Here is a 72,089-nt window from a genome sequence, read left to right on the forward strand (position 1 = left end):
AGTTATAGTGGCTACAAATTATGGGATATATACTTGAATTTGTATTTATTAATTTTTTATACTAGTAATGGCGATGATCAGCGACTTATAGCAGGACTGCGATAATATGGCAGCAATCAGACATTAACTGACACTTTTGAAACTCTATGGGAACCAGTGACACTAATACAGTGATCAGAAATATGCACTGTCACTGTACTGACACTGGCTCAGAAGGGGTTAAACAACTAGGGTGATCAAAGGGTTAAATGTGTGCCTAGCCAGTGTTTTTGTGTACTGTAGGTGGTGCTTTTACTAAGGATGGCTGGATGGAGCTCTGCCTTGCTCCATCCAGCCTCTGTTCTCGATGATTGTTGGATGCAGGCGGACATCCATTGGCCGGCACCCGCTGATTGGCTTCTGCTGTGAAAAATCACAGCAGAAGCATTGTTCACTCCCACGCCCCCTTCCAGGAAGTGCAGAACCATGTATATATACAGTATCTCACAAAAGTGAGTACACCCCTCACAGTTTTTTTTAATATTTTATATGTTATCATGTGACAACACTGAAGAAATGACACTTTGCTACAATGTAAAGTAGTGAGTGTACAGCTTGTATAACAGTGTAAATTTGCTGTCCCCTCAAAATAAGTCAACACACAGCCATTAATGTCTAAACCACTGGCAACAAAAGGGAGTACACCCCTAAGTGAAAATGTCCGAATTGGGCCAAAGTGTTAATATTTTGTGTGGCCACCATTATTTTCCAGCACTGCCTTAATCCTCTTGGGCATGGAGGTCACCAGAGCTTCACAGGTTGCCACTGGAGTCCTCTTCCACTCCTCCATGATGACATCACGGAGCTGGTGGATGTTAGAGACCTTGCGCTCCTCCACCTTCTGTTTGAGGATGCCCCACAGATGCTCAATAGGGTTTAGGTCTGGAGACATGCTTGGCCAGTCCATTACCTTTACCCTCAGCTTGTGTGTTTGGGGTCGTTATCATGTTGGAATATTGCCCTGCGGTCCAGTCTCTGAAGGGAGGGGATCATGCTCTGCTTCAGTGTGTCACAGTACATGCTGACATTCATGGTTCCCTCAATGAACTGTAGCTCCCCAATGCTGACAGCACTCATGCATCCCCAGACCATGACACTCCTACCACCATGCTTGATTGTAGGCAAGACACACTTGTCTTTAAATACCTCACCTGGTTGCCGCCACACACGCTTGACACCATCTGAACCAAATAAGTTTATTTTGGTCTCATCAGACCACAGGACATGGTTCCAGTAATCTATGTCCTTAGTCTGCTTGTCTTCAGCAAACTGTTTGCGGACTTTCTTGTGCATCATCTTTAGAAGAGGCTTCCTTCAAGGACGACGGTCATGCAGACCAATTTGATGCAGCATGCGGCGTATGGTCTGAGCACTAACAGACTGACCCCCCCTATTTCCCAAAGACAATCTCTGGATATGACGCTGAGCTTGTGCACTCAACTTCTTTGGTTGACCATGGTGAGGCATGTTCTGAGTGGAACCTGTCCTATTAAACCGCTGTATGGTCTTGGCCACCGTGCTGCAGCTCGGTTTCAGGGTCTTGGCAATCTTCTTATAGCCTAGGCCATCTTTATGTAGAGCAACACTTCTTTTTTTCAGATCCTCAGAGAGTTCTTTGCCATGAGGTGCCATGTTGAACTTCTATTGACCAGTATGAGCAAGTGAGAGCGATAATGCCAAATTTAGCACACCTGCTCCCCATTCACACCTGAGACCTTGTAACACTAACAAGTCCCATGACACCGGGAAGGGAAAATGGCTAATTGGGCCCAATCTGGACATCTTCACTTAGGGGTGTACTCACTTTTAATGACAGCGGTTTAGACATTAATGGCTGTGTGTTGAGTTATTTTGAGGGGACAGCAAATTTACACTGTTATACAAGCTGTACACTCACTATCTAGTGTTTTATCCAGCCTGGGGAGCCACAGGTGGTGAATACAGCTGGCCATAGAAGTGAATGGATGAATATGCTTGTACTTGGCTATACGCCAATGCTTTTTTTTATCAGTGTTTATACATGCATGTGCGTATGACAAATTTCCTGAACATGAAAGTTCTGTGTTTGGGGAACATGTTGCACATGCACATGTAAACACCAATGTAAAAAACATCTGCGTATATATGAGCACACGCACACACTGCACACACAGCTTGTCTATAGCCAGTTGTACATGTCATCTGCAGCTCTCTCTCTGGGCAAGGAAAATACACACTAGTACATTTTCTCAGCCTCACTGTCCTTGTGCATGAGGCCTAAACCTCCTGCAACATTCACAATTCTTGAATGAAATGTATTAACTCCACTCCCTCCTCTCTACCACTTCTCTTCCTCTCCCTCCTCCTGTTCTCTTCTGTTCCTTCTCCTCCTCTTTCTCCCCTTCTCCTCTTCCTTCTCCCCCTTTTCCTCTTCCTCCTCCTCTTCATCCTCCTTTTCCTCTTCCTTTTCCCTTTCCTCTTCCTCCTCCTCTTCTCTTCCTGTTCCTCCTCCTCTTCTTCCTCCCCTCCTCTTCCGTCTCCTCTTCTTCTTGTTCCTCCTCCTCTTCTCCCCCCCCTCCTCTTCCTTCTCCTCTTCCTCTTCCCCCTTCTTCTTTTCCTCCTCTTCTTCTTTTCTGTTCCTCCTCCTCTTCTCCCTCCTCCTCTTCCTCTTCTTTCTCCTCTTCCTCCTCCCCCTCCTCTTCTCTTCCTGTTCCTCCTCCTCCTGCTCTTCCTCCTCCTCTTCTTTTCTGTTCTCTTCCTGTTCCTCGTCCACCTCTTCCTCTCCCTCCTCCTCTTCCCTTCCCCCCTCCTCTTCTCTTTCCTCCTCCTCTTCCTTCTCTTTTTCTCTTCTTGTTCCTCCTCCTCTTCTTCCTCCCCCTCCTCCTCTTCCTTCTCCTCTTCCTTTTCCTCCTTCTCTTTCTTTTCCTCTTCATTCTCCTCTTCCTCTCCCTTCTCCTCTTCCTCTCCCCTCCTCTCACCCCCTTCCCCTCCCATTTAATAGATTACATTTTTGCTCTTGGGTTTAGGTACACTTGGCATTGTTTAGCTCACAATGCAGCAAGCAGCATAGGCTCCTGTGCAGCTACAAACAGTGCTTTTACTGACACCATGGGGAAGAGTGTAAAACCACCAACACTTCAAAGATCCCCGAATACTCCACCACAGCAGTTGGGAAGGAATTTGCCAGAAATGTTCTGTTCGCAAAGGCTTATATTCTCAACCCTGCAGCTAATATAACATCCAATCCTACCACTCTGGATGCCTAAACAAGAGGAACCCAGGATGTGGCAGTGAGAAGGGATATTAACACCATCCAATATATCCATCAAATCCCCACCAGAACAGAACTCACCTCTACAGCAGCAGGGACTTTCCACGAGACCATCTCAAAGCTTAGACAAGACCTTCAGGGCTTGGCCATCAAGTTGAAGGAGATGGAGAGAGCAGGCAAGCCTTTAGTGGAATTGAAGAACGAAGGCCCTGCACTGTACACAGATGCATTGTAAGGCACTCTGCTTGAAATGCACACTGAATATCTCCGCAACTGTGGCAGGAGCTCTAATATCAAGGTCAGGGGGTGCCAGCCAGAGTCAGCCTCTTCTGACCAAATGCATGTAGCACTACAACCAAATCGTCAACAATCTTGTAGAGAGACAATATGAACTCCCCACTGACTTTATAGCTGCCCACAGACCCTACAACCTCCAAGTCTGCAGAAAAATAAACCCAGCAGACATTATTTGCTACCTACAGTTTTCCTCTTAAAGAGGAGATACTCCAACAATTATGTGTCTAGACGGCACATACATGCAGGATCAGAGGTGAATATACTGTATATACAGCAGGCCTTGCAACTGAAAAAGAACAAGTAATCCTAGAATGATGCCTTAATAAAAAAGATAAAGGACCTTGACAGGGCACACAGACACTGAGAGTGAGAAAATTATTACAGACTTGACCAAAGCACAAAAGGAGGTGATTGGTTTACCAAACAAAACATTCCCTGGGGCCCAATCACTGCCTAATAGCATATACTAAGAAACAAGCAAGAAATGAGGCTTTCTAGATAGAGCCTTGAGGGGCCAAAGGATGAAGGCAACTTTTGGGAGCCTCAAAGATACTATGTGCCGTACTAATAAGATACTATGGGCCGCAATATTCACAAACCACCCAATATTGCTTAAATCTTTTAGGAATATTATACTTCATTATATAATATAACTAAGGATGTTGCCACTCCCACCAACCACACACAACAGTAATAACAGATAAATGCCTTGCTGAATAAGGCAGATATGACATCTTTATACAAAACCATGGATAAATTGTTAGACTAACCCAACACACTTGTAGAATTTAACACTGCACTGAAACAAATAAAACCAGGCAAAAGCTGGGACCCTAATGGACTTCTTTCAGAACACCACAACCTTTTTGGGAAAATCCTGGTTTCACATCTGGGACCTGTGACGTGTCCCAGATGATTGCCGAGTGGGAGGGGGGAGAGGTGATCTCCCTTCTGGTGCCATGGTGCCCTGGAAGGAAGTGGGAGCTGGAACCCTCAAAAAAGAGGGTATCCGCTCCCCCCCCCAAAAAAAAATGACATGCCAAATGTGGCATGTCAGGGGGTCACTTACCCTTAAAGTTGAAAGTACATTTTTGGGTGGAACTCCTCTTTAATTTGGATTTAAAATGTTTCGCCACCAAGATTCTAATTGCCTTCTCCCTTGGGTAACCACCTGGATCACAGATGAGCAAGTAGGGTTTGTCCCGAGCAGGGAAACCCGAGACAATATAATGAAAGCTATCAATGTCATCTTATGGTCCAAAATGTGTATGGAGAAGGCACTTGAGAGAACAGCGCAAGATTTTATTTTCTCCGCATTGAAATCTATTAACTTGTAAAGCAGAATTCAGGAATGGGTGGAAGCAGAGTATTCCAATCCTTGTGCTGAAGAAACAGCAAAACAGCATCTTGTCTGTAATTTCACTCAGTAAGGATATCCTCTATCTTTTTACCTTTTCACTTGAACCTTTTATCTTCATATTGTCACTTCAACTTTTCTTGGACAACATTCAAGGCTTGATATTCCTGAAAAACACTTATAAAGTAGCTACATTTACAGATGCTATGCTCTTCTTCATAACAAACCTTTCTACATTTGTACCTTATCTCACACATGCTTTGGAACAATATGCCAGCCGAACAAGATATCAGCTACTTCAAGTTGGTAACTTTAAGTCTTGTGCCTCAAACAGTGAACTCCCTGAATGAAAGATCTCTCTTCACCTTGTCTAGGTGATATAATAAATTTAACGCTACCCCCGAGGGAGCCGCTGAGTTGATACCCAGGGTTCTTTTCCCAGCAATTGCCCCGCAGACAGGCACACAATATTGATCACCCTTCAGACTCATTAACCAGTCTAGGGGTATGCTTTTGATGCTTTAAGGAAAATTAAACTTTGGTGTTGGGTACTTGTAGGATACTCCAGTAACCTTTAGTAGCAATTTTAGGACATCTAACTTTCTTTTTAGAACTATAAGCCGAATAATTGCACAAGTAAATGATGGACTGGGCTTTGTAATAGCTACCAGAGGAGATTAATCTTCCTCTCAGAGATCTAAGCAAAGTCCTTACACTAGGAATTAAATAGACTGAGCTCTTCAGGACAAAATGTTCCCTTTGAACACAGCCGACTCTATAGCACTAGAGGGGTGGCAGCAGCACACAGTCTCTAGGATCTATCACACCAGTCTGTATTCACTAATGTCCTTGAATTGGTTGCCTCCTTTCAATATCTTCTGGACACTTTCTCCCAGTGATAACAGACTAATATATAAAAAGAACAAGCTAAATGGTTGCAACTGTAGACTAACTGTAGACTAACTGCCACATCCCAACTGTACTAGAAAAAATGAAAAATTGCCCCCGGGACTTTGAAAGCAGTTGTCAAACCAGATCTAGAAATAAGAGAGTATAAAAAATATATATATTTTATTATAATGTATAATAGTGATAGTAATCATCACAGAACAAAGTTAAGAACAAACAAGTAGCAATACATGTAATATACAGAGCTAAAATCTGAAGCATACAAGCATACAGGAGGCCAAACGACAGGCAATTACACAGAAGATCCCAACATGTTTCGGAATATGATCAATTCCTTCTTCAGGCTAGCATCCGCTAATCACCCTGCTACCAAACCCCCCCCCCCCCCCCCATTCACCATTTAAAAGACAATAAACAGTCACTTTGATCCATTTTGTTGCTTTTTATTGTGGGGTAAAACTTGGATGGGAGAAAAAGTAAACATGAGATGTCCATGATAGAGCACATTCTTGAAATTACATGTGGCCTTGGCCTTGTACAGTAGCTTTGTATTTCCATGCATTAGCTTCTTTACTGACTGTTGTTTTTTTACTTTGTTCAAATCCTTTACTGTTTAGTTACTGAGTTGCTAGCTTTACTTCCAAAAGAACAAAAGGAACCACTCTGAATAATTCCCATTGGTAAACCGGAATGATATTTTCCTATGAGTCAAAGAACCAGAGATACATACAGCTTCCCTCTCCAGCTTCTATGAAACGGACAGTCACCCAGTCTTTGGAAGGTATTACCAATGTGCTAACCAGGCCAGAGACAGCCTCTCTCCCCGCTGACCTGACACATGGCAATAAGCGGACTACTGATTCCAGCCAGTCCATCACTAACAATGCTGTGTTCCCCGGCCACAGCATTCTACACTGCTCTGACAAGTTTCTCTTCTTCTGTTACACTGACCTTCTCCTCCAGAACAGTTCTGTGTCCCCAGTCACAGAATGCTGCTCCACTTCATCCACTTGACTGCTACTTCCTCTGCTTGATCTTCTTTACATTCAAGTCCTGTATTCCCTGGTCACTGCTGCTTGATGTATTCCGCAGAGATGAAGATCCTTATCTTTATCTCCTTCCCCGCGGTTCCTCCATTCCTCCTCCGCTTCCCCCCGCATCCCCCACATGGGGATGCGCAGAATGACACCTCAGCACTCTATGCTGTCTTCCTGCTCCACAGAGCTCCTCCTCGGAAGCACGTGACCCCAGCTTTTATGAAAGGCCTGCCCCCTGCCAATACAAGTTAATGATTGGTCAGTGCTCTCCACATGAGCTGCCTGCCACTCAGATATCAGGTCCAACCTCCCTTCCAGAACAATCCATCTGAAAGCAGAGAAGGCATCTCTGAGCCAAAGTACAGGTGGCCACACCCCCCCACTATACTGACACTCTCATTCCCAGATCAAAACAACCAGGCCTGAAATGAAAACACAGGCCTGGCTAAATTTACCTGCACCTGGGCCCTGCAGCTAGAAAAATACTACTCTAGCACCTACCTTTAGGTAGAGGGTGCTACTGGTATAATAATAACTTGTCAATATATAGTATCTCACAGAAGTGAGTACACCCCTCACATTTTTGTAAATATTTTATTCTATCGTTTCCTTTTCACCTGCATTTTCAGTGCAAAATGCAGATTTCTAGGAACATTCTCTTTCTGTCCTCACAGTGCTCAGGATGCAGAATCGGGGAAGAGACTGAAGAGACTGAGCAACACTCAGCAGCAAGAAATGACACTTTGTTACAATGTAAAGTAGTGAGTGTACAGCTTGTATAACAGTGTAAATTTACTGTCCCCTCAAAATAACTCAGCACACAGTCATTAATGTCTAAACCTCTGGCAACAAAAGTGAGTACACCCCTAAGTGAAAATGTTCAAATTGGGCCCAAAACGTGTCAATGTTTTGTGTGGCCACCATTATTTTCCAGCACTGCCTTAACAGTCTTGGGCATGGAGTTCACCAGAGCTTCACAGGTTGCCACTGGAGTCCTCTTCCACTCCTCCATGACGACATCACAGAGCTGGTGGATGTTAGAGACTTTGCTCTCCTCCACCTTCCGTTTGAAGATGCCAGACAGATGCTCAATAGTGTTTAGGTCTGGAGACATGCTTGGCCATTTCCATAGTTGCCAACAGTCCCGATTTTCCCGGGACAATCCCGATTTTGGGACCCTCGTCCCGATCGGAGGTTGTCCCGAATCGGGATTTTGCCCAGGGAAATCGGGAATGTTTGCTTTTTCATTTTTTGTGCAGCTGGCTTCAGCAAAATGGCTGCCGGCGCCACCGCTAGATTGTTCCCCCTTGTGTTCAGTGGAGAGAGGAAGGGGGCTCGATCCGTGCAGCCAATGAATTGGCTTCTCAGCTTCATGGATCGGCCCCTCCCCTCGCCACTGAACACATGGCGGCCAGACACAGCACACAGCCACAAACACAATGACGGCTCCCGAACAGCCTGTCAAGAGAGAGAAAATGGCCGCCATGGAGGTGGATGGGCAGAGCGAGTATCTGCAGCACGGCAATAAAAAAAATGTACAAGTTCCTCCCAGGGGCCGTAGTGCTGCCAGTTAGTCCCGCTGCATTATCACATAGTGCTCCATTCTGCTCTAATGGACATGTGTTAGGGGAAGTTATGGGAGGGGAGGGTCTGCACTGGCACTGATAGGGGGGGTCTGCACTGAGGGGGGTCTGCACTGAGGGGGGTCTGCACTCAGGGGGTCTGCACTGATAGGATCTGTACTGATGGAGGGGGGTCTGCACTAAGGGGGTCTGCAGTGATGGAGGGGGGTCTGCACTGAGGGGATCTGTACTGATGGAGGGGGGTCTGCACTAAGGGGGTCTGCACTGGTGGAGGGGGGTCTGCACTGAGGGGGTCTGCACTGAGGGGATCTGCACTGAGGGGGGTCTGCACTGATGGAGGGGGGTCTGCACTGAGGGGGTCTGCACTGAGGGGGTCTGCACTGAGGGGGTCTGCACTGATGGAGGGGGGTCTGCACTGAGGGGGTCTGCACTGAGGGAGGGGGGTCTGCACTGAGGGGTCTGCACTGAGGGGGTCTGCACTGATGGAGGGGGGTCTGCACTGAGGGGGTCTATACTGATAGATGGGGGGACCGCACTGAGGGGGTCTGTATTGAGGGAGAGGGGTCTGTACTGAGTGGGTCTATACTGATGAGTGGGGTCTACACTGAGGGGGTCTAAACTGATGGAGGGGGTCTATACTTAGTGGGGGGGTCTGTACTGAGTTAGGAGGATCTATACAGCTGGAGGAGTGGTCTGTACTTAGTGGGGGGGTCTTTACTGAGGGAGGGGGGTCTGTACTGAAGGGGGACCATAGTTCGTGAAGGGGGGTGACACCAATTTTTTTTCCGCATCGGGTGACACCAGCTGTAGTGACACCACTGGCTCTTGTCTCTGCAGCAATTTAACTTTAATGTACAGGGGGGTAACTATATACAGGAGGAGGGGGGTTAGATATATACAGGAGCAGGGGGGGTTAGCTATATACAGGAGGAGTGGGGTTAACTATATACAGGAGGGGGAGGGTTAACTATACACAGGAGGGGGAGGGTTAACTATATACAGGAGGGGGTTAACTATATACAGGAGGGGGTTACCTATATACAGGAGGGGGGAGGGTTAACTATGTACAGGAGAGGGGAGGGTTAACTATATTCAGGAGGGGGGTAACTATGCACAGGGGTAATTATGTACAGGGGGGTAACTAGGGGGAGAGGGGAAACAATGTACAGGGGGAGGGGGTAACTATGTACAGGGGGGTAACTATGGCTCTGCCTGGGACACTGATTTAAGGACTGAAGCTGGGAACACTGGTGTAAAGACTGACTCTGCTGGGGGCACCTGATGCAAGGAGGGACTCTGCTGGGGCCACCTGATGCAAGGAGGGACTCTGCTGGGGGCACCTGATGCAAGGAGGAACTCTGCTGGAGGCACCTGATGCAAGAAGGGACTCTGCCGGGGGCACCTGATACGAGGACAGACTCTGCTGGGGACACCTGATATGAGGACAGACTCTGCTGGGGACACCTGATGCAAGGACGGACTCTGCAGGGGACACCTGATGCAAGGACGGACTCTGCTGGGGGCACCTGATGCAAGGATGGACTCTGCTGGGGACACCTGATGCAAGGACAGACTCTGCTGGGGACACCTGATGCAAAGACAGACTCTGCTGGGGGCACCTGATGCAAGGAAGGACTCTGCTGGTGGCAGGCGACGTGGCTAGTGACACGCTCAGGGATCCCACTGATTCGGCATTATAGTGAGTTGAATAATTTCATTTTATATTACAATGTAATAATAGAAATAATACGCTTCAATCATCTTGACACCATAACAATCATGGTGCCGGGATGATTGAAGAGCTAACACCAGGTATTTGGAGTATCTTTATCTGCTGATTGTTAAACTTTCTAGAATACACATATTTCTATTGTGTAGGACAGGGGTCTCAAACTGATGGCCCTCCAGCTCTTGCGAAACTACAAATCCCATCATGCCTCTGCCTGTAGGAGTCATGCTTGTAACTGTCAGCCTTGCAATGCCTCATGGGACTTGTAGTTTTGTAACAGCTGGAGGGCCACCAGTTTGAGACCTCTGGTGTAGGATCTGGGGCTGCTGTCCCTTCATTTCTCTCTCCCCCTTTCCCTCTCCACCCCTCATTCATCTCAGACTCTAATCACACCCCCTTCGAGCCATGCCCATTTAAGCCACGCCCACTATTTCACATAAACCACGCCAATTTTTCACTGCGGCGCGCTTCACGCGACGTAGTTTTCTTTTTTATTTATGCCACGCCTACAAACTCATGCCCCACCCCCTAATTATTATATGGCTCCGCCTACAGCCAAAAAAGTGTCCCACAAATTTTTTTTGCAATGTTGGCAACTATGCATTTCATCACCTTTACCCTCAGCTTCTTTAGCAAGGCAGTGGTCGTCTTGGAGGTGTGTTTGGGGTCGTTATCATGTTGAAATACTGCCCTGCAGCCCAGTCTCCAAAGGGAGGGGATCATGCTCTGCTTCAGTATGTCACAGTACATGTTGGCATTCATGGTTCCCTCAATGAACTGTAGCTCCCCAGTGCCGACAGCACTCATGCAGCCCCAGACCATGACACTCCCATCACCATGCTTGACTGTAGGCAAGACACACTTGTCTTTGTACTCCTCACCTGGTTGCCCCCACATAGGCTTGACACCATCTGAACCAAATAAGTTTATCTTGATCTCATCAGACCACAGGACATGGTTCCAGTAATCCATGTCCTTAGTCTGCTTGTCTTCTGCAAACTGTTTGCGGGCTTTCTTGTGCATCATCTTTAGAAGAGGCTTCCTTCTGGGATGACAGGCATGCAGACCAATTTGATGCAGTGTGCAGCGTATGGTCTGAACACTGACAGGCTGACCCCCCCCCACCCCTTCAACCTCTGCAGCAAAGCTGGCAGCACTCATACGTCTATTTCCCAAAGACAACCTCTGGATATGATGCTGAGCATGTCCACTCAATTTCTTTGGCTGACCATGGTGAGGCCTGTTCTGAGTGGAACCTGTCCTGTTAAACCACTGTATGGTCTTGGCCATCGTGCTGCAGTTCAGTTTTAGGGTCTTGGCAATCTTCTTATAGCCTAGGCCATCTTTATGTAGAGCAACAATTATTTTTTTCCGATCCTCAGAGAGTTCTTTGCCATGAGGTGCCATGTTGAACTTCCAGTGACCAGTATGAGAGAGTGAGAGTGATAACATCAAATAATAACACACCTGCTCCCCATTCACACCTGAGACCTTGTAACATTAACGAGTCACATGACACCGAGGATAGAAAATGGCTAATTGGTCCAATTTGGGCATTTTCACATAGGGGTGTACTCACTTTTGTTGCCAGCGGTTTAGACATTAATGGCTGTATGTTGAGTTATTTTGAGGGGACAGCAAATTTACACTGTTATACAAGCTGTACACTCACTACTTTACATTGTAGCAAAGTGTCATTTCTTCAGTGTTATCACATGAAAAGATAGAATAAAATATTTATAAAAAATTAAGGGGCGTACTCACTTTTGTGAGATAATGTAAATCATCATATACAAATATATCCAAAATAGTATCAAAACAAGTGAGAGGTCCAGCATGGCAGCTGGTATTAAAAACAAGTAATGTGTACTCACAAAGTATGGCTACATCACATCATGTGCACAAAATGGTCTTTTAATCCTTCCAGCGTACCCCATCACATTTGAAGCCTCAAGACAGATGGTATTTCCTACATGCAGGTCAAGTACTGTCCCCGGCACAAGAAAAGTGAGGAACAGGATGTTGGGGTGGAAGATGCTACCGCCAAGAGAGCGCTCACCAGGATCGCAAGTATGGAGACAGCCCTAATGGTGTAAATAAATATAGAAGAGATTTACAGACCATTTTGTGCACATGTTGTGATGTAGTCCCGCTGTCTGTGTCAATGGAGGCAGCAGTGGGACTCGGGAGCGAGCCCGCATGGGTGCCCCCATGGAGAGTGGCTTTCTGTGGGGGCACCCACTGAAGAGGAGGAGTCTGGAGCACCGGTGGGGCACCCCAGAAGAAGAGGATCGGGCTGCTCTGTGCAAAAGCATTGCACAGAGCGGGTAAGTATAGACATGTTTGTTATCTTAATACAAAACAAAAAAAAAAGCTTTATAACAAATTTAATCCTCCAGCCACTGAAACACAGAACAGACCAGAACAATCAAATTCAGCTGAACCTGAACTAAATGTACCTAACCTAGCACCTAACTAGTTGGGTGCTACATAAATATTTTGGAATCAGTCTTCCCTCAGGCCCAAAAAACATCCTATAAAGGGTCACATCAGATTTACAGGTATGGAAAAAGATTTTGTTCCCATGGATTGGCAGAATATAGATACTAAATAGCAATATTCTTCCCAGAGTACTTTACATATTCCGATCAATTCCTATCGCTCTGCCACTTGGCTTCCTCAAAGAACTAGACAAAGATTTGTTTGAATCTGTGCGAGAGGGTACACAGCCTAAAATACACAAAAACATTCTAGAGGATACCAAGGGGAATGGCAGCCTTGGGTTTTCAGATATTAGCAGATACTACCAGGCATGCCACCTCTTGAGGCTGGTTAATTAGGTTGTCCATAAACATTCTAAGGCATGGGTGAAAATGGAAAAGGGGTGGTCACAACCAGGGCTTTCTCTCCTTCCATGATTGATCAAAGTAGATCAAGAAAAATGCAGCATTTTCCAGCTCGTTAATCATGATCATCATCCTATAAAACAAAATTCTATGGAAATTGAATCTATAGTTTTAGGCAAAAGGGAAACCAGCCATTTGACTTCTGCCCTATATGCCTTGCTTAGCAATTCAGGCCACTCTCCACTTTAAAGAAAAGTAGGGAAAGGCTCTGAAAATGCAATTCTTTGAAAAGCAATGGCAAGACATTAGTATTCTGGCCCTCAACAATTTACAAAGCAACTACATTCAAGAGACCAACTAGAAAGTTATTCTATTGTTATTATCATCATAGAGGATTTATATAATGCCAACAGTTTTCGCATCCCCTACATTATGAAAGGGAGACAGTACAGTAACAGTAGAATTCATTACAAGAGGGTTTGGAGGGCCCTGCTCCTAAGACCTTACAATCTACTCCCATTGGTATAGAACCCCTAAAACCCAACACAAATTTGACAAATGAATCCCTGAAACTTGTTTCCTTTGCTGCACTCAGATGGGCTCTCAACTTCACATTTTCTGGTTGTTGCTGTTCACTCAACCAATGAACCAATCAACAATTATGGGTGAAATCATTGACTACAATCCAGAAGTCTTTTTATTCAATGCTCAAGCAGGATTTACACTTTGCTAAAATCACAAAATATTTATCATTAATTCAGCCAGAAGCGTGATTCCCAGGCATTGTAGATCTTCCCTTCCTCCCATTTTAAGGGAATGAGTATTAAAAGGGAACTTTATTCAAGAGATAGAAGACATGGTACATACCTAACAGGACAGGATTGATAGCTTTCATAATACTGTGTATGGTATAGTTGGATGCTAAATAGTGGATAAAGAAAAATGTAGCGCTAAAGAGTGAACATGTATGGCTGTATGCACATAATAAATGGGTGATAAGAAATCAATCATCCAAAAAATTAAAAAGGGTGGAAATGTGGAAAGTCCAATAAGTGTAAAGGTCCTGGAAAGGACCGGTGGAAGTCCACCACCAGAAAGTGGTTAGTCAGGGGTAGAGTACACTGGTACTGTCCGGCATGTAGAGCATCAGGGATGGTACATCTTCAGCGAAAAGGAGAAGTATATCTACTCTTACCGGAACAGGTGCACTCGAATGTCAACGACGAGTAAGTAAAGCGAAGGTGCCAAAATCGGCAAAACGACAAATTTCTAAGGAACCCAGGACCTCTAAACATGACTCCAAGGGATGTGCAGGTAACTGCCAGAATGGAACTCGGATGTAGGGGACACCAATGCTGGAACTCAGGCGTTGAAGGCCAGACTGGACGGCCAAAGAACTCTCGTCCGTAAGGTTATGGAAAAAAAAAATGCCTCCATATGGTGTAGGTCAAAAAAGTGGGTTTTTTATTATAAAAACCAACATACATACGCTAAGAATAAAAACTGTGATCACAGAGTAAAAAAGAAGGGCAATGTGGGAAGTTGAAAGCCAAGCCCAAAAATAGTTGGATGCATTTTAAAAATGGTCTTACCTATACATCCATTGTCTCAAACTGAAATCCCTTTGATTTTTCTTCCTTTTTCCAAGCAATTTTAATAAATAGTTTTATGAGAATTGTTTTCTGGGTTCCTTCTTGTTGGAGCATGGGATGAACATATCAAGCATTGGTCCTTGGTTGATGACATAATCTGAACGATTACAAAAAACTTATATTGACCTTCTTAGGCATATGTTCTCGGGGTCTACAACCATTGGCGAGTTCGACCCCTGGAGGGGACACTGGTGGAATGGAACACATAGAGCACAAGTCAATTTTTTTTCTAGAAGAATTGCAGCACAGGTGTATTGCACTATTTGCACTATTGCACTTTATGGACATTTGCACAAAAAAATTTGTTACATACATTTATTAATTGTTTTTGTTCAAGGTTGATATATTTATGAGTTTGCTTTATTACTAACACGGGGATTGTATCATTTAATTAAGGGGAAGTGCAGCTTTTTATTTTATATATTGATTTTATAGTGATAGTATAGGCACTATTAAAGCAGTGGCTACCCAATTTTTACCTCACATTTTTCACAGAGCGTATAATTTATTGTTGCGCGGGTAGTTTTGATACACATGTCTGACTTTCAGCACATTAGTGGGCATTCATTTCAATGGGCTGCCTTAACTCAACACACGTTAATACATGACAAAATGTATGTTAATGCACCACACAAATGTAAATGGTCCTTCAAGGGTCCTTTTACATGGGGGCCTTCTGTTCTCATCAGCAGGAGATCTGTCCGCTGATCCCCTGCTGATCGGAGTAGTGGGGGGCAGATAACAGGTCCTTGTCTGCTCAGTCTATGCAGAGCAGACATGGATAGACCCCGCTGTGTTCTATGGGTGGTGGAGTAAACAGACTCCACTGTCTGCTTATGCCCAGCTGTCTCTGATCCGGCCCACCCAAACAAAAGAGGATGCAGTCCTCCTCCATTTTTTTTTTTAGCAGGCCTGATCAGACCAGGAAGTCTGTTTATATCCGCTGGTCCATAGGAATGCATGGACCTTCCAATCAGGTCCACCTGAAAAAATGACAGGTGGACCTGATCGGACCGACTGTGTGAAATATGTGCCGTAAAGTTACTAAAACCAATCTTTTAAATTGTTTCCTTAAAATCCCTTCAACACCGGGCACTTTGACCCACTTCCTGCCCAGGCCAATTTTCAGCTTTCAGCGCTGTCACACTTTGAATGAAAATTGCACGATCATGCAATGTTATACCCAAAGAAAATTTTTATCATTTTTTTGAGACTGATAGAGCTGTTTTTTGGTGGTATTTAATCACCATTGGGGTTTTTAACTCTTGCTAAACAAATGAAAAAAGACCAAAAATTTTGAATAAAAAAAAAACTTGGATGGTTTTTCCGATGGAATTCCGCTCAAGCTTGCCTTGCATACACACGGTCACACAAAAGTTCTCTGAACTTTCGATCGTCAAGAATGCGATGACGTACAACACTACGACGAGCCGAGAAAATGAAGTTCAATGCTTCCGAGCGTGTGTCAAATTGTTTCCGAGCATGCGTGATTTTTTGCGCGTCTGAATTGCATACAGACAAACGCATTTTCGAATAGGAACTTTTTTCAGACCGAAAAATTGAGAACATGCTCACAATCTTTTGCTGGTACACACGGTCTCATTTTCTGACCAAGAGCTCTCAACGGTCTTTTGCTGGCCGAATTTCCGATCGTGTGTACGCGGCATTAGTTTCTGTTACAACATTTTGTAAGTTAGTAACTTTTCTCCCTTACTGAGGTATGCTAATGAGGCTGCATTGATGGGCACTGATGAGGTGGCACCGATGAGTACTGATGAGGTGGCACTGATATGCAGCACTGATAGGCAGCACGGATGGGCACTGATAGGCGGCACTGATGAGCAGTCTTTATGGGCACTGGTGAGCACTGATAGGCAGCACTGATGGGCACTGGTAAGCAGCACTGATGGCAGGCACTGATGGGCAGCACTGATGGACAATGACAGATGGTACTGATAGGCGGCACTGATAAGGAGGCACTGACAGACATCACTGATGGGCACTGACAGGCAGCACTGATGGGCACTGATTGGCATTAATTATGGGCACTGATTGGCACCACTGGTGGGCACAAGTGGGCATCACTGGTGGACACAGGTGGGCTTCACTTGTGGGCACAGGTGGACATCACTGGGGGGCACTGGCATGCATTGCTGATGGGGCTGCACTGATAATCACTGCACTGATTATCAGCGCAGACTCCCTGTCAGGAGAGCCACTTATTGGCTCTCCTCTACTCTTGCCCTGTCAGCAGTTAATAGAGGAATGCCGATATCTGACAGTTCCTGTGATTGGACACAACTGATCACCTGGTAAAGAACCTACATCATAGGCTCTTTACCGTGATCAGAGATGCGGTGTGTCCGGGCGACACACCGCACCACCCATCGGGGCGCTTGTTCTGAAAGACGTCATATGGCGTCCAGTCAGGGCAATGGACGGATGTTAACACCTGAACCCATCTTAATAGGCATTGGGACTTTTTTCACCCTGACCACATCCTTTGACCCGTGCTAAAATCTCAATGCCAAGACACCAATTTCTTAGGGTGAAACTACATGGTGGGAAGAATAATTTTGAAGCCAGCCCTTCACATTCAGCCACAACTCCATTTCCGTAGCTCTGGCATCTGAAAACAGCCCAGCACATGCAGATTTTTCAATTCCTAATCTGTTAAATTGCCCAAAAAATATCTGCCACCTCAAACGCGCCAACAGGTTAAACCGGCTGTGTTCTGACAATATGCAGCAAATAATACTTCATTCCTAATAGATCTGCACCCATAATTTTGGCGGCTTCTGCCACAACTGCCAGGGAATGCTCCACGCCAAGCTCCGCAAGGCCCATCTGCTCGGAGAAACCTCGCATAAAAGGTTTTGTCCCTGAATGTCGCCGTGTTGTGTTAATTGGTAGGTCAGGTAAACAGATGTTTGTTTGGCTGCATGCATGATGAATAAAAATAGAAGAGGGTTAAAGAAAGGAGCTCCATTAAAGCCGCTTAGCTGATTACATCTGCTGCTCTGCTCGGGGTCTGGGGGGGAGGGGGGATGATGGAAAGGTGGGTATGGGGGGGGGCTGCAATCGGGAGGTGTTACCAGCACAGGGAACCATCAGCTAAAGTGATCTCTATCTGAAGAAATAAATCAAGTTACTCCACGGCTCATGCAGCAAACGGAATTGATGAAGACAGACCCCCTCGACACAGGAAAGTTATTATAGCATTCGGCTGGAAATATTATAGCACTCAAAGATCCCATATGTTCCCAGGTATTTAAGATTTCACAGGCAACGTTTGCACAGCTGTGCCAAATAATTGTGAAACCTTAGAGAAAAAAAATTGGAGAAAAACCCATTGCTAGCTCCCGTCCTTTCAAAAAGCCAAAATAATGGACATAAACTGATGTTTACAAGACCAGGAAGCTAGGAAACACCTTGGGAAAGACAGCTAATCTTGAATATAAAAAAAGAGGAACATTTTTCCGCTGCAGGATTCCCTAATGCCCCCTACACATGATTGGATTTTCTGACAACAAATGTTCGATGTGAGCTTGTTGGCTGAAAGTCCGACCGGGTGTACGCTCCATCGAACATTTGTTGTCGGATTTTCCGCCAACAAATTTTGGCTAGCAGGTTCTCAAATTTTCCGTCAACAAAACTTAGTTTTCGGAATTTCCGATCGTGTGCACACAAGTCCGACGCACAAAAGTTCACGCATGCTCGGAGTCAAGCAGAAGGAGCCGCACTGGCTATTGAACTTCCTTTTTCTCGGCTCGTCGTACGTCTTCTACGTCACCGCGTTCCCACGTTTGCAATTGTTGGCCAACATTTGTGTGAGCATGTGTATGCAAGACAAGTTGGAGCCAACATCCTTCGATCAAAATTCCACAGTTCTGTTGTCGGAAAGTCCAATCGTGTGTACGAGGCATTATGCGGACTTTCGACGGACTGAACTCTGAAGGACTTTTGACGGAGTTCCAACGCACCCTACACACGATCACGGCAAAGTCCGACTGATTCGAACGTGATGACGTACGACCGAACTAGAATAAGGAAGTTCATACCCAGTAGCCAATAGCTGCCCTTGCGTCGTTGTTCGTCCGTCAGACTAGCATACAGACGAATGGATTTTTCGACCGGACTCAAGTCCGTTGGAAAGATTTGAAACATGTTCTATTTCTAAAGTCCGTCTGATTTTTGACAGCAAAGGTCCGATGAAGCCCACACGCGATCGAATTGTCCAGGTGGATTCATTCCGTCGGACCTTTGCTGTAGAAAAGTCCGCTCATGTGTACACCTGAGCATAGCGATTTTTCTGGCGTTTTTCGGGCATTTTTTCAAGCTCCTTTGTAGGTTTTTACAAGCATTTTCCAGCTTCAAGGAGAGGGAAATAGAGGTAGATATGTATAATTCGGATCGGTCGAAAACGGATCGACCAATTTGATTTCTGTGTGAAGAATTGCCGGTTGTTAATCACTTCAGCCCCAGGAAGGATTTGTCCCCTTCCTGACCAGGCCATTTTTTGCGATACGGCACTGCGTCGCTTTAACTGACAATTGCACAGTCGTGCAACGCTGTACCCAAACAAAATTGACGTCCTTTTTTTCCCCACAAATAGAAGCTTTCTTTTGGTGGTATTTGATCACCTCTGCGTTTTTTTATTTTTTGCCCTATCAACAAAAAAAGAGCGACAATTTTGAAAAAAGAAAACAATATTTTGTAGTTTTTGCTATAATAAATATCCCATTTGAAAAAATGATGATTGATTATTACTGATTGGTTTGCGCAAAAGTTATAGCGTCTACAAAATAGTGGTTAGTTTTATGGCATTTTTTTTTTTTTTCTTTTACTAGTAATGGCGGCGGTCTGCAATTTTTATCGGGACTGCAACATTGCGGCGGACAGATCAGACACTTTTGACACTATTTTGGGACCATTGACATCTATACAGCGACCAGAGCTAAATATAGCCATTGATTACTCTATAAATGTCACTGGCAGGGAAGAGGTTAACACTAGGGGGGCGATCCAGGGGTTAACTGTGTTCCCTATGTGTGTTCTAACTGTAGGGGGGATGGGACTGACTAGGGGAGGAAAGAGATCAGTGTTCATACTTAGTATGAACACACAATCTGTCTTCTCTCCCCTGAGAGAACCGGTTCTCGCTCTGTCACGAGCTATCACGGGTGCCCGGCGGTCATCACACCCACCGGGCAAGCGCATCGGCTCTGGGGACACGTGGAGGGCACATGCGCGTACCTCCGGCGGTGCGCGCGAGCCTGCTGTGACGTCTTAAAGGAGCGACGTACAGCTACAGCGATTTGCCCAGTCGAGCCAACCTGCCGCAGTAAACCTAGCTGGTCAGCCCTTCGTGTCTGGTATGGATTTTAAGGGGAACCCCACACCAAAATGTTTTAAAAAATGGCGTGGGGTCCCCCCCAAAATCCATACCAGACCCTTACCCTTACCCTTGTCTGAGTGCCCCTCCCCCCCTCCTGAACCATATCAGGCCACATGCCCTCAACATGGGGGGTGCTTTGGGGCAGGGGAGGCTGTGCCTCCCCACCTTCCTGAGGACTCACATCCTCACATCCTTTCTGAGGACTGGAGCCCAGAACTGGACAGCATACTCCAGGTGCGGCCGGACCAGAGTCTTGTAGAGGGGGAGAATTGTCATTTCATCATGCACGGCTCTCTGTCTCACTCTCGTGAGAGTTTGCCAGGAAGGGGGGAATCAGTCATAAGAGCACCAATAAGAGCTGCAGAGCTGGAGGTGTGTCTCTGTGTGTCTGTGTAAATCCAGGAAGTGAACAGCCAGCAGCTTCAGCTGCCCACAGTTAAAATGGATGCAGCCAGACTCAGTGGAGGGAGATTTCTGCAGCATATTTGGCTAGTATAGAATCACAGTATATATAAAATAATATGCGGTTGGAGGGAAGCTTCAGGATGGCAAAGATGTTTTTATTACAAATTATGTGAGCAAACTGCAGTTCCTCCATAACAGCCGATGAGTCATCAGCTGTCAGCGGGCTTCCCCACTGACAGCTGAATGTAAAAAAAAAAAGAATGCCAGCAATAAAAAATAAATAGGAAAAACAGCGTTCGGGTCTGGTATGGATTTTAAGGGGAACCCCACACCAAATTTTTTTTTAAAAATGGCATGGGGTCCCCCCCAAAATCCATACCAGACCCTTACCCTTATCCGAGCGCCACTCCCCCTTCCTGAACCATACCAGGCCATATGCCCTCAACATGGGGGGTGCTTTGGGACAGGGGAAGCTCTGCCTCCCCACCTTCCTGAGGACTCACATCCTCACATCCTTCCTGAGGACTGGAGCTCAGAACTGGACAGCATACTCCAGGTGCGGCTGGACCAGAGTCTTGTAGAGGGGGAGAATTATCATTTTAACTCTGGAGTTAATCCCCTTTTTAATGCATGCCAATATTCTGTTTGCTTTGCTTGCAGCAGCTTGGCATTGCATGCATTTGCTGAGCCTGTCATCTACTAGGACCCCCAGGTCCTTTTCCATCCTAGATTCCCCCAGAGGTTCTAGGTATAGATTGCATTCATTTTTTTGCCACCCAAATGTATTATTTTACATTTTTTTACAATGAACCTCATTTGCCATGTAGTTGCCACCCCATTAATCTGTTTAGATCTTCTTGCAAGGTTTCCACATCCTGCAGAGAAGTTATTGCCCTGCTTAGCTTAGTATCATCCGCAAATACAGAGATTGAACTGTTTATCCCATCCTCCAGATCGTTTATAAACAAATTAAAAAGGATTGGTCCCAGGACAGAACCCTGAGTGACCCCACTTTCCAGCCCGGACCATTCCGAGTACTCTTCATTTATCACCACCCTCTGAACTCACCCTTGTAGCCAGTTTTCAATCCATGTACTTACCCTATGGTCCATGCCAATGGACCTTATTTTATACAGTAAACTTTTATGGGGAACTGTGTCAAATGCGTTTGCAAAATCCAGATACACCACGTCTATGGGCCTTCCTTTATCTAGATGGCAACTCACCTCCTCATAGAAGGTTAATAGATTGGTTTGGCAAGAACGATTCTTCATGAATCCATGCTGATTACTGCTAATGATACCGTTGTCATCTAAAATCTTGTATATAGTCCCTTATCATCCCCTCCAAGAGTTTACATACTATTGATGTTAGGCTAACTGGTCTGTGATTCCCAGGGATGTATCTTGGCCCTTTTTTAAATATTGGTGCTACATTGGCTTTTCTCCAATCAGCTGGTACCATTCCAGTCAGTAGATTGTTCGTAAAAATTAGTAACAATGGTCTGGCAATTACTTGACTGAGTTCCTTAAGGACCCTTGGGTACAAGCCATCTGGTGCCAGTGACTTATTATGTTAAGTTTCCCAGTTAGCCATGAGGGTGCTTCCTGTGACATGTCATGAGGGTAAACATTGCAGTTTGGGTTACTGAAGCCCCCCAATTCCCTCTTGAAGACTGAGGAGAAGAATAAGTTCAATACCTTCGCCATCTCTCCATCCTTAGTAACCAGATTCTTTATGGGACCAATTTGATCTGACCTCCCTTTCTTACTATTTATGCACTTAAAGAATTTCTTGGGATTGTTTTTACTCTCCTTCACTATGTGCCTTTTGTATTCTATCTTAGCTGCCCTGATTGCACCCTTACATTTCTTGTTGCAGCTGGAATGCTGATGATGATCCCTCAGCCTTGTATTTTTTGAAAGCCTTTGCTTTTTTTATATGCATTTTTACGTTGGAGTTAAGCCATCCAGGACTTTTATTAGCGCTTTTAAATGTATTTCCCATAAGGACGCACTGGCTAATGTCCTTATGTAATATGCTTTTAAAGCATACCAGTTTGTCCTCCATGTTCTTTGTTCCTAAGATTTAATCCAAATTAGTATCTTCTAGCAAGGATCGTAGTTTAGGGAAGTTGGCTCTTTTGAAATTCAGTGACTTTGTATTCCTATTTGTGTGACTTATACCGAAACTAATTGACCTGTGATCACTGTTTTCTAAATAGCTCCGTATTTCCACATCCGTGATCAGGTCAGTATTGTTGGTAATCAGTAGGTCTAGTAACACTTTGTTTCTAGTTGGTGTGTCTACATCTGACCCATGAAATTGTTCTGCAAGACATTTAGGAACTGGCGAGCCTTAGATGAATGTGCGGTTCCCTCCACCCAGTCTATGTCTGGATGATTAAAACCCCCTAATATGATAACACTTCCCATCTACAATTGTAGATGGGAAGTCTTATCTACAATCCAAATTGTGATAGGAGGTCCTTCTCTGCCTCCTCCCTCAGGTTAGGGGGCCTATAGCATACTCCCAGTTAGGGATGAGCTTCGAGTTCGAGTCGAACTCATGTTCGACTCGAACATTGGCTGTTCGCAAGTTCACCGAACAGCGAACAATTTGGGGTGTTCGCGGCAAATTCGAATGCCGCGGAACACCCTTTAAAAGTCTATGGGAGAAATCAAAAGTGCTAATTTTAAAGGCTAATATGCAAGTTATTGTCATAAAAAGTGTTTGGAGACCTGGGTCCTGCCCCAGGGGACATGGATCAATGCAAAAAAAAGTTTTAAAAACGGCCGTTTTTTCAGGAGCAGTGATTTTAATAATACTTAAAGTCAATCAATAAAAGTGTAATATCCCTTTAAATTTCGTACCTGGGGGGTGTCTATAGTGTGCCTGTAAAGGGGCGCATGTTTCCTGTGTTTAGAACAGTCTGACAGCAAAATGACATTTTGAAGGAAAAAACTCATTTAAAACTACCCGCGGCTATTGCATTGCCGACAATACACATAGAAGTTCATTGATAAAAACGGCATGGGAATTCCCCAAAGGGGAACCCCGAACCAAAATTAAAAAAAAAAAATGACGTGGGGGTCCCCCTAAATTCCATACCAGGCCCTTCAGGTCTGGTATGGATATTAAGGGGAACCCCGGCCAAAATTAAAAAAAAAAAATGACGTGGGGTTCCCCCTAAATTCCATACCAGACCCTTCAGGTCTGGTATGGATTTTAAGGGGAACCCCGCGCCAAAAAAAAAAAAAAAAAACGGCGTGGGGTCCCCCCAAAAATCCATACCAGACCCTTATCCGAGCACGCAACCTGGCAGGCCGCAGGAAAAGAGGGGGGGACAAGAGTGCGGCCCCCCCTCCCTCCTGAACCGTACCAGGCCACATGCCCTCAACATTGGGAGGGTGCTTTGGGGTAGCCCCCCAAAACACCTTGTCCCCATGTTGATGAGGACAAGGGCCTCATCCCCACAACCCTGGCCGGTGGTTGTGGGGGTCTGCGGGCGGGGGGCTTATCGGAATCTGGAAGCCCCCTTTAACAAGGTGACCCCCAGATCCCGGCCCCCCCCCCCTGTGTGAAATGGTAAGGGGGTACATAAGTACCCCTACCATTTCACGAAAAAAGTGTCAAAAATGTTAAAAATGACAAGAGACAATTTTTGACAATTCCTTTATTTAAATGCTTCTTCTTTCTTCTATCTTCCTTAATCTTCTGGTTCTTCTGGCTCTTCTGGTTCTTCTGGTTCTTCCTCCGGCGTTCTCGTCCAGCATCTCCTCCGCGGCGTCTTCTGTCTTCTTCTCCTCGGGCCGCTCCGCACCCATGGCATGGGGGGGAGGCTCCCGCTCTTCTCTTCTTCTCTTCTTCTTTTCTTCTTTTCTTCTTTTCTTCTCTTCTTCTCTTCTTCTTCATTTTCTTCTCCGGGCCGCTCCGCAATCCATGCTGGCATGGAGGGAGGCTCCCGCTGTGTGACGGCGCTCCTCGTCTGACAGTTCTTAAATAACGGGGGGCGGGGCCACCCGGTGACCCCGCCCCCCTCTGACGCACGGTGACTTGACGGGACTTCCCTGTGGCATTCCCCGTGACGTCACAGGGAAGTCCCGTCAAGTCACCGTGCGTCAGAGGGGGGCGGGGTCACCGGGTGGCCCCGCCCCCCCGTTATTTAAGAACTGTCAGACGAGGAGCGCCGTCACACAGCGGGAGCCTCCCTCCATGCCAGCATGGATTGCGGAGCGGCCCGGAGAAGAAAATGAAGAAGAAGAGAAGAAGAGAAGAAAAGAAGAAAAGAAGAAAAGAAGAAGAGAAGAAGAGAAGAGCGGGAGCCTCCCCCCCATGCCATGGGTGCGGAGCGGCCCGAGGAGAAGAAGACAGAAGACGCCGCGGAGGAGATGCTGGACGAGAACGCCGGAGGAAGAACCAGAAGAACCAGAAGAGCCAGAAGAACCAGAAGATGAAGGAAGATAGAAGAAAGAAGAAGCATTTAAATAAAGGAATTGTCAAAAACTGTCTCTTGTCATTTTTAACATTTTTGACACTTTTTTCGTGAAATGGTAGGGGTACTTATGTACCCCCTTACCATTTCACACAGGGGGGGGGCCGGGATCTGGGGGTCACCTTGTTAAAGGGGGCTTCCAGATTCCGATAAGCCCCCCGCCCGCAGACCCCCACAACCACCGGCCAGGGTTGTGGGGATGAGGCCCTTCTCCTCATCAACATGGGGACAAGGTGTTTTGGGGGGCTACCCCAAAGCACCCTCCCAATGTTGAGGGCATGTGGCCTGGTACGGTTCAGGAGGGAGGGGGGGCCGCACTCTCGTCCCCCCCTCTTTTCCTGCGGCCTGCCAGGTTGCGTGCTCGGATAAGGGTCTGGTATGGATTTTTGGGGGGACCCCACGCCGTTTTTTTTTTTTTTTTGGCGCGGGGTACCCCTTAAAATCCATACCAGACCTGAAGGGTCTGGTATGGAATTTAGGGGGAACCCCACGTCATTTTTTTTTTTAAATTTTGGCCGGGGTTCCCCTTAATATCCATACCAGACCTGAAGGGCCTGGTATGGAATTTAGGGGGACCCCCACGTCATTTTTTTTTTTTAATTTTGGTTCGGGGTTCCCCTTTGGGGAATTCCCATGCCGTTTTTATCAATGAACTTCTATGTGTATTTTAGGCAATGCAATAGCCGCGGGTAGTTTTAAATGAGTTTTTTCCTTCAAAATGTCATTTTGCTGTCAGACTGTTCCAAACACAGGAAACATGCGCCCCTTTACAGGCACACTATAGACACCCCCCAGGTACGAAATTTAAAGGGATATTACACTTTTATTGTTTGACTTTAAGCATTATTAAAATCACTGCTCCTGAAAAAACGGCCGTTTTTAAAACTTTTTTTTGCATTGATCCATGTCCCCTGGGGCAGGACCCAGGTCCCCAAACACTTTTTATGACAATAACTTGCATATAAGCCTTGAAAATTAGCACTTTTGATTATTCATGTTCGTGTCCCATAGACTTTAACGGTGTTCGCATGTTCGAACGAACTTTTTTCCTGTTCGCATGTTCTGGTGCGAACCGAACAGGGGGGTGTTCGGCTCATCCCTACTCCCAGTATTACTTTCCCCTTAGTTTCCTCCCATTGTAGTTCTACCCATAAGGATTCTACCTCCTCTCTAGCTCCCCTAGTGATGTCATCTCTCACATTCATTTGTACATCAAGTGTACATCGACAGATCGCCCGTTTTTTTTTTTTTTTTTTGCATGCTAGTCGCATATCAAAAATGGAGAGTTTACTAAAGTTAAGAAAATTCTCGTTCGTACGACAGATTAAAAAATCAGAAGTGAGGCCATCTGTTGTAGTGTATTTGTATTCTATTTTCAGATGACAACTGTACTGATTAAACGAAAATCGTATGATTTGGTATCATACGAGAAAAATTTTCGTGCTTTTCCCATCGGATAATATCAGATGAACTGTCATGATCGGCTCTCGAAGGCTCAGTACTAATGATCCAATTATCATACGATCGTGTCGAAAGCAGTATTTTTCATCTGATTTTTGGATCGTGTGTACGGGCCAGAAGGCTGGGATGCCATTAAAGTTCATGTGCATGTAAAGGCAGGCGTACAAATACTTTTTGGCAATGTAGTGTATATTGAAAGCATTCTTACTTTACAGCATTTCTTCACACCTGCCTAAGTAGGTTCACATCTCTGCGGCTGCGCTTAATGCGTTTTCTGGCACGTTTTTCGTTTTTAAACCCGTTTTTTATACGTTTTTGCATGCAGTTTTCATGCATTTTGTGTTTTATGTTTTTTTTTTTTTTTTTTTATATAGCAACCAGCTATATACAGTGTTTTAAACTGAAAAATAAAAACTGCAAAATGCAAAAAACACATCAAAAATTGCATCACAAACACAACACTTATGTTTCTGGTGTGATTCCATTGAAGTCTATTACACGCAAAACACCGAAAAAATTCCCCGACCCTTTCCAAAAACGCACCAGCCGCAAAACGCATAGATGTGAACCTGTACCATAGGAAACCATGTTAAATGGACTGTAGTGCATTTCTGAAAAACTGCAAAACGCACTAAAAAAAAGCGCATAGGTGTGAACTTAGGGTAAAACCTTTGCACAATACTGTAGTTCCTTTTGAGAAAAGAGGCTATATTACATTTTTTTAGACTGGGTTTGCTCTTTTTTTCACCTGGTAGCCCTGTAGATAACATTTTCAGTCCTAGGCTGGCTACGCTCACTCAGCCCACTGTATCTATGGAGGGAACCATGGCTTTCAAATTAGACTGTTCTCTTGACTTGGGCTACAAATATGTCTTTCTCACTTAATTTCCATTACAAGGGGGCAGGGGGACTGGCAGTTTACAGAAGGAAGGAGGAAGATGAAAGACGTCATTTGTGGGAAGATCAACATGCAAATTCTGTACTTGTTAAAAATATCCTTAGCCTGAGAAAAGAAATCTAATGGAGCCATCAAATCCAATGACTGATAAACTGCAATATAATACATTCTTGTTCTTGCATTTTTGATATCCTTTAGAACTGGAATATCTCCAAAACCTTGCAGAAAAAAAAAAAAAATCACTGAATATATCTTGATTAAATCTGTCTGCTTTTGATTCTTCATATCGTCTTAATGACCAGAGTCATATGTTTCTGTCCATATAGTAATGCTGTGATTTATAAACTTGATGGACAGGACAGGGAAAGTCCAAGGTGGAAATAAACCAAGGTGACAGTCTGCAGCTACAACTGATATCATCTCTGCAAGTACAAACACAGACTCGTCATCTGCCCGCCTTAGCCAAGACTGTTAATATATGAACACCGACACAGTGGTGCAAAGACAGTGTGTGAAATATATACACTATATTATCAAAAGTATTGGGACACCTGCCTTTACACGCACGTGAACTATAATGGCATCCCAGTCTTAGTCCATAGGGTTCATTATTGAGTTGGCCCACCCTTTGCATCTATAACAGCTTCAACTCTCCTGGGAAGGTTGCCCACAAGGTTTAGGAGTGTGTCTATGGGAATGTTTGACCATTCTTCCAGAAGCGCATTTGTGAGGTCAGGCACTGATGTTGGATGAGAAAGCGTGGCTCACAGTCTCCGCACTAATTCATCCCAAAGGCCAGACAAGTTTCTCCACCCCAAATTCGCTCATCTATGTCTTTATGGGCCTTGCTTTGTGCACTGGTCCAAATCATTTGGTGGAGGGCGGATTATGGTGTGGGGTTGTTTTTCAGGGGTTGGGCTTGGCCCCTTAGTTCCAATAAAGAGAACTCCTAAGGAGTCAGCATACCAAGATGTTTTAGTCAATTTCATGCTCTCAACTTTGTGGGAACAGTTTGAGGATGGCCCCTTCCTGTTCCAACATGTCCAGTGCACAAAGCAAGGTCCATAAAGAGACAGTTGAGCGAGTTTGTTGTGGAGGAACTTGACTGGCCTGTACAAAGTCCTGACCTCAACCCGATAGAACACCTTTGGGATGAATTAGAGCGGAGACTGCGAGCCAGACCTTCTCATCCACATTAGCGCCTGACCTCACAAATGCGCTTCGGGAAGAATGGTCAAACATTCCCATATACACACTCCTAAACATTGTTGACAACCTTCCCAGAAGAGTTGGAGCTGTTATTGCTATAGTTCAATATGGAACCCTACGTACTAAGACTGGAATGCCATTAAAGTTTATGTGCGTTTAAAGGCAGGCGTCCCAATACTTTTAGTAATATAGTGTATGCATAATACTCAAATCTTCAAAAATAGAATTAGCATCATGAAAACACACAAATCATAACATTTTGGTGAAAACGTTCTTTTCTACTAAAAACAGGAAAACAACAAAAACAAAGTATACCATTATTTAGGGCCATGCCAAAAACAATATGACATTTCTGTCATAGAAAGCTGTAATTAGGGCCCCTTAATAAGCAAGATGAATGTGGAATCTCTAATACCTAAACTAGGTCAGAGTTTAATGAGAAGCATGCTTTTTGAATAATACGTTGGATCTTTAAACAGCAGTAAGTCTTGGAAAACAGTAATTGCTGTGCTCAGGAATAACATCAATGACCTGAATTACAAGTAAACAAGCAAGTAGCCTTTAGCCAGATATGACACGTATACACTGCATTCTCCAGCTAAAGGGCTGCGTCCACTAAAGAGGATGCAGTGTATAGGTGACATTTATGAGACGTTTCACATTTACGAGAATGTGGCCTATATATAATATTCATTAGATAGCAATGACATTGGGAAGTTTCATTTTCAAAATGAAGCAGCTTGTCCATTTTCTAGGCTGAAAGAACGAGGGTAGAAGCCCCCATAAATGTGGACATCTGCAGAAGCACCCATGATGAGGTAGGATAGAAACAAACCAAGCAAAGACCAAATGGTCAATAAGTTCTGCCACATTTATTTGTATTACATTTTTTTACCTTTCTGTCTCAGTATAGGTCTATGCTTGTCCCAAGGACTTATAACTCCACATACTATTGACCAACTCCCTACTACATGTGCTGGAAGTCTATTCCAAGCCTCAACCACTCTTTCAGTAAAATAATACTTTCTAAGCTTAGTTTAAACAGAGGAGGGACACAGGTGACATCACTTCCTTAGAAGCTTTATTCCAAGAAGACACAAACATACAGAAGCAAACACAACTGGAAACGCTGATCAGAACCACCTCATTTGGAAAAATTTTCAGATGAATTCAGTAGGATAAAATCATAAGTCAGTTTATTGTTACCATGAGGTAAGGTGGATAAATACCAACAATTCAAATCTCCTCGCATAGATGCAACAGCTATGCAATATAATTACTGCTGTGACAGAACCTTGTTGGGCGGTGAAGGGTGAATCAGCTGTAAGGAACAATGCTGCGGTGGTAAACTGAGCTCTTCATATACCAAGCCTACTCCAATGTAAAGGGAGAGCGGATGTATGTAGAGCCGGGTCAACTTGAAGAAGGGCCACGCCTGGAAACGCGTTGTCACGACAAAGCCATCCACTTCCCTTTCTCTCCTTGGCTTGCGCTTCATCCATCACCCTGTGTTCCAAGCCTCCTTCTGGATCCGTGTTTCCTGAGCGTATGACTTCACGCTCGGACACTTCCATCTGCCGCTCCTTGCTAGCGGCGTTTCCAGCTGTCGATCGGCTCCTCTCCAATCAATGGTCATTTCGCCACTCACCACTGGAGCTTCGGTTTGATGCATCTGACTCTCCACCCGGCTCTACATACATCCGCTCTCCCTTTATATCAGATTAGGCTTAGTATATATGAGGAGCTCTGTTTATCACCCAGAATTGCTCCTTACAGCTGATCCACACTTCACAGCCCAACAAGGTACTGTCACAGCGGTAATTATGTTGCACAGCTGTTGCATCTAGGCGAGGAGATTTGAATTGTTGGTATTTATCCACCCTACCTCATGGCAACAATAAACTGATTTATGATTTTATCCAGCTGACTTCATCTGAGAATTTTTCCATATGAGGTTTTTCCGATCAGCGTTTCCAGTTGTGGTTCTTCTGTATGTTTTTGTCTTCTTGGAATAAAGCTTTTAAGGAAGTGATGTCACCTGTGTCCATCCTCAGTTTAAACTAAGCTTAGAAAGTAGGCATAAGGGATTGTCTTTTTTAATGCACTTTAATTTACTGGGTGCTATTTTGTTTTTTTTAATGTGGGAGCCCTACTATAGGTAACCTTGGGTCTTTTGCAAAGAGTGGTGCTCGGGGTCTTGTTTAAGGATGTTCCAATGTTTATTAAGGATGTATTCCATCTTATTATATTGGCCATGATACCTTGTGATGAACCGAGCAGCTGCATTTTTCGAGGGTTTATCACTTTTCGTTTTTTTGCCTGGAAGGAAAGTGGTGTAGGCCAGAAAAGATAGTAGACCAGGCCTAAACCACTTTCCTTCCAGGCAAAAAAACAAAAAGTGATAAACCCTCGGAAAATGCAGCTGCTCGGTTCATCACTAATAAACATTGGAACATCATAAAACCAGACCCCCCCCCCCCCCCTTAGCACCACTCTTTGCGAAAGACCCAAGGTTACCTATAGGAGGGCTCCCACATTAAAAAACAAAATAACGCCCGGTCAATTAAAGTGCATTAAAAAAGACAATTCCTTATGCCTAATTCCCCTTAAAGGGATATATAGATGCAACAAGCCCTCATGTAAGACCTGCAATTTTGTGAGACATGGACAAAAGAGTTTTACGCATAAGGAAAAGATTTACCACCTTGACAACTTTTACAACTGCTCTACTGATTATGTTGTATATTGTCTCACATGCCCCTACAAGCTACTATATGTTGGCCACACCATCCGTCCACTGAGACAATTCTTCAGTAAACACTGTCGCTTCGTGGAGGTGAGTTGCGACCAACATAATGTACCACTCCACTTTTTAGAGCACCATAACCAGTTCACAACAGGCTTGCAGGTATGGGATATAGAAGCCATACCCAAAAACCTGTCTGAACCTGAACGTTTCTCCAGATTATGTGAACGTGAAACGTTCTGGATGTACACTCTAGACACCCTTGCGCCGAATGGGTTGAACGAGCAATTAGAAGTAAGCACCATTATATAATATCATTCAACTTCTCAAGTTCTCTTAGTTCTCTAGTTTCCACCGCCCCCAACGTACATTAATCCTGTGCATGTATGTCAACCACACCAGGACATTCCTTCATCAACTAACCATTATTATTATTATAATATTTACTATTATATAATATTTTTTTATTATCATTATTTTCAACCATCCTCCATTATCCCTTCTATTACGGCTGTCCAGTAACCCTTATATCATAACATATTATAAATTATTATCATAGTAATTCTCCTTACTATCCCTTACATCAATTGAGACAACATCATTCTATAACAAACTTTAATATAATGTAACAATTTGCATTCACCTTTTGTATATTGATCATTAATTGAATCCTATGTATTCATATGTGAGCTACTCTCATATACACTATCAATTGCCACTTGCCCCATTAACTCACAAGCTTGTTTTAACCATTAATCTATACCAATTAGTTTTATATTTATTTTTATTCTTATCCATTTATAATTATTAATTTTATCCAGTTCTTCCATATAATTCATGAATTTTCATTATTTTAATTATTATTCATTTGATATTAATGTTATCTGGCTATGTTTTAAATGTCATCCCTTCCTTTTTAAACAGCCTACCTTTTTTTCTGCACAGTCCAATTAGTTAATTGGCTGTTTAGTGGTTCAATTATGTTAATCGGCCAATCAACTTTTTCTTTGAGCAGAGCATTTAAATCTCGCCTCTTCCTTTTCCCTGTACACTTGAGAAAGGAGCGCGCATGCTCCGTAACAAGCTTTGCCCATGCTCTGAAACGCATTGTGGTTCCTCTACACCCTGGTGACGTCACACTCCCAGAAGCGTTGCTCCCTGAGACGATCATCTTTACCTCCTCCAGCCATCCACAGGATCAGCCGGCTTCCTCTCTGGTTCACCGCGGCTCCCGTAGCTGGATTCTCTGCTCACCAAGGACACGCTATAGACGCTGTAGATGATCCCAGGAGATTTGATCTCCCATGAGCACACCATTCCTTTGATGTAATGCCACGTACACACGAGCGGACTTTACGGCAGACTTTGCCCGGCGGATTTTTCGACGGACTTTATGACAGACTTTCTGAATGAATGGACTTGCCTACACACAATCCACCAAAGTCCGTCGAATTTGTATGTGATGATGTACGAACGGACTAAAACAAGGAAGTTCATAGCCAATAGCTGCCCTAGCGTGGCTTTTTGTCCGTCGAACTAGCATACAGACGAGTGGACTTTTCCACCGGACTCGATTTTGACAGATTGATTTAAAACATGTTTCAAATCTAAGTCCGTCCAACTTTTGAGAAAACAAAGTCCGCTGGAGCCCACACACGATCGAATTGTCCGACGAAATCCCGTCCGCCGGGCAAAGTCTGCCGTAAAGTCCGCTCGTGTGAACGCGGCATAAGTGTTGGATACTTTATACTACTGCATATTAAACATTGCACTCAGAGGCACTTTTCTGTTTTTTTCTCATGTTGGCATCCAGAGTTGGCTTCACTCCTGAGAAAAGGTGTGTTCTTAGCGTATGTCTTACTCCCAAGTTTCCATTCCACATTATCATCATCATCTCCAAAGAAACATCATTTCAATTTTCTTGAACATTTTAACCCTTACCCCCGGGCTTTTTTTATATTCACCTTTTGGCCCCGTTTGCGTTGTTGTCTTTTAAACTTGTATCCTGAGCGCTAGCATTTGTCTGTAGTTTATACATTACCTAGGGACTGGGGATGGGCGAAACAGTTCGGCCCGAGCATTAGTTCGGCCATTCACCAAACTACTGAATTTTCAGGGTGTTCGCCCTGACGAACACCCTGCAATGCACTGATCGCTGCACAGTGCATTAGGCGCCCTGATTGGGCTTCAATGGGATTCGCCGTTTGGGTTAGGACATTTCCCCTGTTCGGGAGTTATGCTGCAAACTGAACAGGGTGGTGTTTGACCCATCCCTACTAGAGACCAATGAAATCACTGGGAATGCATCCTATACTTTGCCTGGAGACAAGTGACATCACTGAGAATGCAACTTATCCACTTACTTGAGATCAATGACATCACTGAGAATGCAGTCTATACATTCTCTCGAAACCAATGACATCACTGAGAATACAGCCTATGCACTTAATAGAGACCACTAACATCACTGATAATGCAACCTTTACATTCGTTAGAGACCCCTGAAATCTCTGAGAATGTAGGTTTTCTTCCGCTGTGGTGCACTAAAACTAAAACACCTAAGTGTACTAAAAATGTGATAAAACACACAAAAAAGTGCACTTAAGGACTCCACCCCACCTAAGAAATAAGGCTCCTGACAATTGCAAGGCTTAACTTGGTCCCCCTAGCCAAAAATGCTGGAGGTCCCCTCTCCTCATGGTCAGCTTAACTGATTACTGTATAAATTTCACTGGCAGGGAAGGGGTTAAACACTAGAGGGCGATCAAGGGGTTAAGTGTGTTCCCTCAACATGTTTTAACTGTGGGGGGGATGGGCTCACTAGAACATGACAGAGATCACTGCTCCCGATCACTGGGAGCAGTAGATCCCTGTCATGTCACTAGGCAGAACAGGGAAATGCCTTGTTTACATAGGCATCTCCCCGTTCTGCCTCTCCATGCCACGATCGCGGGCCACCGGCAGACACACCCCTGCGCCCGCTAGCCTGTGATGACGGATGGATGTACGTGCCATTCTGCCGACGTACATCGTCGTGCTGCGGGCGGCAATCTACTAAATACTGGTAAATAGGTGCCCATGTTAATGCATAGGCTAGAATCTGTGGCCCGATAACAGAAGTTGCCCCAGACTTAGCCAAAAGTCCTAGCCAAAGTGGCACAGTGCAGAAAAAAGCTTTAGCGCCATGGCCATGTACTCATTCTCACAGAGGGGAACCTAAACCCAAGTTATACTAACAGTACCCCTGGGGCTACCAACTCCCAGGGGGGCCACTGACACCGTGGATTCTCTGACTTACCAGCCCATGACCAGACCAGGTAGACTCAATCAAATCAGAAGGGACTGAGCCCCTAAAGTCTTCCCTGGGGAATTATTCCCATGCCCCACATCCCATGGACTCCCTGGTTTCTGTTCCAGCCAGTACTATCCTTCAGAGCCCCCATCATACCCCATCATATCACACTATACAGCCAGCCATTCCTACCAAAAGGGCAGAATAGTGTTGCAGCAACCCTACTGGACAATGGTAAGAACAGATTAGTTTTTTTTTTGTTAATCCATGGTGGTGCAAATCCTGAAACAAAAAACTGTAAACAACTGTAAGCAAAAAACACGGATGTGAAACACACACAAAAAAATGCACTTAAGGGTGTGCTTTATTCCACGCCCCAAAGGGGTAGGACCTCTCCCAGATCCCCCAGGGTGCAAGGCTCCTTCCAGGGACATAGGGTACCAATGGTCTGCCTAGCCAGAAGGCCTGGCAGGCCCCGTTCTTCTAGGTCAGCCAAAGCTGACCATCGAATACTGGGTTGAGGGGCTCTCCTGAAGCGAGAACCCCCCAAATTCAGGTGAGAAGGGAACCAGAGGGCCACACATCCTCCGCCTAAATGTTAGGGCAAGCCTGAGGACTGAGCCCATTCATCCTAGTGAGAAAAAAAAACACACACAAAAGTGAAAGTGACAAACAGTAGAGGATAATAAATTAAAATAAATAGGTGGCCGTGCATGTGCACTGGCCGGGCCCTGAGGCCTGGAAGACAAAAAATTGCCCTGGACTTAGCCGAAAGGCACAGTGCAGAAAAAGTTTTAATGACTGTGCCAACAGTAAGGTCCCACACCCAAGTGTTACTAAGATCACCCCTAGGTTGAATTTCTGCCTTCCCAGCCCATGGCCAGACAAGGTAGATCCACTCAAATCAGGAGGAACTGTGCTCTTCCAGTTTTCCCGGGGGAATTACTCTCAGGCCCCGACAGCCTGCAGGCACCTCGATTTCTGTTTCAGTCAGTACTAGCCCTCCAAGCCCCCATCATTCCAGCAGGGATACATAGACAGACATAGCCAGACACTCCAGCCTTGGTCAGTCCAGAATGACAGAACAGTACCCCTACTGGACACTGATAAGAACAGATATTATACTTGATCTTAGCCAAAAGGCCGAGAGCAATCACCAAGAATGTAGCCTATCCATTCATTAGAGGCAGATGACATCATTGAGAACACAGGCAATGCTACAAAGAATGCAACCCAACCAGTCACCAGAAACCAGAGAAATCATTGAGACATTTCCTATTCTAGAGGAGTCCTACCTATCACTAAGGAAGCAGTATCTGTTTGCTGAAGGTGCCATCTTGGAATACTAAACCATATTGATATTATGCTCTCCCCATCTCTTTGCCCTGCCAAAATCATGTTTTTGGATCATTCCATTACACAGCTTTCACGCTATTGATGAAATGGTAAGTTTCATCGCTGCTTTTGTAATGATGCAATGGTCATTTTCATATCTTAATAAAAGAAAAATTGGATTACACACTCTACTGAGCAAGCATGACATGACTTCTCCTAGTATATGCATTGTAAGGTGCAATAAAAAAAAAAAAAAGCAGGGACACAACCACTGGGAAATGCCTGTTCAATCCCAGTTCCACTTGATCGCACAGCCCTGCACCGGAAATGAGTTAAGTTGTAGATATACTGAAGTGCTCAGAGCTCGGAAAGGTGCAGATCGCTGATTTCTTCCTAATTAAAAATAACTGATAACATTGCTAGACAACCAGATGGCAGAGTCAATTTTTTTTTTTACTGTACCTGCTTAGAAGAAGAATATGTTAAACAGTTGACATTCCACAAGGGTAGACTGATGGTATCTAGAAGGAAGCTGAAAAAAAGAATATATATAAAAGTTGGCAGTCAGATTCAATGCATTTTATCGTGAAATCGCGGCGCACCGGCGAGAACAAGAACCCCTTTTGTTTGTTTTCTGACAGCCAAGTCCTGACTATCAGATCCGATATTTTATGAACTGGTTAATGTATTCACGGGCAGTAATGTCAATTAAGATATGCTAATGCCACCTAACAAATGTTCAGGCAACTTGCATTTGTCACCCTGAAATATAACGGTACACTAATATGATTTGTTAAAGCGATAGAATAGGTTATACAATTATGACTGCTAATTATGAGAAAGACATAAGCAGGTTGGTTGTACATTATGGGCTTAGCGAAGCGTGGGCGCCATCATATGTGTATGTCACTGGTGCCCACTGGAGTGAGCCAAGGACTCCGTAATGTTTTCCCCCTGCGTCTGGCTATTTGTTTTACAGGAAGACCCAATAAGAGTAAATGCTCAGGGTTTTAGCTTCTTTAGCTATGCACTTGGATAAGATACAATTTTATAAATATGTTATTAGTGTGGGTTCATGTTTTACATACTTTTATTATGATATATATATATATATATATATATATATATATATATATATATATATATATATATATATATATATATATATATATATATATATATATAAAATCAAATAAATATATATAATATGATTTATTATATTATATATTACATTTTTTAATGTATATATTTATGTATATACAGTATTTTTATTTTATATATATATATATATATATATATATATATATATATATATATATATATATATATATATATATATATAAATATAATTCAATCTTATTTACAAATGGGGGCAGCTATCTTCTCTCATACAAACAGTGTGTGCTATCTGCTTTGCACTGGTTTTTTTTTTTTTTTTTTTTTACTTTTTACTATATAAAGGAAAGAAGACTGAAAATTAAAAAAAAAAATAAAACGTTTCTGTTATAAAACGTTCGCAAATAAAAAGGCTTTCTTCAGAAATTTAGGCCAAAATGTATTCTGCTACATTTCTTTGGTAAAAGGAACCCAAATCAGTGTATATTATTAAGTTTGTGTGAAAGTTATAGAGTCTGCAAACTATGGTATACGTATACAGTGGGGAAAATAGGCATTTGGTTCCCTGCAGATTTTGTAAGTTTGCCCACATACAAAGAAATGAAGGGACCATAATTTTTCATCATAGGTGTATTTTAAATGATAGAGACAGAATATCAACCAAAAATCCAGAAAAAAAACACACAATACAAATGTTATAAATTAAGTTGCAGTTCAGTGAGTGAAATAAGTATTTGATCCCCAAGCAAAACATGATTTAGTACTTGGTGGAGAAACCCTTCTTGGCAAGCACAGAGGTAAGACGTTTCTTGTAGTTGGTGACCAGGTTTGCACACATCTCAGGAGGGATTTTGGTCCAAGCTTTTTTACATATCTTCTCTAAATCTTTAAGGTTTCTTGGCTGTTGCTTGGCAACTCAAAGTTTCAGCTCCCTCCATAAATTATCTGTAGGATTAAGGTCTGGAGACTGGCTTGGCCACTCCGTGACCTTAATGTGCTTCTTCTTGAGCCACTGCTTTGTTGCCTTGGCGCTATATTTTGGGACATTGTCATGCTGGAAGACCCATCCACGACTCATCTTCAGTGTTCTGGCTGAGGGAAGAAGGTTCTCATCCAATATTTTACAATACATGGCCCTGTCCATTGGGCCCTCAATGCAGCAAAGTTGGCCTGTACCTTTAGCAGAGAAACAGCCCCAAAGCATCATGTTTCCGCCTCCGTGCTGGACTGTAGGGATGGTGTTCTTAGGCTCATAGTCAGCATTTTTCTTCCTCCAACCACAACGAGTTAATGCCAAAGACCTCAATTTTGGTCTCATCTGACCACAGCACTTTCTCCCAATCCTTCTCTGAACCATTTAGATGTACATTGACATGACTTTACATATCAATGAAGGAGGGGGCCTCTCCATGTTTGGAGGAAGAAAAATGCTGACTATGAAACTAAGAACATCATGAAAAACGTACAATTACAAGCCAAAACATATTCTGCTATGCCTCCTAAATATAGGAATACCACATGTGTGAGACTTTTTCACAGCTTAGATGCATAGAAGGGCCCAAAATCCAAGGAGTACCTTTGGAATTTAAGGAGCATTAATCATTTGTCTAATTTCCTGACTAGCTATCATATTTATGGAGTCCCTGAAGTGCCAGGACAGCAGAGGCACCCACAAAATGACCACATTTTGAAAAGCACATTCTACTACTCCTCCCGAGTATGGTGATACCACATATGTGGGACTTTTTCACAGCCTAGCCACATAGTGAGTCCTGAAATCCAAGGAGCACCTTCAGGCGCGATCCCGGAAGGACGTCATATGTTGTCCTCCCAGAATAACAGTGCTCCTGCCCGGCTGTCATTTTACAATAGGCCAGACGAGAAGGGGTTAAAAATAATGCAAAGCGTTCTCTGAGAGGAAAAACGGGGGGGAAGTTAGTGGAGATTACTGTTGTAGTGGTGCCTACCACAGTGATATCCAGCTTCTAGAGTAATCCCACAGGTATGGTACTGTATATGGTCCAACTGGATCAATGTAATTGTGTAAAAATATCAATACCTGGAATTCCAATTTAGGTGTCACAGCTAGTGGCTCGTGTTTGTTCTCCGTGATTGATTATCTTACATTAGAAAAATGACCAGTCAAAGATAAGTATGACCAGTAAAACAAGAAAGTGATCCCAGCACGGGGTTGTTGCTTTGGATGCCTAAGGTTGTGATGGACAACTGTTCCTATTTGTGAAGATCACTTTATCAAATACCTTTACATTAATACACAGTTCAATGCAAACGTTTTAGGCAGGTATGAAGAAATGCTGAAAAGTAAGAATGCTTTCAAAAATATATATTGTCATTGTTTATTTTTATCAATTTACAAATTGCAAAGTGAACAGAATACAAATCTAAATCATATCAATATTTAGCGTGACTACCCTTTGGCTTCAAACCAGCATCAATTCTTACACTTGCACACTTTGTACACTTGTACTTGCACAAATTCAGGGAATTTGTAATATTAGAGTCAGGTGTATTATTAACCCAATATACCAAGCAGGTGCTAATAATCATCAATTTCATATGTACAGTATTTCACAAAAGTGAGTACACCCCTCACCTTTTTGAAAATATTTTATTCTATCTTTTCATGTGACAACACTGAAGAAATGACACTTTGCTACAATGTAAAGTAGTGAGTGTACAGCTTGTATAACAGTGTAAATTAGCTGTCCCCTCAAAATAACTCAACACACAGCCATTAATGTCTAAACCACTGGCAACAAAAGTAAGTACATCCCTAAGTGAAAATGTCCAAATTGAGCCCAAAGTGTCAATATTTTGTGTGGTCACCATTACTTTCCAGCACTGCCTTAACCCTCTTGGGTAAGGAGTTCACCAGAGCCTCACAGGTTACCATTGGTGTCCTCTTCCACTCCTCCATGACGACTTCACAGAGCTGGTGGAAGTTAGAGACCTTCCGCTCCTCCACTTTCCATTTGAGAATGCCCCACAGATGCTCAAAAGGGTTTAGGTCTGGAGACATGCTTGGCCAGTCCATCTCCTTTACCCCCAGCTTCTTTAGCAAGGCAGTGATCATCTTGGAGGTGTGTGTGGGGTCTTTATCATGTTGGAACACTGTCCTGCAGCCCGGTTTCCGAAGGCAGGGGATCATGCTCTGCTTCAGTATGTCACAGTACATGCTGCCATTCTAAATTCCCTCAATGAAGTGTAGCTCCCCAGTGCCGGCAGCACTCATGCAGCCCCAGACCATGATACTCCCACCACCATGCTTGACTGTGGGCAAGACACACTTGTCTTTGTACTCCTCACCTGGTTGCTGCCACACATGCTTGACACCATCTGAACCAAATAAGTTTATCTTGGTCTCATCAGACCACAGGACATGGTTCCAGTAATCTATGTCCTTGGTCTGCATGTCTTTAACAAATTGTTTACAGGCTTTCCTGTGCATCAACTTTAGAAGAGGTTTCCTTCTGGGACATTAGCCATGCAGACCAATTTGATGCAGTGTGAGGCGTATAGTCTGAGCACTGACAGGCTGACCCCCCACCCCTTCAACCTCTGCAGCAATGCTGGCAGCACTCATACTTCTATTTCCTAAAGACAACCTCTGGATATGACGCTGAGCACGTGACCTCAACTTCTTTGGTTGAACATGGCAAGGCCTGTTCTGAGTGGAACCTGTTCTGTTAAACTGCTGTATGGTCTTGGCCACCATGCTGCAGCACAGTTTCAGGGTCTTGGTAATCTTCTTATAGCCTGGGCCAACTTTTTGTAGAGCAGCAATTCTTTTTTTCAGATCCTCAGAGAGTTCTTTGCCATGAGGTGCCATGTTGAACTTTCAGTGACCAGTTTGAGAGAGTGAGAGCAAAACACCAAATTTAAACACACCTGCTCCCCATTCACACCTGAGACCTTGTAACACTAACGAGTCACATGACAGTGCGGGAGGGAAAATTGCTAATTGGGCCCAATTTGAACATTTTCAGTTAGGGGTGTACTCACTTTTTTTTGCCAGTGGTTTAGACATTAATGGATGTGTGTTGAGTTATTTTGAGGAGACAGCAAATTTACACTGTTATACAAGCTGTACGCTCACTACTTTACATTGTATCAAAGTGTCATTTCTTCAGTGTTTTCACATGAAAAGGTATAATAAAATATTTACAAAAATGTGAGGGGTGTACTCACTTTAGTGAGATACTGTAGGTTGAAACACAGTCATTAACTGAAACAGAAACAGCTGTGTTAGGAGGCTTAAAACTGGATGAGGAACAGCCAAACTCTGCTACTAAGGTGAGGTTGTGGAAGACAGTTTCAAGTCACAGGTTGTGATGGACTCTGGACACCCCGACAGGGTATCTCCACCAAGAAGCTGCTTCTCAAACTCTGGAACATGAGGCAAGTGACTATAGCTGTGGCTACCCCAAAGAACTGGACAACACCAGTTTTTAGAGTAAACAAGAAGAACACCTTTATTAGAGAAACACACTGAATTTATACAGAAAACCATAGGATAAGAGCTAATCACATTATCACAGATAATGCCCATCTCAGGTAGTCCGGCACCCACGTAGGAATACATTATACATAGGAAGTCATATGTTACAATGATAGTTCTTTTGGGATATTTCTGAGGAAGCGTGGCAATCCCAGATTACCATTTGATAGCCCTGGACCCTCAGATGATATGATCCAAAAAACGACATGTTCTATGGACGGGCCAGAGTGACAGCTGGTTAAAGGTACCCAGGTGCCCTTCATAGAGTAACTGGGCAACAGTTCCATAGCCATGGTTACCAAACCCCAGTGAGCTGTAACTCTGAAATTCCGAGCTCCATCTTAGTAACCCCCATCCTGGCCCATGTCCCCCCAAAAGGAGAACATAGTCCAAAAAATGTGACGTGGCAGGACAATGGGCCTTCAAAGTGACACCTAGTAAAGTTAGCAGGTATTCCTACTGGTCCAAGCCGCTATACAGTTCCTTGCAAATGTATCTAGGACCTGGTAAAGCGCTGACAGAGTGCCCAGGCTAGATGCAACAAGACACAAGGTAGTTATACTGCATGAACAAGGTTTCTCACAGGCAAAGATTTTAAAGCAGACTGGGGTTTCAAGATGTGCTGTTCAAGCTCAAAGATGCACAAAGAAAGGGGTAATGTTGAGGACCCTAGACGCAGTGGATCGGCCTAGGAAACTTAATGCAGCAGATGAAAGACACATCTTGCTTACTTCCATTTGACAACCAAAGCTGTCCAGAGGTGCCATCAGCACAGAACTGGCAGAAACAAGTGGGACACAAGTACACCCATCTACTGTTTGGAGAAGTCTCACCAGGAGTGGTCTTCATGGAAGAACTGTGACCAAAAAAACATACAGTGCCTTTAATATAGAAATAAGGCTAAGTGACTCAACTGCACAAAATCATATTAACCAAGGTCCAGAAAAATGGCAGCAGGTGCTCTAGACTGTTGAGTCAAAATTTGAAATATTAGGCTGTAGCAGGAGGCAGTTTGTTGTTTGAGGGGCTGGAGAGCGGTACAATAATGAGTGTCTGCAGGCAACTGTGAAGCGTGGTGGAGGTTCCTTGCAAGTTTGGGGCTGAATTTCTGCAAATAGAGTTGGAGAGTTAGTCAGAATCTGTGGTGTACTCAATGCTGAAAAATACAGGCAGATACTTCTCCATCATGCCATACAGTCAGGGAGGCATGTGATTGGCCCCATGATTTATTCTGCAGCAGGACAATGACCCCAAATATGCAGCCAATGTCATTAAGAACTATCTTCAGCGTAACATAGAAATAGGAGTCCTGGAAGTGATGGTTTGGCCCCCCACAGAGCTTTAATCACAACATCATCGTGTCTGCCTGGGATGACATGAAGAGACAGAAGGGTTTGAGACAGCCGACATCCACAGAAGATCTGTGCTTAGTTCTCCAAGATGCTTGGAACAACCTACCTGCCGAACTCCTTAACAAAACTGGGTGCAAGTGTACCTAGAAGAATTGATTCTGTTTTAAAGGCAAAGGGGGGGGGGGGCACCAAATATTGATTTGATTTGGATTTCTCTTCTGTTCATTTACTTTCCATTTTGTTAATTGATAAAAAAAAACTCTTAACACTTCTAATTCTGAAAGCATTCTTCATTTACAGCATTTTTTTCACACTTGCCTAAATCTTTTGCAAAGAACTCTATATAACCAGTCCTGCTTTTGAGTATACTACGTATTCTGTGTTTATAGTACTGGTGTTCAGTTTTGCCCTTTCTATTACTCTTCTTGTTTCAGAGGGAACCTGTTTCCAATGTTTCACAACCACAATACCTATTTTCTTGCATCTTGTACATCTATGACTTTGGTCCAGATTAATAAACTGCAAACAAATAGTCCATCAAAGTACTCTGCCTGCCTACATGGCCTCATTTTGCAGGTGTTCCCGGAGTATGGGATCCCGTAACACTGTTGGAATTGAGGCTCATTGATTATGTGACAGGCTTTCGGTCTTTCTAATCAATTTAACTACGTCCAGTCAATCTCTTCAGCTTAAACACAAACACCTTGGTAATTTACTAAGACCAGTTTATAGTAAGCAGATGACTGTATATCATCCTTCAATTTGCAGTACATGGAGTTCCACTTACCCCTTAAATTATACCAGGCTCATTACTGCTTGATTGTTACCAGTCCTTTATGTGTTCGTAGTCATTCTTTCCTCTTCACTGGGTCTACTTAATTTAGAATTAAACCACAAAGGGATGGAAACATATATATACAATGTCAATTTCAGAGAATGTTACATACAGGTACTTAGTGTTGAAGTGGGCCAGATATAATTGTTTTTTTAAGTTCCATATTGGTTCATTCTCTAGAAAGCTGTGCGATAAGCTAGCTTTCTTTCTACTTTTGTCGTTTTTTTTTTCTTTAAATAAAGATTTAGCAGAAACTTGCTATTTTAGTCCTTAATTGTAACTCACAACCATTAGAACAATTAGTTCCTAATCCTTGAGGGTATGGGAATCTAAAGGATGAAGTTATGGAACTGGGTCTAAATATTTAAATATAATAACAATAAAACTATATAATACTAATATATAAAACAGAATTCTCTGAATTTTGGAACCTAAATTCAAAATGCAGAAATGAAAAATAGACATTGTACAACAGAAAACAATATATCATTCTTTTATTTTTTTTATTTATTTTTTTGTTGGGGGGGGGGGGGGGGGTTATGTGAAATGACCAATTCATTTATTCACTTTACTATTTGGTAAGCTAGGAGATTTATGCAGGCCATACATGGGTTAAATTCTGAACCCATTTTCAGAAAATAATTTTCCTGGCCGGGAATCTTTTTTCCTTTCCAGGAATTTCCTTTCCTTACCGGGAATTATATTTTCTTGTGCTCGTGTGCATTTCTTTTTCGATTACATTTCTAACACAATTCTCCCATCATTGATTACAAAATTGTTTGTTGTTCAAAAAACTTCCAACATGCCCGTTCACTCAAATCTGATGGCCACACAAAAATTGTCTGTTGCTGTTGCCCACTAATGATGTGAAATTCGAACGAAAATTCTTAGACAAGTTTTTCAAAAGAAAATTCTTTCAGAATTCGATACATGTATGGCCGGCCCAAGCCTCAAAATCATACTAAGGTCTTGATTTTTTGGGTTTAAAAATAAGGCCAGACCTACAGCAGTTTAATCGGGGGTCTCTCATCCAATTCTGCCCTCCGAAGTCAGAGTGTGCAGAGACTGAGGGGACCTACAGGAAGTGCGGGGACCAATAAGGGGGCAGGGCAGAGGTCGTCACCCACCAATGGGTGAAGGGGAGAAAAAAAAAATAACAAACATGTAGATGGATCAGAACATCTGTCAATTTGTATTGCTGTTTGTGACACCATTAAGCAGATTCATCCTCTCTCATTAAAAGTGAAAGTAAAAGAAAAATCACAGATTTTAGGTTGTCCCCAGAGGAAAGAGGAAAACTCTTCCAATGGGGACATCAGTTCTGGTGACTTGGGGGTCCCCAAGGAATTCCCTTGATTTACAGGGATTTCCCCTCACTTCCTGTTTGGGTATGCGACAGGAAGCGAAGGCAAATCTCTGAAATGGGACCCACATGGTCCAAAAATTCATCCAAGATAAAAAAATAAATAAGTTATGCCTATAGTTATACTTTAACATAAGTGTTTATGATTCTTCTCCAGCACAGTACCTTCTGAGAAAAATCAGAATGAGGACAATTTTAAGTATTAGTTTAAGGGGTAGACTTATATTAGGTCAGCTCTGAGCAAATGTAGTCCCTCCCTCAATTATTTCCTCCTACTGATCACTCTTCTTGCGGCTCATTGTCAAGTCATCACCATGCAGCTGCTGGAGTGTTTTGGTTCATGTGAGGACCCAGCCAATGGACAGCCAATAGGAAAATCCAAATAACGAAGAATGGGCATAGCTGCTTGAAAAAGGACCTCCTCACTCTTCAGTGCATAAGAAAGAAGTCTGATGACCTGGCATGTCATGTGACCATAAAGTCAATGTATTGGGGCATTTCATTTCCAACTGGGGGATTAGCTGGAGGGGTTGGGGTGGAAAAGGTTTAGTTGGGTGAAATACAGTCAGGGACTTGCACTAAGGGTCAGGTTTCTGTGTAAGATCCAAGTTAAGAAATTTTCGAGGCTGCACATTAACTGGGAGAAATCCATATTGTTACCTTTAGACCAACTTCCTGCTCCCTCATCCCCCACCCCTCCTCTATCGCATCCTAAAGCTGTCTCTTCCTTCAAATATGTGGGCATTACTGTGACTAGCTCCCCCAAAGATAATATCTCAGATAGCATCCTACCCCTACAGTCTAGATTTCAAACCCAATGCAAATCATGGTGCAAGTTGCCCTTATCTGTGGTTGGTAGTGTCTACTTAATTAAAATAGTCTGGATGCCACAACTTCTCTACTTCTAACATAATTCCCCAATATGGATACATTTGAGATTTTTTTTTAATAAAAGTGAACACCATACTCAGGGATTTGATCTGAAAGAAAAAGACCCCTAGGATAAAGCTAAAGCTATTGCAATATTCCAAAAGTGCAGAAAATCTTGCTGCCCCTAATCCGTGGGTTTAAGTTATTGCTGCTCAGCTGCAACATTTGGCTGGTTGGGATGGCGGGGACTATTCTTGTTCCTCTTTTCAATTAGTTACCCTTTTATTTCAAAGTAAACATCCATTCAATGCCCTTGAGACTCCCATCTGCATCCATGTCACAAACCTCCCAGACCACTCATCTTTTAACTTGGGAAGCAGCAAAGAAGCTGTTGGGGGTATCCTCCTTCACAAAATGATCTCCCATTTGTAACAAAGATCTGTTTGCAGAAATCCACAAATTGCACGGTTTTCAGAGATGGGAGAAGGCTGGAGTACACACCCTGTCCCAACTTTACCATAATGGGTCTGTAACGTCCTATGTTTAACTGTCCACTGAACATGCACTTAACCTCAAATGATTTTAACAGTTCCTTCAATTGTGGCATGCTATATAGGCACAACATACCCTAGCTTCAGTCTCTTTCTCCCCCATGCCCATAATTGATGATATTTTATAGACATCATCAACTAAAGGGTTGATAAACATCACACACTTGACACCACTAGACCACTTTGGCATGTAGATCAAGATGGAAGAAAGACATAGGCACAATCTCAGACAAAATCTAGGGTTATATAACCCTGCAACAGGTTTATCTTTTCCCTTCCCAGGTGCTCATCTTGCACAGGGAATATAGAAACCCCAATTTTCTAGGCACCATTGACAACCCCTTTTATGATGGTGTAGGTGTGGTCGGCCGCCCTGATCCCTCATCCATTTTCTGTGGTGATGTCCCAAGTTTAAGAGATGCAGGCTGGAGTTGTAGGTACCTTAAATGGTTCGTGCCATGTAAGGTGTCAGGTGTGATGAAAGGCATAGAGCAGAGCCTGCTGTGACGTCATCGTGCAACCAGAAGTTTGCGGGAAGCCATTTCGTGTATCTGCCGGAGATTGTTTACAAGCGCTTTTACACTTTTCAAATGTGAGCTGCAATCTACTTTTAATGAAGAGGATGTTTTTACTGGTATACACTATGGAGTTTTCTTTGGCATGAAAATATTTGGATGTATGATTGAGGAATTCCCCTGGATGTATCCTTTATGTGGAGTGGAGCATACCCAACCGTTCAAAGATTCCATCTGGGAAGTTCCCTATGAGCCCTTTTGGGTTTATTGCGTATTCTGACCTTTCTTTAACTAGAAGGTCATGACTATCTGGTAAGCCTATATGGTGTTACCTGGAGGAGGATCTTTCAGCTTTCTTTCAGGATACCCTCAACTCCTGATCATTTATGTGGGTGGATGTGATCACACTTCTTTTGGACATTCATGTTTATTTCCTGTTTGGACTCTGCACATGATTATTTACTTATATTTCAACATTACGCTTATTTTTTGGATGTATTTCAATGTAATATACCGTACTTTCATTCAATAATTGATTTAATAATAATTATTTATTTAATCATATTTTGCTTATTCACGGTATTTGAAATAGTGCAGCATGTTTTTTTTTGTATTTTGTGTGACTATGATAATATCTCACAGTGTGTTTTCAACTTTTTCCATCTAAATGTATTCATTTTGTACATCTAAGCAGTTTATGTTCCTGATAGCAACCTTAAATGGTTTACTGGGGAATACCCTTTTAGTGGAGTCCCACGTATGCCTTTTACGCTCAATCCATCTCTATGGACCATAATATGGTACTTACTATTTCTAGAGCTTTATTTATAGCTTGTAGGTTGATTGCACTCAAATAGACCTTAGCTCACCCACCAACTCCCTCTGACTGGATAATGGGTTTCAATAAATGTATCTGCTATGAAAGACATACTCATTATTTGAAAAACTGGTCTCAATAGATTGAATATATGTGTTCTCCCTTCTCTTAGATCTCCATGAGTCTCCTGATGGGTGTATTTGCTGTGAACCTTTTGCATCTTTATGGCTGACCATACAGATAACTATGGGGGTTATTTACTAAAGGAAAATCCACTTTGCACTGCAAGTGCACTTGAAAGTGCACTAAAAGTGCACTTGGAAGTAAAGTCGTTGTAGATCCGAAGGGGACATGCAAGGAAAATAAAAAACAACATTTTAGCTTGCACATGATTGGATGATAAAATCAGCAGAGCTTCCACTCATTTCAGATCTACCCCTTAGATTTAGAGCGACTGCACTTCCAAGTGCACTTTCAGTGCACTTTCAAGTGCACTTGCAGTGCAAAGTGGATATGCCTTTCGTAAATAACCCCCTATATATATAAGTATTGCTCTGTTCTAAGGCTCCTGATTTTTGAACATTTATTCTTATTGTTGTTCTTGGTCACTCTTTTAACATTTAGTTTTTTGTCTTCCGCCCTGAGTAGCAATTGGTTAAACCAAAAAACCCTCTTTTAAAGAAGTACAGCCAAAGGTCATTTGGCTGTACTTCTCCTGTGGATGACAGGAGTGCAGATCATTTTTGCACTCCAGTGACCCACACTCCTGTGATGTCACAGATTCAGTCCAGGCTTGGGAAAGATTGCATCAATATGGTCAGGATCTGCCCACATGCCTGGACCGGCAAGCCACTGAAAGCCTTAACTAGGTAGCTTGGTGATCGGAGGAGGATGCCTCATTGATACTATGCTGTTGGACTAATTATACAGCTTTATGGTTGTCAGCCCGGACCCCGAGTCCTCCTCCTTCCCCCTACATCACAACCTGTAGGTCTCCCCCGTTTGGATCTAGCTTACAGGTCCGGTTAATTGTTGGACCCCAGCCCGCGCACAAATGCTGCGCCAAATCTTAGGCTCGGCGGTTTTCAGCACCCATTGGGATTGAATTATATGCACCAGTCATTACAATTTTACTCTACATGGTCCGCGATCTAGCTCTCTTTGTATGCACATGGCCTGGGAGACCGTTGTGAAGCTGATACTTTTATAGCACATGTATTTTGGAAATGGTAACTCTCACTTAATGAACCCTGATGAAGGATTCCCCGAAACGCGTCAGTTCAGTGAGACTTATTACATTTCCACTTTTGGTTTTCCTCTCAATGTGATGCACTTGTGTCCAAATTACATGTCCTTGCTTTTTGATGTATCCCATTGTATATATTGTTTGTGTTTGATTTGTATTTCTGTATATATTTTTTGTTGTACTTTTGAATTTTGTAATAAAATTATATATTTTTTACTTACATTGCATCATTGATGGTAGTACCTCAAAAGTCCCGCTCTAGGGGAATGTTTTGGTCTAACTAGGTAGCTCCTGTCCCCCCCCACAGCCCAGCGTTCCAGTGAGTGCTGGGGTGCAGAGCAGTCACCGGCTCTCTGCTCAGGTGTTTGATTGCTTGGTTCTCAGCCTAATGCCGCGTACACACGAGCGGACTTTACGGTAGACTTTGCCCGGCGGACGGGATTTGGACGGACAATTCGATCGTGTGTGGGCTCCAGTGGACTTTGTTTTCTCAAAAGTTGGACGGACTTAGATTTGAAACATGTTTTAAATGAATCCGTTGAAATCGAGTCCGGTCAAAAAGTCCGCCGTCTGTATGCTAGTTCGACGGACAAAAAGCCACGCTAGTACAGCTATTGTCTACTGGCTATGAACTTCCTTGTTTTAGTCCGGTCGTACGTCATTACGTACGAATTCGACGGACTTTGGTGGATTGTGTGTAGGCAAGTCAGTTCATTCAGAAAGTCCGTCGTAAAGTACGTCGAAAAGTCCGCCAGGCAAAGTCTGCCGTAAAGTCCGCTCGTGTGTACGCGGCATTAGAGTCGGTGGGAGACAGATGCAGCATCAGACCAATGCCGCATCCACTTATTATTATTATTATAATACAGGATTTATATAGCGCTGCCAGTTTACGCATCGCTTTACAACTTGAGGATAGACAGTACAAATACAATACACTTTAATGCAGTAGGAATCAGAGGGCCCTGCTCCTTGGAGCTTACAATCTATGAGGGAAGGTCAAGAGATACAAGAGGTAATAACTGTGGGGGATGTGATGATGGAGAAAATAAATGCACAGTTGTTAGTCGGGGGCCAGATAGGCTTCTCTGAAGAGATGAGTTTTCAGGGATCGTCTAACAGTGGACAAAGTAGGAGAAAGTAGGTCAGATTGGGGTAGAGCATTCCAGAGGATGGGAGAGGCTCTGTAGAACTCCTGAAGGCGAGCATGCGATGAGGTGACAAGGGAGTTAGAGAGCAGGAGGTCATGGGAGGAGTGAAGAAAACAATTAGGTGCGTATTTTGAGACTAGGTTAGTGATATAGCTGGGGGCCAGGTTGTGGATGGATTTGTAAGTTATTTTTATTATCTTGAATTTAATTTGTTATTTGAGTCGCAGCCAATGAAGGGATTGGCAGAGGGGTATAGCAGACACTGAGCGGTTTGTGAGGTGGATGAGCCTGGCAGCAGCGTTCATGATGGACTGAAGTGGGGATAGCCTATTTAGAGGTAAGCCAATAAAGAGGGTGTTGCAGTAGTCGAGAGATGACCAGGGAGGTATTAGAAGCTTTGTGGTGACATTGGTTAGGAAGGAGCGTATCTTGGAGATATTGCAGAGGTTGAGGTGGCAAATTTTGGATAGTGTTAGGATGTGGGATCAAAAGGTTATTTCGGAGTCCAGGATTACACCTAGGACCTTAACGTGGGGGGACAAGTAAGGTAAGTATGATTAAAAAAAACAAAAACATACTTTTCCTTTAAACAAAATCTAACAAAAAAAAAAGAATTGAGCTAAAGTAAGTGTTATGCCCCGTACACACGGTCAGATTTTCCGATGGGAAATGTTTGATGGGAGCTAGTTGTCAGAAATTCCGACCGTTTGTAGGCTCCATCGGACCTTTTCCGTCGGAATTTCCGACAAACAAAATTTGAGATCTGGATCTCAAATTTTCCGACAACGTCAATCTCGGATTGTGTGTACACAATTCTGACGCACAAAGTTCCATGCATGCTCGGAATCAAGCAGAAGAGCCGCACTGGCTATTGAACTTCATTTAGTCTCGGCTCGTCGTACGTGTTGTACGTCACCGCGTTCTTGGTGATCGGAATTTCCGACAAGATTTGTGTGACCGTGTGTATGCAAGACAAGTTTGAGCTAACATCCGTCGAAAAAAAAACCATGGATCTTGTTGTCGGAATGTGCGATCGTGTGCACGCGGCATTAGGGTGTACAAAAAGTATACCTTGTCCACCTTCATTGTCCTCTGCTCTGAGGGAGAGTACTGGTCCTGGGAAGGGTCTCCATATCCCAAGCTGCAAAGTGTATATATAGATGATATCACACACAGTCCAAGGTCCCAAAAACATTTTTGGGAACTTTGGACTATGTGAGAGATCATCCATACACAATCTATTATATCCTAGGTGGAACCATCCTATAAATGGAACTAATAGCCCCATCCTCAAATGCAACAATATAATTTTGTAATGTTCCAATGACCTTACCGCACTTGGCTGGGGAAGGAGAAGAGGGACTTGAAACGTGCTACTTTTTTTGGAACTTGTTTGCATATTTTGTACCTTACATCTATAATTCCAATACAAATTTACAGTTAAAAAAAAAAAAAAAAAAAAACATAAAACCTACAGCTTTATTATAATATTTAAATTTGGTTAAAAACATCAACGATAAGGTCGCCATATCTACTGTAGTACAGAAATCATACGTAACATGGTGGATCATCCAGTTTCACATACAGCTTTCTTTTTTGGGCAAGTGGATCCTGAAGAAGCAAGCTGAATGCGAAACACGTCGATCCACTACGTTACATATAATCTCTGTACTATAGTAGATATGTGGACCTTGTCATCCATGATTTTACCCACTTAAAGCCCGCCCACATTGTACAGTGGATGGGAGGCCGCTGTAGGCAAAGCGACATACAAGCCTGTCAACAAGTCCCGGCCAATGACTCATGGCCAGGACCTGCTGATTGGCTGTGTACAATCACAGCCCAGAGCTCTGTGTTGACATTCAACACAGAGCTTTGTACACAGGGAGTTATCTGTCAAACTGAGAGATCATTAGTAAAAAGCAGCACACATTACACACATTACACATAGGTAGCCACTTATTTAACCTCTTGATGACCCCAGATGGCAACCCCATCCCAGCCAGTGTCATTAGTACAGTGATATATTTTTAGCACTGATCATTGTATTAATCACACTGGGGATGTCAGTAGCAGTTAATTGGTTTCCCCAGCATCAGTTAGTGTCAGATTGTCCACCGCACTATCGCAGTCCCATTATAAATCGTTGATTGCCACCATCAGTAGTATAAAAAAAAAAATAAAAATTCCTGTATACAATATATTTTGTTTGTTTGTAGGTGCTATAACGTTCATGCAAACCAATCATTATACACATGTTGGGATTTTTTTTTCTTGTTCAATATTTTTTTATTGAAAGTAGGTAATAACAAACATTGCATAAGAGACAATGACAAAGTAGTACAATTAACAGGTGTCTTCGTACATAAGCACAGTGCAGATACCTAAATAATACATAGAATGCAATGGTGAACAGTAACTAAATGATAATAGTACATCTTGAGTGGAAAGAATCTAGGGAAGAATAAACTCCCACCTGGTGCACGTGGCACAGATAGTTATAACGCAATAGATTACGAGGGAGAGTAAGGACTGTGGAGAGGGCCTCAGAGGAGTACCACATAAGGCCCTGACCACATGTCTCAAGTAAAATCTGAAAAAAGAGAATATAGAGATCTAAAGGAAAGGGTAAGAAGAGAGAAAAGGCCAATTGGGCCACCAGGAGTAAAATAAAAATAATGCCGCATACACACAGGCGGACTTTTCGACGGACTAGGTCCGGCGGACTTTCCGACGGACTTTCGAATGAACGGACTTGCCTACACACCAAAGTCCGACGGATTCGTACGTGATGACGTACACCAGACTAAAATAAGGAAGTTGATAGCCAGTAGCCAATAGCTGCCCTAGCGTCGGTTTTTGTCCGTCGGACTAGAATACAGACGAGCGGACTTTTCAACCGGACTCGAGTCCGTCGGAAAGATTTGAAACAAGTTTTATTTCTAGGTCCGTCAGACTTTTGGGGAAAAAAAGTCTGATGGATCCCACACATGGTCGAATTGTCCGACGGAGTCCGGTCCGTCGAAAAGTCCGCTCGTGTGTACGCGGCATAAGAAGAGGGACAGCAGAGAAGGGTGGCAAAGAAGGGGAGGGAGGCTTCGTCTGCTCCACATCAGAGCAGAGGATCAAGCAGGGTAGGAAATTGGTTTCACAACCCTAAGGAGCATGGAATGGAAGTGTGGAGGGAGGAAATGATCCACCCATGGTTATCAAATTTTCAGATGCTGTGGGATCTTATCTAAGATGGTTGGCCCAATCCTACTGTGGATCATAGCTTGGGTGATCCTATTTTGAGTCTCTACGTAGTAGAGAGATGAGAATTTCCAGGCCTTCGCAATAGTCTGTTCAAAAGATGTAATAACATTTATTGCAAGTTTTGATTGGGCCTTTGTGAGGTCAGGTGGACAGCGGTTTAGCAAGGTGAAAGCTGGGTCAGGGATGGTCGGCCTGCATAGCAGGGTGGACATTATTCTGAAGATTTCACCCAGAATTGCTGCACGTTTGGGCACGTCATTGGGATTTTTTTAAAATCAAAAACATAAAACATTGTTTTATTGACCCCATATCTCACTGTAAGGAGGACCGATCGTGCCATATTCCTATTAGAAGGGATGTGTACATTCCTTGTAATAGGAATAAAAGTGATCAAATTTATTTATTTTTTTAAAGTGTCAAACAAAAAAAAAAGTAAAATTAACAATGAAAAAAAAAAAATTTAAAGTGCCCCTGTCCCTGTGTGCTTGCATGCAGAAGCGAACACATACATAAGTCCCGCCCACATATGAAAACGGTGTTCAAACCACACATGTGAGATATCGCCTGCCAACGTTAGAGCGAGAACAATAATTCTAGCTGTAGACCTCCTCTGTAACGCAAAACATGTAACCAGTAAAAAAATTTAAAGTGACGCCTATGGGGATTTTTAAGTACCGAAGTTTGGCGCCATTCCACAAGCATGTGCAATTTTAAAGTGTGACATGTTAGGTATCTATTTACTCGGCGTAACTTCATCTTTCACATTATGCAACAAAAATTGAGCTAACTTTACTGTTTTTTTTTTTAAAGCACACAACGTTCAAAAAATTGCTGTGCAAATATCGTGCTAGATAAAAAGTTGCAATGACCGCCATTGTATTCTCTAGGGTCTTTGCTAAAAAAACATATATATATATATATATAATGTTTGGGGGTTCTATGTAATTTTCTAGCAAAAAGATGATGATTTTTACATGTAGGAGAGAAATGTCAGAATTGGCCTGGGTGGCAAGTGGTTAAAATTTAGGTTCATGTTATACTGATTCAGATGTGGTGCTTTTTTGTGAATGCAAAAATTTCATCGGTGTCAAAAGTTCTTATATCCAAAAATAAGATGACCTTTTCTAAAGCGGAAGTAAACCCATCAATCTAAGGCAGGCCATACATGGTCGAATTTCGAATGAATTTTCTTTTAAAAATTTAGAAATCTTGTGTATTTTTTTGATCTGATGGTGCCACCATTGATTTTCAAAATTCAACCAACCAAGCCTTCAATTTCACCTCTTGTTGCTACAGAAAATAATTTTCGTGGCCGGGAATCTTTTCTTTCCGGGAATTTTCTTTTCTTGCACTCATGTGCATTCCTTTTTCTATTCCATTTCTCGCACAATTCTGCCATCATTCATTAGAAAATCGTTTGTTTTTCAAAAAATGTATAACATGCCGATTGCTCAAATTCGATTGCCGCACAAAAATCGACTGTTGCTGCAGCCCACTAATGGTGCGAGATTCGAACGAAAATTCTTAGATAAGATTTTCTAAAGAAAATTCTTTCGCAATTCGACCCGTGTATGGCCAGCCTAAAGCCTAGTACACACGATCGGATTTTCCGCAGACAAAACCTCACACTTTTGTTTGAAGGCATGTGCCTGGATTTTGTCTTGCATACAAACGGTAAGGAATTTTTGGCCAACAAACACGAACGTAGTGACGTACTACGTGGTTTTTCAGCTCTTTAGCGCCCCCCTTTGGGCTCCTTCTGCTAATTTCATGTTAGTAGAAGTTTGGTGAGTGTTGATTCGTGCTTTTCATTTCTCGCTTTACATTTCGTGCTTTTCAGTTCGTTTCTGAGTGGCTGTTCGTAAACCAGACAAGTTGCGAAATCGGAGGAGATAACGTGTTATTTATCATTGGCCTTGGAGTTATTGCTTTGACCCAAGTCCAGTCCAGGAACAGGAGAAGGAGGAGTTCTTGGACCAAAAATGGGTTGCTTTATTAATTGTGAACAATTATGTCATATGCCTTTGCTGTGGGAGCTCCAGGAGAATAATCCGGATGATTTTCAGAATTATCTCCGGATGATGGACCCCTGCTTTCACCAACTCTGGGCATTGTTAACCCCTACATTAAGAAGCAGGACACATGCATGAGGCTTTTATTTTATTTTTTGGTTGAATAATAATGATTTGATTCGTTATATTTTCTATATTTTTGGATGCATAGAATGCACTTTTTGGTTAAGTTCTATTGGCAGATATCATGTCTAATTTTACTTGTTTTCTTTTTTTAATGCACAATAAAACAATTGTGTAGAATAATACTTGGCTATGTGTTTTACTTAAAATGACAGTTTGGGAGTCGGCAGTTACATTTAAAAAAATACAATGTAAAATTCACAAGGGACACCAACATAGTTGTATCTTTGATCTTATAAACTACGGGATAATGGTGTTGTGGTAACTTGCCCCCAAAAAAAAAAAAAATACGCATAATATTATTATTCTTGATATCACTAGAAAAAAAAAGCCTTTGAAAATTTGTTTGCAATAACTCCATCAGTATCACCAGCAAAGCAGCTTCATTATTATCCCATTAAAGAAGAAGAGAATTGTGCGCTGCATTTGGAGATATCATAATTTGCTGCGTCGCGAATGTTAATTCTCCATTACGAACGCTAGTTTACAAGACCGACCGCTTCCGGCTCATCCTTGCTTCCGAGCATGCGTGTTTGTACTTTGGACTTTTGTCCAACGGACTTGTGTACACATGCTCGGAAAATCTGACAACAGACATTTGTCCACGGAAAATTTTAAAGCCTGCCAGCCAACATTTGTCCGTGGAAAATCCGACAACAATTGTCCGGATGGAGCGTACAAACGGTCAGATTTTCCGCCAACAGCCTGTCATCACACAATTCCCGTCCGAAAATCTGATCGTGTGTACGAGGCTTAAGAGTTTCAAAAAAACAGTTACATTCCCGGCACATGCAAGGAATGTTTTTTTTTTTTTTTTTTATTTCTTACTTCTTTATTGTATTTTTTTCATCATTACAAACCAAAATACATTATTATTGGATATAGTATAGAGTATGTACATAAATCCCTTATTTCTAATACCTTACATATGGTCAATCCACAGAAAATTCTGAGTTTTTCTTTCTTTTTCTTACATATATTCTCTAAACCTCATAACAAGTATTTAACCACAAATAATAACAACATATTCATAAACATACAACAAAACAAAAAAAAGAACCCCACCACAAGCAAATCAGATGACTGTTCCATATGCTGCCCACTATAGTATTCTGTGTATCTGTACCTATGTAAAAAGTTACCTCTGCCGGCTGCTTAAGTCAGTAGTTTCTTCTCTATCCACTGATTTAACCCTCTACCTCCATTTTCCGTCTGGTACCTTATTTACTATCCATATCTACGCTTGCCCACCCTTCTAAAGATCAGCTGAAAGCCAGTGAGGATGGGGCTAACCGTGGAACACGAAATCCATGGTTTCCACAGTTTGTACAGGTAATTGGGTATGCCTCTGTTACAATAGATCTGTTGTTCCTTCAAAATATTGTCGTTTACCTGAAGGCGCCATTCCTCAAAAGAAGGTGCACTCGGAGATATCCACCTTAGGGCAATTAGCTTTCGTGCCATAAACAGTAATCTGCTCACTGGTATCAGAATCTCATGGGGCATAAGTTCTTCATCAAGGTAGCCCAACAGGCAAATTTTAGGGTCCTTATGGATATATGTATTAAAGATTTCATTGTATTCACCACCTCTTGCCAATATTTAGCCAGTTTAGGACAATTCCACAACACATGTATTAAATCAGCAGGTGATTTTTGGCACCGTGGACAGTCCGGGGATTCACGCCTACCCCACTTAAATAGTTTGACTGGTGTCCTATATACCCTGTATATTATAAATAATTGGGTCAGACATTGTGCTGGTGATAGTGAAACTGGGGGTACCCTTTCTAACATTATTTGCCAAGTATCATCTGAAATATCCCCTATATCTAGCTCCCACCCTCTTCTGCCCAGGCTGGCACCCTCATCTCGATATGGTCTAGACATGTGCGATTCGTTCCGTACGAATCGAAAATTCGTACGAATTTCCGTAAATTCGTACATTCGGGAGGATCCGAAATACGAATTGCTATGCTTCCGAATTTTGTACGAAATGCGAAATTTCGTTTACGAATTTCGGATCCAACGAACATTCGTAATTGTTACGAAAAGTTAACGATCCTAAAAGTTAAAAACCCAGGAAGTCAGCACAGCACAGAGATAGTGGGAGCCCCTCATAATGATAAATTCATCATAACGAACATTCGTAATTGTTACGAAAAGTTAATGAACCTAACGAAAATTTGCATTTTGTACAAATCCAAATTGAATTTCGGACACGAATTACGAAATACGAATTAATTCTAATACGAAACGGAACGAAACAAATTTTTTGATGGCGCACATGTCTAAATTATGATCTCGTAAGTTGACCATATAGAGATGAGGTCAAGCCTTTTTTTTCAGTCATTCGTGCTAATAAAGTTCTAAGTGGCATTGGTTTTATCACTTTCTTTTCCCCTTTAAACTGAGATTGGACCGCATGTCGTAATTGTAAGTATTTAAAAAAACTATGATGGGGTAAATGAAAAGATTCTTGCAAATCCTGAAAGGAGCATAGAACATTATGTGAGTACAGCTGTGTTATATATTGGAGGCCCTTAGATCGCCAGCTTTTGAATCCCTCCAGTTTACCTAGTTCTTTATATTGCCTATTCCCCCAAAGTGGTGAATACTCCGAGGCACCTTCATATTTCATTATACTTCTCATTTCCTTCCAAACTCTATTCATGAGTGACATTGTCGGGCTCTTACAGGTATAAACAAAGGCCCCAGATTCCAACTGGGCCAGGAGGTTATAATAAGAACTGTTACTTAGCAGTAGGACCTGTATAGGGTCCTCCCAGTTCACAACTCCCCAGCCTGCAAAATGCTGAAGTTGGGCAGCTATGAAGTAAAGTCTGGGCTGAGGTATCGCCAATCTGCCCCCATCCCTTTCTCTCTGGAGAATTGATAGCCTAATCCTGGGATTTTTTCCTTTCCATTGTAACCTTCGAAAAATTGATTCTATTTTTTTAAACCATTTGAGAGGCATCCATATCAGTGAGTTGTGAAAAATATATAATAATTGAGGGGCCCAGATAATTTTTTATAAGGTTTGCTCGACCCACCACCGATAATGGCAGCTTAATCCATGCCATGCTCTTAAGTTGGAATTTAGTAAGAATAGGGGATAAATTATCTATCAAATAATTTTCTACCTTGGAGTGTATCATTATTCCCAAGTATTTAAATGATGAAACAATTTTAACCTGAGGAGCCTCTCTTAACATGGACAATCTAGGGTTATTTAAAGCAGTGGTCATCAACCCTGTCCTCAGGGTCCACTAACAGGCCAGGTTTGCAAGATAACTGAAATACATCACAGGTGATATCATTTGCTGCTCAGTGATTGCAGTATTCTAGTCTGCATCTCCCCATGGTAATACATAAAACCTGGCCTGTTAGTGGGCCCTGAGGACAGGGTTGGTGACCAATGATCTAAAGGGAGCAAAACAGATTTATCCCAATTAATGACATATCCAGTAAGCAAACTAAAATTTTGTATAAGTGCCAATAAAGATCTTAAAGATTTATCCGTATCCCCAAGAAAGAGCAGAGCGTCATCTGCATATAGTGAGATTTTTTCATTCCTTGTTCCTCTAATAAATCCACAAATAGATTCCGATTGTCGGATGGCTTCAACCAGGGGTTCGATGGCCATTGCAAATAACAGAGGAGACAGGGGACATCCCTGTCTAGTTCCTCTGTATAGTGAAAAAAATTCAGATTCCATACCATTCATTTGCATACAGGCCCTTGGGGCAGAATACAGCATTTTAATCCACCGTATAAATCTTTCCCCAAGGCCGAACGCACCCATCACTTCCCACAGGTATGTCCACTTGACACTGTCGAAAGCCTTCCCTGCATATGTCTATTTAGTCGTGTGGCCAGGACCCTGGCTAGAATCTTAGCGTTCAAATTTAACAATGATATCAGGCGGTAAGATTCCGGAGCCAAAAGGTCCTTTCCAGTTTTTGGTAATCCTTTTTGAAGGATACAGGCATCCTTCATAGAGTCAGGAAGCTTGAATGATTCTAAGGCTTGGTTGAGAACCTTCAGTAGTTCTGGAAGCAAAACCTCCCCATGATGTAAAGTAGCCTCCACATGCAAGGAGTGTAGCTGTCACGTTGGTTGTGCTCTCAACCAAACTGCCAAACCATCCAATAGCTGGTGTCATAACTGATCACATGTGCAGCATCATGACAGTTGAAGATTAAACAGAGACCAAGATGGCCACATCCTTGGCTGAAAAGGATAGGAGGGTTCACTTCCACTTTAATTTCCCAAATCACCATGCATAAATATGTTACCCAAGGTCAATGTTTCTTAACTCCTTCTATAAAAGGATAATTGTCAGAGTACTTTTTTAATCAACCTCTTTCTGGTTATGGTTAGGGAACCACCACCAATCTTCATGATAGACTTGAATCCATAGCCCGAAATTGCAGGTACTCTTTTGAGACGTAAAAAAAAAAAATAGAATGATAAAAGTTACATTTCTTTCAGTTTGTAGCAGATTTTTCAATATAAAGTTCATTTAATCAGCTGTATGAAACTTATAATGTTTCAACTTCCTCAAAACATCAATACTTATTTTCTTTCCATTCTACAATTTACATGTTTAATGTCTGCTCCCCGAGCATGACTTTGTAAGAAGTGTGCATTCAGCAGAGTTATTTGTCTATTTTCCATGGTAATAAAACAGGTGAAATGATGATAGAATTTTGATCAACCCTCCCTTTTAAGTCCACATAAGAAACCTGAATATGAGGTCTATTCACCAATACAAATGTAATAGGCTTTGGCGATGGAAATAAATCAATACAGAAAGGGCAATACTTGTGTCGAATTGAAAATGAAGAATAACTTTGTGATGTACTATGAAAAATTCAGCGATCGGAGGAAGCTGTCTGGAATTCAAATGCAGTTTTATTTTTTATTTTTTTGTCTCCCAGATTAAATAAACAATTCATGAATTATTGAATGAACCATCGCGTACAAAATGAAAACACAGACAGCCAGTGCATTTATTTATCTACTCATGATTATAAAAGCCATGTAAGATGCATTAAGGGATGTTTCTATATCCAGATGCCATGAAACTCTACAAGGTGGTTATTTAAGCTTTGCTGGCATGGCAAACAGTAGATGCTGCCTCATTCTCTTATTGCCAGAAGCACTTTGAGGGTTTCTTCCAGTGAGATAAGCATGACTGATATTTATTTCTTAATTTACTGACTGCATGTATATAATTATTTATTTTCATGCTGTTCAGTTGCGTGGGGACCAGTGGAATGCAGGCTAAGGAGACCAACCAAGATTTGTGTTTTCCCATCATCAAGGGACAATGAAGTGTTCCGGGGCAACTGTGAAGATATACTATGCTCATAAGAGATGAATTAATCTGCTAATATTTAGGTGGACTCACATTTTTTAACCCAAGTAAAATGTGTTTCATTTATGCTTAGGGTGCTTTCCAAAGTGAATGGAGAATTCTGACGAGGGTGTGTCCCTATATCATAACAGATCTGTGATTTATAGTTGGGCTGGCAAATCATGGATAGGCTTGAATGTGGACTCATGGGCATTTACTATATATACTTCACTGCACCAAATTGAAATAGTGTTACATTTGATACCAAATTTTAAGTGTTGGAAACTTATCATTCATGTATTCAGGGCTTTTTTAGAATAGGCATAGAAACTCAACCAGGACCCACCCACAACCCCCCACACCCACCCTCCAAACCATATCAAATAGTGGGTGTGATCAGATTTCACTAACAGTGGGAGGGTCATAAAGGGGCATTAAATATCAGCAGTACATTATGTACAGATTGCAGAGTTCAGGAGTGTGCTACACACAGATTGCAGAGTTCAGGGGTGTGCTACACACAAAGTGCAGAGTTCAGGGGTTCGCTACACACAGATTGCAGAGTTCAGGAGTGTGCTACACACAGAGTACAGAGTTCAGGGGTGTTCTACACAGAGATTGCAGAGTTCAGGAGTGTGCTACACACAGAGTACAGAGTTCAGGGGTGTTCTACACACAGATTGCAGAGTTCAGGGGTGTGCTACACACAGATTGCAGAGTTCAAGGGAGTTCTACACACAGATTGCAGAGTTCAGGGGTGTGCTACACACAGATTGCAGCGTTCAGGGGTGTGCTACACACAGATTGCAGAGTTCTGGGGTGTGCTACACACAGATTGCAGAGTTCAGGGGTGTGCTACACACAGATTGCAGAGTTCAGGAGTGTGCTACACACAGAGTACAGAGTTCAGGGGTGTTCTACACACAGATTGCAGAGTTCAGGGGTGTGCTACACACAGATTGCAGAGTTCAGGGTTGTGCCACACACAGATTGCAGAGTTCAAGGGAGTTCTACACACAGATTGCAGAGTTCAGAGGTGTGCTACACACAGATTGCAGAGTTCAGGGGTGTGCTACACACAAATTGCAGAGTTCAGGGGTGTGCTACACACATATTGCAGAGTTCTGGGGTGTGCTACACACAGATTGCAGAGTCCAGGGGAGTTCTACACACAGATTGCAGAGTTCAGGGGTGTGCTACACACAGATTGCAGATTTCAGGGATGTTCTACAAACAGAGTGCAGAGTTCAGGGGTGTGCTACACACAGAGTACAGAGTTCAGGGGTGTGCTACACACAGAGTATAGAGTTGAGGGGTGTGCTACATACAATGTACAGAGTTGAGGGGTGTGCTATGCACAGAGTACAGAGTTCAGGGGTGTGCTACACACAGGGTGCAGAGTTCAGGGGTGTGCTACACACAGAGTATAGAGTTGAGGGGTGTGCTACACACAATGTACAGAGTTGAGGGGTGTGCTATGCAAAGAGTACAGAGTTCAGGGGTGTGCTACACACAGAGTACAGAGTTTAGGGGTGTGCTACACACAGAGTGCAGAGTTGAGGGGTGTGCTACACAAAGAGTATAGAGTTTAGGGGTGTACTACACACAGATTGCAGAGTTCAGCCCTCTTCCACACCTGCTTACCTCTGCATCTTCCATCCACATCTCATTTTCACCCCTCCTCAGCCCTGACCTCTGCACACAGCTCCCCCCTCTTAAAAGCTCTGCCATCTTCCACATGACTTATGCCGCGTACACACGGTCGGACTTTACGGCGGACTTTGCCCGGCGGATTTTTCGACGTACTTTCCGACGGACTTTGTGAATGAACGGACTTGCCTACACACAATCCACCAAAGTCCGTCGAATTCGTACGTGATGACGTACGACCGGACTAAAACAAGGAAGTTCATAGCCAGTAGCCAATAGCTGCCCTAGCGTGCCTTTTTGTCCGTCGAACTAGCATACAGACGAGCGGACTTTTCGACCGGACTCGATTTCAACGGATAAATTTTAAACAAGTTTCAAATCTAATGCCGCGTACACACGAGCGGACTTTACGGCGGACTTTGCCCGGCGGACTGGATTTCGTCGGACAATTCGATGTGTGTGGGCTCCAGCGGACTTTGTTTTCTCAAAAGTTGGACGGACTTAGATTTTAAACTTGTTTAAAATTTATCCGTTGAAATCGAGTCCGGTCGAAAAGTCCGCTCGTCTGTATGCTAGTTCGACGGACAAAAAGGCACGCTAGGGCAGCTATTGGCTACTGGCTATGAACTTCCTTGTTTTAGTCCGGTCGTACGTCATCACGTACGAATTCGACGGACTTTGGTGGATTGTGTGTAGGCAAGTCCGTTCATTCACAAAGTCCGTCGGAAAGTACGTCGAAAAATCCGCCGGGCAAAGTCCGCCGTAAAGTCCGACCGTGTGTACGCGGCATAAGTCCGTCCAACTTTTGAGAAAACAAAGTCCGCTGGAGCCCACACACATCGAATTGTCCGACGAAATCCAGTCCGCCGGGCAAAGTCCGCCGTAAAGTCCGCTCGTGTGTACGCGGCATTACTTTTGTTGCCGCATTAAGCTTAAGCACCCAGCTGGCACTAGTACCTCCTTTGCAGGGAGATCCTTCAGCAGGGTGTCTGTACCAGGGAAAATGAAGACTACAGAGGGTCAGCCTACCGTGCAATGCCCCCCTCTCATCCATGACCACACTGCACCTCGATCACCTGTATTCCTCTTTTCCCCATCCTTCACTTAGTGGGAGCCACTCAGGAGATAGAGCACCTTTGCAATCTGTGTGTAACCCCCCCCCTGAACACTGCAATCTGTATGTAATGCACTCCTGGTATCTGTGGAAGCTGTTGGGAGACCATCTGTCACTTGCAAAACACAGAAGCCAGACTTCTGTGTTTACAAGTGATAGTGGTGAGCAGGGAGCAGAGAGCCTGGGCCAAAGGTGGTGGAACTGAGTTCCACCAAGTTCCAGCTGAACAAAACGTCCGGTATGTATTCCTATTATTTTTGGGGATTATGTTCAATGATCAATCTAGGTCTATTAAGTTATTCACTACTTTTAAACTGAGGGATACATTCATCCTATTTTATGTGCTTATTGAATAAAGCTGTCTGATTTTAATATGTCTAAGTGTTTATTCTGAGAGATCAACCAATTTTAAAGTCCTATTCTTTTTGCGTTTTCCGAGTTCGCTCAAAAATAAGTATTTGTAGTATATTTCTGAATGTGGTGGTATACCCGGTTATTATCCGGAAAAATTATATAAGTACTATGACTAACCTTGTAAAGGTGAAGAGGGGTGGTCTTCAAGCAGGGATCTGTGAAATGGACTGTGTGGCTCAATAAAGCTTATTCTGAAGGAGTGACGTTAGTGGTGTGCATTTTCATAGGGGAACAATTCATGATGGTAACTTTTTGCCCTCTGGAGAGATGTTATTCAAGCTCAATGCTTTTTACAGCTATTATATTGTAAGATACCGTATTGCCTTCTTGAGCAGATTACACAGCCTCACTTCTAGTACAAAGCTCAAAAGCAAGGAGCTTAGTCTTTGCTTATAGGTAAGTGGGGAAGGTCATGCAAATCATTACACACCGGTGTATAGCACAGATATAGCCAGTGTTTACAGAACCGATATTACTAACTTGCATATAGCTATTTCAGTTTTTTTGAAGATATGACTCCACTGTGACCTTAATGGTCATGGTGTTCTCCAAAAAGAAAGGATTTTCATGACTCTGCCCATTTACTCATAACCAAAGACTAAGCTTCATGTTTTCGGGTTTTGTGCTGAAGGTTAGGGCGTATAAAAATATTCTATTTTATGAAGGTGAAGCTGTATCTCACGGTATTTTCAAGGTAGGCTTTTCAGTTTCTTTTGTGCAGCCCCACCATGACTAGGGATTGACCGAACTGACCCCTGTTCGTTTCGCATCAGAACTTTCGAACACCGCGGCTCAAACGACTCAAACGGTAAAAATCAAAAGTGCCCATTTTGAAGTCTTATATGCAAGTAATTGGGTATACAATGGTTATAGGGGTCCAGGTCCTACCCTGGGGGACCTGTATCAATAAAAAAAAGTTTGTGAAAAACTTCATTTTTTAATGAGCAGTGATTTTTTGATTTTTAAAGTGAAAGCATAAAAATGAAAAATTCCTTCCAATATAGTCCCTGGGGGGGGTCCTCATAGTGTACCTGTAAAGTGGCAGATTTGTACCTGGTCTGGAATCTGCTGCAGCAATAAATGCATTTATAAAGCCAAAAAAAGACATTTTCCCTGCAAGCTGCCTTTGTTTTGCTCAACAACAGCTAGGGAGCCAGTGTGTATGATGATACCACAATGTAGTGCACGGGAACAATATTAGAGATTTTTTGGATACATTCTGGTGTCACTTTGACTTTAGATAGAAGTAACGGGTGCGTAAAAAATTGGTGTTTGGGTTTCGGTGGCGCCTTCCCACCGTAACCCTATAGAGGTACTCTTGAAGGAAGCAAGAATTGGCCTTGCTGTAAAAAATTGCAATAATATGCACCTGTCAAACAGGTGCAGAAAAATTGGTCTTTGGGTGTTAATTGTGCCCATGAAACCTATACCAAAAACATTCTTCCAGATGAAATGATTGAACACCCTCAAAGCTAGGCAGCCTCGAAGCCCTACAGAGATTCCACATCCCAAAAAGACTTAATCAGTGACATCGGCATCAGGGGCTTCATAGCTGGTAATCCAGGACTGATTCATTTTTATAAAAGTCCACGGAGTCTGTGGACAGACAGGTTCTATGATCAGTAATGAAACCTCCTGCAGCACTGAATGCCGTTCTGAGAGCATGCTGGATGCAGGGTAGCCCAACAACTCAATAGTATACAGGGCAAGTTCCCACCGGTGTTCTATTATCATGACCCAGAAAGTCAGTGGATCATCAGCTGGAAAGCTCTCCATCTCTGTTTTGGTCTGGAGGTAATCATCCACCATGTGATGCAGACACTGCCGATGGGATGTGGAAGCTGACAGCCCTGGGCGGAGAGGACTAAAATAATTAAAAAATGCCTCACTTAGGCGGACGCCTTCTCCAACGCTCCTCTCCTGATCAACAGAAGACTCAAAACAACGTTTTCCATGACACTGTAACCTACTGGAGTCAGGAAAAACGTTTAATAAAATCCTCTTTAACATGTCCTCAAGAGATTTTATCTACTGCACTCTCTGAGGGGACGGGTTGAGTTCTGAGACATTCCCCTTATAACAGTGGTCAAGGAGGGTTGTCAACCAGTAATCATCCTTCTCCTTTATGCCACGTATTCTTGGGTCCTTTCGCAGGCTTTGAAGCATGAGGTTGCCCATGCACCTCATATTTGCCAAGGCTTGAGAAGACTCCTCGGGTCACTCAGGATGAAAGCATCTGGAACTTCCTCCTCCTAGCCACATACTACTCCCAAGAGTCCTGGGGTTGGAAAGCCATCGCTTACAGATTGACGCATGTCTTTCTCTTCTTTTAAGCCTATGAAAGTGCCAGAATCCTCTTCCTCACCCTCTTCCCTCCTGTGTGTTATGTGACATAGGAATGATGGTGTCTGGATAAAGTGGGCCTGGAGAGGAAAGGAAGTCCTCCTCTTCCTCCTGCTACTCTGCCTCCAGTGCCCTGTCCATGATGCCACACAGAGTCTGCTCCAGCAGGAACACAACAGGGATTGTGTCACTGATGCATGCACCGTCACGGCTCACCATCCTTGTGGTCTCCTCAAATGGTGACAATACAGTGCATGCATCCTTAACGATCAGTCATTGGTGTGGGGAAAAAAAGCTGAGGCGGCCTGAGCCTGTAGTCATGCCGTACTCACACAGGTACTCATTGATGGCCCTCTGCTGCATGTATAGCCACTGCAGCATAGCCAAAGTCGAGTTCCAATGGTGGGCATTTCACAAATCAGGTGGTTTACGGGCAGACAGAATTTCAGCCAACCGAGCACTGGCTGTGTATGACCGCCTAAAATGGCTACAGACTCTTCTGGCCAGCTTTAGCACATCTTGCAACCCTGGGTACGTATTTAGGAAACGCTGCACCACGAAATTGAGGACATGTGCCAGGCATGGCACATGTGTCAACTTTCACTGTCTAAGGGTGGACAGGAGGTTTGAGCCATTATCGCACACCACCATTCCTGACTCCAGCTGAAGTGGTGTGAACCACCTCTGGGCCTGTCCCTGCAGAGCTGCAAGAATCTCTGCTCCGGTGTGGTTCCTGTCCCCTAAACATACCAGCTGAAGCACTGCATGGCACCTTTTAGCCTGACTCATTTTATAGCTATTTGGGGTAGCTGATGTTCAATTCTGCAGAGGAGGGCATGGAGGTGGTGGGGGAGGAGGAGGAGGCGGTAGAACTCACAGTTCTGGCATCATCATCACCAGCTATATGGAGACATGGGGGCACAACAAGCTGCAGCACTGAGCCCTGTCCTGCATCCTTTTGAGTTGCAAGCAGCCTTACCCAGTGTGCTGTGAATGAAATATATCGTCCCTGCCCATGCTTGCTGGACCAAGTGTCAGCAGTAAGGTGGATTTTATGACTGACTGCCTTGCCCAACGATGCCAGAACATTCCCTTCCAGATGATGGTAGAGAGATGGAACTGCCTTACGTGAAAAGTAGTAGCGACTGGGAACCTGCCATTGTGGTACAGCACATTGTGCAAATTCGTGGAAGGGGGCAGAATCCACCAGGCTGAAAGGCAGAAGTTGGAGAGCCAACAGCTTTTACAAGCTTGCATTTAGAAGCTGGGCATATGGGTGGCAGGGACTGTATTTTTTTTTCCGCTGCAGCAGATGGGCCAGAGAAATTTTCCGGCCACAGTCTACAGTTGGTAGTGTGCTGCTGGCAGATGTGCTGCTAGGAGCTGGGACACCCTGTGGTGGAGGATGAGGAAGGTTTAGTAAGCCAGTCCACCACCTCCTCTGCATACTGTGGCTGGATAGCACAGGCAAACTCACTAAACAGAGGAAATTATGCCATGCCTGAGGACTGACCATGGTGTTTAACTGGGAGTTATGCTCAAAACTATATGGAGTTAAACTTGCAGTAACACACACAGAAGTAAATGGCGTTAAACTGGCGGTAATGCACACAGAAGTAAATGGCGTTAAACTTGTAGTAACGCACAAAACTATATGGCGTTAAACTGGCAGTAACGTACAAAACTATATGGCGTTAAACTGGCAGTAACGCACACAAAAGGATATGGCGTTAAACTGGCAGTAACGCGCACAGAACTATATGGCGGTAAACTAGCAGTAACGCACGCAAAACTATATGGTGTTAAACTGGCAGTAACGCACGCAAAACTATATGATGTTAAACTGGCAGTAACGCACACAGATGTAAATGGTGTTAAACTGGCAGTAACGCAAACAGACGTAAATGGCGTTAAACTGGCAGTAACCCACAGGTGGAGAGGAGGAGGAGCCGGATGTGGGTGGGGTCGGGTCAGAGCTGAGCCTGGGCTGCTGGGTGTCCCTCACACCATGATGCCTGCTAAAACAGGCCCGTGGACCATGCACTAGTCTCTGGCCGCCCCCCCCCTTCACCCCTGTCCGAACGGCGTTGTCGGTTCCGGCGGTCTCAGCTCCCGGTCTCTCGTCCTTGGGCTCCAACGGAGGAGGGTGGAAACGGGGGGAGCGGTGCCCTGACTCCTTAGTTACAGCGGCCGCTGCAGACAGGATTTTGGACGGCTCCACTGAACCTCCGCAAACGGGGGAGAGGAGGGGAGAGGAGAGGAGACATGCACGGTCCATTACCCATCAGAACCTAATGGGACGGCTCGCCGGGATCGAGGGGGAGAGGAGGGATTGAGAGTAGCAGAGAGTGATAACCCGATACAGAACCTGATACAGAAGCTTGATGGTAAAGTCAAAGAAATCGCATGGAACAGGCGCATGCCCTAGGAGAGAAGAAAGTGGGTAAGACTCTGGTTCTTTTAGCTGCCTGAAGATGGGTAAGTGATGCATTAAATCACTTGTTGCTAAAGTGCAAGGATACCTGCTCATATTGTGTCAGTTACTGCGACTTTCCACTTGCGACTATATCGCATCAAAGTAGCATCAAGTATAACATCATTCCCTACACTAATCTTGGTCTGCTGTTGTATTTAAGATGGCTAAGTGAGGCCGCGGACTATTTCCAACATTGCTAATCTGCCAAGCTGTATAGAAACATTGCCTTATATGTGTCTTTATATTGCCTTATTAGTATACGTGACTCTACCATAACAAGACTCCTCTCTCATATGAAACTATTTCATACTAATAAGCTGGTTTATATCGGTGCTGGGGGGTGGGTAAGGGACGCAAAGAAGTACTCTCAGTAGTGTCAATCTATATGGATACTGCACACTTCTGTTTGACCAGTACACCGCTGCACCTGCATATGCGACTTTGCTGCAACTTGAGATCACAAATACACAATATCTCACTATAACAATAGGCTGACTTATTCCTGTGTCGGAAGTTGGGTGTATGATATAGCGGACTAATCCCATTGATGTAAGCAGTATGGAAATAATCGCATTCTAGGGGACTGCCGTACTGATCCACATACAAAAGTGACTGTAGTATAATAATATATCGCTAAAATATAACACTATAAGTGGAGTAAATACTACGGTGCAACGAATTAAATATTTTGGGGGATCAAGGTAATCCCCAGTGCCATAGGGAAAGTCAGAAAACACACCACACATAATAGAGGAGGAACCACTAACCAGGTATAGGTAGAAAAAATGAGAGGAAGATCAACAAAAGGACCTGCAAATCCACCCAGAACAAGTGCAAGCCCGGGAACCATCAGAAAATATATGATGAATGAAAGTAACAAAGAAAGTAATTCAACAGGTGCAAAGAATAAAACGCCAGATCGAACGGCTAAAATGGGTACAAGAAAACAAATGGCGGAGATGGATTCAAGACCCCCCAGTAACGAGGTAGAAGTAGAAACTGCAGAAGAAATCCAGCAGGCAAACCAGCTCCCTACCAAGGGAGAAATCGCTGAAATGTTTGCGAAACTGGAGGCCTCAATCAGAGGTGAGATCAGCGCTGTAAATGAGAACATGAGCCACCTATTAACCAGAGTGGAGGAAGTTGAAACAACAGTGGACAAACAAGGAGAAGAAATAAGAAAATTGAGACAGCAGATAGAAGTGCTGCAGAAGGAACAGAGGTATATAAGGTACAAAATGGAAGACCAAGAAAATCGCAGCAGAAGAAAAAACCTCCGGATTAGAGGCCTCCCGGAAGCGCATGGTGAAAAAGAAAACCTACAGGAAAAAATGGAGGAAATTTTCAAAGATTTGAAGAGCCCTTGCAATATCAGCGGTAATTTAAACCTAGACAGAGTCCATCGAATTAGGAAACCAGCCGAAATTAGGGGAGACACTCCGCGGGATGTAATAGTGCGATTCCATAGCTTCCGGGACAAAGAACAGATTAGCATGAATTTAAGGAGAAACCCACAGGTGAAGTACGGTGAAACAAATTTACACATCTTCCAGGACCTAGCCGCAGAAACTCTAAGCAGAAGAAGAATTTTGAAGCCATTACTAGCTGCCTTAAAGGCGAACGAGGTCCAATACTCCTGGGGCTTCCCTGCCAATCTTACTGGACGTAAGGACGGCCGAAAGGCGGTGCTGAGATTTCCGGAGGAGACCCAGAATTTCTGCGATCGACTTGGAATCCCAGTAATGGAGATCCCGGGGTGGTGGGAGAAAAGCGGAAGTCAGGAACACTTAGGGGACCCTGTCACTTGGAAACCAATACTAATGACAAAAGAACACAGGGACTGAAAGAGGCCTCGAATGTTAAAAGTGATTGAAAATGGATTTGTCTTTCTCTCTCTCTCTCTCTTCCCTCTTTGTTTCTCTCTCTATACGATCTATTGTCGGTGGGGGCGGGGGGTGGGGGGTGGGTGGAGGGTGTGTGGGAGGGATGGCTGGGATTACACCCAGGGGGAAGCTCTTGGCCAGACTAGACCCTCCTCTGAGCTCAACCTCTGGGGAGTAAACCGTGTGGCCAGGTGGAGTGGGTAGGCCAGGGTTTCTTTTTTCTTCATTCAGGGGGCTCATGTGGCACCCCAATACTCCCCCCAACTTGATGGGAAAGGGGAAAAGGCGAGGGGCTGGGCGGGAGGGATTTGGGGGGAGGGAGGTGGGTGGGCAGGAGGAGGGGGGGGATGGGGGGGGAGGGTTGAGGGAGGGGGGGTGGGGGGGTTAAGGGTAGGACGAGACCAATCCAATCCTTGGTGGATCCGACTATTCAGCCAGGAGGGGCTACGTAAAGGTGTAAATGGGGCTAAAATAACAGGATGGCTGGGATAAATATAGTCACATATAATGTGAGGGGCATCAACTCCCCCATAAAATGTGCGAACATAATGGGAGAATTGAGATCCCTGAAAGCAGAGGTGGTCCTCCTTCAGGAGACCCACCTATACCTAGGCAAAAGCAAGAGAATAGCTACAAGCGAGTTTCCGTACTGGATCTATGGAGACTCCCCGATAAGAGGGGCAAAAGGAGTGGCGATTGGTTTTGCAAAGGGAGTTGGGTTCACAATAGAGGAGAGAGTAATTGACCCGGAGGGTCGCTTCTTGTTCATAAGAGGTAGCTTGAAAGGGATGGAATGTTCCCTGGCAAATATCTACTGCCCAAATAATAACCAAGCAAGGTTCCTAGTGGGAATCTTGGCAAAGTTTGAAACCTTTAAGAGAGGTAGGGCCATTATCGCAGGAGACTTCAATATATGTTTAGAGCCAGGTAAAGACAGTACGTCGCGTGCTCGGGGACCCGAAGGCAAGTGGATGAAAAAACTCAGGAAAAAACTGCGTCATCAGCAGCTGGTAGATATATGGAGGATGCAACACCAGAACATAAGAGATTATACCTTCTATTCCCCCGTTCACGCGACATACTCTAGGCTGGACTTATTCTTCGTGGAGCATCGCTATGTGGAAGAGG

General features: G+C 43.5%; 1 pseudogene; it reads right to left on the bottom strand.

Annotated features, from left to right (window-relative positions):
- Positions 1-35,668: 35,668 nt before the first annotated feature.
- LOC141109099 (U2 spliceosomal RNA) lies at positions 35,669-35,752 on the bottom strand (annotated as a pseudogene).
- Positions 35,753-72,089: the final 36,337 nt, after the last annotated feature.

The sequence above is a fragment of the Aquarana catesbeiana genome, linkage group LG09 (genome assembly GCF_042186555.1).
Source record: "Aquarana catesbeiana isolate 2022-GZ linkage group LG09, ASM4218655v1, whole genome shotgun sequence".
NCBI lineage: Eukaryota > Metazoa > Chordata > Amphibia > Anura > Ranidae > Aquarana > Aquarana catesbeiana.